The following is a 72,089-nucleotide window of genomic DNA, read 5'->3' on the forward strand; positions in this document are numbered from 1 at the left end:
GACAGTTGTCGTGATTTCCTAATTACGTGTCCTGCTGAGCTGAGCCTATAAGCTGACGAGGGTGATAAATGAGAACTCCATTGGAGTATTGAATCTGAAGCAATTAAAAAAAATACTGTGGTATCATTTATAATGAGATATTTATTATGGAACATAAGCCGAATATTTTGCTGTTTTACTTTGGGTAACATTCGTCCTGATCCTTTATTTGAAATAAACTGAATTATTATTTTATTATTAAAAGGTTGTTTGGCTTTAATACTTACAATATTATATCTACAATATACTTCAGTACTCGTAACATATGGCTGAAAATGTATCTCAGGACGACAAAGATTATATTATTAAATACCTGTTTTTAAATTATTCTCTAACCAAGCCACTAACACTGTTGTTACGTTTACTTAGCATATCAAAGCCATTATCTGAAACAAATGAATCGCATATGATAACAATATACTATATAGATATCATGGTAGAAATTATATAATTCATATTTTTAGTTTTCTAGCAAAAGCGACAGCATTTTAGGTAAACTTACATCCTCTTTGGATATCAGATAGGATTTATATATGTATCTATGGCTCAAATTATTAGAGCAACTGTATGTATTTTCTCAGTAAAGTTTTATTAACAGCCATTATAGTAGAAATTATTACTCGCACATCTGTAGATTTAGAAGATCTAATAGATTTCGATTTTCCCTTCCTTTTCCTAACCAAAATATAAATAAAAGCAAACGGAAATTCATTCCAGTTTTCTATTAGAGACTTGTAGAAATAATGATTTGTAAAGATTTCCACGAAGAACTAATAAGACTCGACTTGACCGTTTACAAGAATATATAAGAAAACAAAAATATCGTAAAAAATCTTTAGAAATAAAAGTAGATCACTATGAACATAAAGAGATCCTATAAACGTGTGATAATATATCAGTTATAACAGTTCTTGTTATCATTTCATTACACATACACGAAAGAAATGCTACTCTCTGTTATTATTTTAAAAAACCTGTTAAGAGTATTCGATGGTATAAGTGCTTGGTTATCAATGCTATTCGCTCAAAATGTCTTATGGTTTTTACTGTATAACAATGTTTATATCATCAGTACGACACTAAACTATTTCATACGAATACATCATTCTTTTAATAGTGGTACACTAAATTATGCAAGTCACGTAATTTACTAAAGTGATGTGTGCGCATATTATTATCAATGCATCTGCGACTATATTTTCTTAATGGACGATAAATTGTACATTATTCAAACCAAGATAATTTGAGATGTCATTGTTCAAGTTTTACAGTTTTTTATTTAAATACCATCGTTTTAAGCGTTTACCAGACGCCACACCAGAATGCTTTTTATTCTAATCAGTATTCTCGTTGTTTTGAATGTGAAATTCTTTTAGAATGGAATAGAGACGCCACAATCGTAGTTTCTTATTGACACTTACCCAATCTATTTGACTGATATCATTGTACTTTGTTACTTTGGATATTATATCGTCTGTTTAATGATAAAAACGATTATATATTTGTTAGTAATTGAAGAAAAAAATATAACAAAGTTTTTAATAAGTTAAGAATATACTTGAACTTGTGATAGACATTTTTTCTAAGTACTCTGTATGTGTCATGAATCTTCTGTACTACTGTTATTGACAAATAAATATATTATTATTATTATTATTACATATTTACAACTACAAAACTTAGATGGAAATAATGCAAAATGATGCAATGACTGTCTATCTTTTATTATAATTTCATATGATAAAAAATATAATTAAATATAATACATAGTTATATATAGTTCTGGCTTCGGTCTAAAGTCTAAACCACTACAAAAAGTAAGTATGTAGGTAGATACTGTTGTAATTGTTTTACGAGTAAAGTTCTTGATTATTAGTTCTTGATTATTCAGCTAACGGTTAATATTTTAAATGAATACATTTATCTCTGTAGAAAATTTACGTCATAAAGCGAATTAAAATTTCGTGAATTTAAAAAAAATATATTAATGAATTGAGTAAATTTTGTATGTTAAACAATCGGAATTTTTTAATACCTATGTAAATCTTCACATGGCGATAGTCAATAGTTATGTTAAAGCTTAAAAACCACATAAAAATGTATTAAATAACTCAGAACAATGATTTATTTATTTTGAATTGACTTGCAGTATGTTGAACGATTGAAAGTATACAATAAAGTATAATAACTAAGAATAAGTTTAAAATTTATTAAATGTCAATGTCAATGATATAGGTATATATGTAATATGTTTATACCTGTGGTTTTGGTGATCGAATCACTCGGGAGTTGACCAAAAAACTCACTATGTGTAGCGAAGCACATAATGGCGGTAATTTTTTATTCCGTTTTATTAAACTTATTATAGCTATGTGATTTATTGCACATCGCGATAATTTATGTAGCTTTTGATGTATAAACGTCACATAGCAAAATTTTAAAACTTTTAAATTATTGAAGTTATCACAAAACTGTTTTACAGTACGTGCGTATTGAAATAACGATTAAAACGGAATAAAAATCTAAAAATAAGAAAAAACACAGCGACTTTTGCAGGCGCAACGACGATATATATATATATATATATCTTTTTTTTTTTTAATTCACACAAAAAAAAAACATCTATAAAACTATTACATGAATGCACTATGAGTAAAGACTTAATGTATATGGTCATCAAAAGAAAAACAGGTCAAGTACTGGCTATCCTACCTAGGCTAAATTAAATAGCCTGTGTTAAGGATAATCAGTCCTCTCCCCGAAAGTTGAAATAATTAAAATACATTAGAAATCTATCGCCTGGGTATTACAAAGTGTATCTTATGTCAAATGTTTATAGGTAAATAATGAATTAAATTAAAATAGGCAATAATTAAGAGGTATGATTTTTTTTTGGGTGCGGGAGTGTTCGTCGTGTTACTGTACATGCGTGTGCGTGCGTGTGTGTGCGTGCGTGTAAGTGTGTATGGGTCAGTTAAAATTAGGTTATAGGAGTAATATATTTTTCTGTTTCATCGTACGTCTTGTTAAGCAGGAACGCAAATACCATTTTTTTACACTGAGCTAGTGGCAATTTATATATAAACAGTTCTGCATTCAGCTTATTATACAAGTAAGGAACAAGATAATAACCGAATCGTTTAGTGAAAACAAATTTTGGAGTGTGTAAGCAACAAATGTTATTTTTGCGTCGTTTGTCAATAGCAGTGTACGGAATCCTCTTATGTTGGTATATAATTAAATTTAATACGAATAATTTTCTTACGCTAAGAACCCCACAATCTGAGTATAACAGATTGGTTGGATAGAGATGTGGCCGAAAAGTTGCCACCTTTAAGATGACACGTTGAGCAATTTCTAAGGGTTTCATAGTAGTTTTTGGTGCACCACCCCAACATGAGATGCAGTATACAATGAGAGATTGACATAATGCATAATATTTTTTTTTAATCACTGAAAAATATGCAACATGTCTTAGTGTTTTAAAAATACAAATTAATTTGCGCACTCTGTCTGTTAGTAACTCTATATGATCTTTAAATTTAAATGCTTGTCAAGAACAATACCAAGATATTTAATTTTTTCAGAAGAGGTTATAGACATTGACAGTTTGAGTTGTTTTTATTGGAACAAGAGTGAAGTTTGAGGAATACTGGAGTTTTCGGTTGAGAGTTTGAACGAATGGAGAAAGTTATGAAATTAGTTTTTGTAGCGTTGATTGTAAGGTGTAAAGAGTGGACGCAATGCAGGACGGAGTTCAGCCCATTCTGGGCTATAGTTTGGAGTTCAGGCGAAGATTTACCGATGAAGGTAATAGCGGTATTGTCAGCAAAGGAGACAATTTGTCCATTGGGTATATGCATTCCACAAAGGTCATTTATATAAATAAGAAATAGAATTGGCCCCAAAATACTACCCTGTGGAACGCCGTAAGAAATTGACAGCTCATCACTAACATGCTTGCTTATTTTGGTAATTTGAGAACGATTAGTAAGATAGCTGCGAAAAAAATTTTTTTGAGTACTCCTAACACCTAGTCTCTCAAGTTTCGATAGGAGTGTGGGAATAGAAACGGTGTCAAATGCTTTGGTAAGGTCTAGGAATACTGTCAAAGCTTTGTGTCCGTTATTGAGATGTTCGACTACATAATTGGTGAGCTCATGGACGGCATCTGTTGTACTTTTGTTTTTCCTAAAACCAAATTGTTGGGAAGAAATTAGATCATATTGTTCGATATAGCAAACAAGTCTTTTATAAACTAAACGTCCAAGAACCTTCGATAAGGCTGTTAAAATGGCAATAGGACGGTAATTATTTATGTATTTATGTAGGTATTATATATAATATAGGAATTACTATAGCCTTCTTGAATGAACTTGGAAAGACGCCCATGTGGAAGTATTGATTAAAAATATGACATAGGACAGGTGCCAGAGTTTGTGAGTACCTTTTAAGTATGACTGATGAAGTGCCATCCCAACCAGTAGTGGAATTTGATCGTAAGCCTTTTATAATAGTAACAATTTCATCAGAATCTGTTTGTTCCATAACAAAAGAGGATAGGTTATTTGCTGAGGGTGCGAGTGAAGATAAAAGTGTATCATCAATATTATGATTAATTTTGTCAGCTAGATTAGAACCGACATTGACAAAAAACTCATTTATATTGTTGCATGCTTGTAGCGGAGTCGAATCATTCAGTAATAATTGTGAACTATGCTGTTTAATTTTAGAAGTAAAGCATATTTTATTAAGAGTTTCCCACAGTTTCTTAGTGTTATTGTCTGCTTTATTAATTTCTTGAGTGTCATATAATCTTTTTGCCTTTTTTAGTATCTTTGAACAAAAATTTCTGTATCGTTTGTATGTTATGTTGAGAATTTCATTATTAGGAAATTTATGAGATTCTTTGTGCATGTGCATGATCACGATTTCGCATATACTTCAATAAACCCTGAGTGATCCATGGTTGTTCTCTTTCTTCTTGGGACCTTTAAGACTGTTGTACATTCAGCGATTGCTAAAGACTTAAGTTTATCAGTAGCAATATCCGGATTTGAAATAGAGGTTATAGAGTGAAGATTTAGACTTTTCAATACATTGTCTAATTTTTCGTAATTTGTTTTGGATATTTTGTTTGTAATATAACTCGAGTCATTAAGACAATTACGATCTGCAAGACCAATGAGAGTTGAAGAATGGTCAGTGATGGATGAATTACATATGAGTGTTTTGGCCGGAGACTCTGAGCGTAATATGACAAGATCTAAACAATTGTTGCCTCTTGTTGAGAAAGTGTGAGCGCGAAGGAGGCCATGGTAAGCAAGGGTGTTAAGATAATCCTGGGAACGTGAATCTAAAGAAGAAGGTTTTATATCTATGTTAATATCGCCTGTAATTATAACTGATTTGTATTTATCAAGACAGGGAAGAATAATATTGAGGCAAGAAATAAAAGAGTCAATATTGCCATGAGATGGTGATCGATATATACAAAGAATAGCAGTGTTGGAGTTAAGAATAATTACTAAGCCAGAGGCTGAATTTTGAAAATCAGGTTCATGGTATGTAAAGGAAAGATCGGATTTTACGTAGACAACAACGCCGTCACTTTGATTTAAATGTTTAACTGTCTGAAGTGAAGTGTAGTTTTGGATATTAGGAATATATGTATGTATTATTTTTACATGGTAGCCAGCATTCAGTCAAGACTAAGATGTCATTGTCAAATGGAATGCGCTCTGTGAAGGTAAGGAAATCGAGAAAGTTGCAATTGATGGACCTAATATTTTGAGTTAAAATTTTCGTATACTTTTCAGAGTTTATAAAAAAATAATTTGAATGCTCAGGTATGAATATCAGTTACAGAAAAATCGTCTACATTATGTATTAAAGTATTAATATGACTATCCATTTGAATTTATAGGAAGTATTTGTGTAGAAAAGTGGTGAAAACAGGTCGTCTATAAAAAACAAAAATAGTAATAAGTAAATAAAAATGTAAGTTTCCCATACAGTTGGGTAAGGCAAGATTTGTGGTAAATAATTTATCTTCAATAGTGGTTGATCGGTATACTACGCAGGTAATTAGTTTATATTTAGAAAAATATGAGATAAAGCTGCAATAAAGTTAATTGTTCAGATATGTAATTTACAGATTTTTCAATTTCGTTATTTGTAATCTCAATGTTTGAGTATTGGTTTTTAATCTCGAGAATATGATTTTCTAATTTATCCATGCGCGTATTATAAGAAGAGGTTACTTGTTTTAGTAAATCTTTGATTTCTTTTTTGAAAAGTGAAAGATCAATTCAACACTTGGGGAGCGACGACGTTTGGCTGTTTGGGTCGTAGATAAGTCCGGTAACAACTGTTCGTCATGATATAGCTTGCGTATATCTGACTCTGAGCGCGAAGGTGAATTATACGTTGTAGACGAATTAGGTGGTGTTTTGTACATGTTGTAATGAAATTGGATAAAAATAAAATAAGGCGAAAAGGATTCCACAAATTTAACAAATACTGCACTAACGAGTGGAGAGTCTTTGACACTAGCGAGTTATAAGGTCACTTCAATACGACACAGTAAACCACTATGTACCATATTTAATAAAATTATATTAAAAAATCAAAACAAAACCTACCTATTCATAAAATTAGTACCTATATGATACCAATTATAGTATCATGACACAAATAGGCAATAGCTTGGTGGTTTTGTCACGATGGTCCCGTTGTTAAACGCTGGTATTTATTTAGTTTAATTCATATCGTGCTTGGTGGTGAAGAAACCAGCGGAACCGGATTTAAAGGCTTGGAGGCCCTGAGACATAAACGTAGTACAGCCCGAATTTACTCTAACTTTTATTGAATTATTTTTGCATATCAAATATATGAATATGATGTTTATACGTTAAAAAAGATTTATCTTGAATTACTATAAGATTACACATTGCGTCAAATTTCACAATATCTCTCATTTTCGATGGCTGATTTTATTATTATGCCTGACAACCAATTGATGAAGTTTCTTTTTTTTTTTAATTTTGTTTAATTTTTTCTTATATTTAGTATAGCTTTAAATCAAACTTATCAATTAACTTAAGACTGGCCATGTGGTATTATAAAAGTAAATCTTATCTTATTGAAGTACGCATCAACACATTATCATTCGCTACATACGAGTACGCCTTATGACTCGCGATATACATATATAAGTCGTTTCCGACGAGGACTGTGATCAACTTAGTACAGTTGAGTCGGCGCTAGTGTTCGCGCGCTTCCCACTCCTATTTTCACACTTGACTAGTTTGTTGTTGTATTTATTCGCTTTTAGACTTCATTCTTATAAAATATACTTTATGCAAGTCTAGTTTAAGACGGTAAAATGCTTGCGGTCATTATAGTGGTAATTGTGGTTTTGGTTCTATACTTATACGGAACAAGAAACTTTAAGTACTGGGAACGAAATCAAGTTAAACATGACGAGCCAGTAATCTTTTTCGGTAACAACACAAGAAATTATTTAATGCAGAAAAGTGTATGCCAGTTGGCAGTGGAGATGTACTGGAAGTATCCAAATGAGAAAGTGGTAGGGTTTTATCGAGCATCTCGTCCTGAACTTATTATTAGGGACCCTGATATTGCCAAACGAATACTCACAACAGACTTTGCTAGCTTTTATCCGCGTGGACTGAACATGAACACCGATGAGATAGAACCTTTGCTTCGGAATTTATTTTTCGCAGACGGTGACCTTTGGCGGTTACTACGTCAACGGATGACACCCGCTTTTACCAGTGGCAAACTGAAAGCTATGTTTCCATTAATCGTGGAACGAGCTGAACGGCTGCAGGCCAGGGCACTCAACGCCGCTTCCGAAGGACAGGAGATCGATGCTCGCGACCTCATGGCACGATACACGACTGATTTCATTGGCGCCTGCGGCTTCGGACTTGACTCGGACTCACTCAAAGAGGAAAACTCCGCTTTTAGAAAACTTGGAGCTAATATATTTCAAGCGGGAGTTAAAGAAATTTTCATCGTTGTTTTAAAAGAAGTCTTTCCCAGCATATTCAACAAATTAAAACTTATGACTCGCGTAGAAAAAGGAATTTACCAACTAGTGAACGAAGTACTACGACAACGAAACTATGAACCATCGGGTAGAAATGACTTCATAGATCTTTTGCTTGAATGTAAGAAAAAAGGCACAATTGTTGGCGACTCAATAGAGAGAATGAAACCAGATGGAAAACCAGAAATCGCAACTTTAGAAATGAATGAGGATCTCATAGCGGCTCAAGTATTTGTCTTTTTCGCTGCTGGTTTCGAAACGTCCTCCTCGGCAACCAGTTTTACCCTACACGAACTAGCTCATCACCCTGATGTACAAAATAAGGTACAAGAGGAGATTGATAGCGTTTTGGAAAGGTATGATAACAAACTAAGCTACGATGCCATTAAGGAAATGCACTACCTAGAGTGGACATTTAAAGAAGCAATGAGAATATTTCCTTCGCTTGGTTTCTTAATAAGACAGTGCGCAAAAAAATACACTTTCGAAGATTTAAATCTAACTATTGATGAAGGAGTAAGAGTAATAATACCTATTCAAGCAATGCAAAATGATTCTAAGTATTTTGATAATCCGAATGAATTTCGCCCTGAAAGATTTGATCCGAATAATTTTAATGCTGACAACAAATATGTATACTTACCATTTGGTGTTGGACCTCGAGCTTGTATTGGTAAGTCTTGCGATACCACATTAAAAAATTAAATAAATATATGTATGTATAACTATGCAAAAAATGTATACCGGTTTCCCTACGATTAGTTCATCGCGGTTAATGTCAGGTGTTATAGTAGTAAAGTTTTTTATTATATATTTAGACGTATAAGCAAATGGGACACCTGATGGTAAGTGGTCACCACCGCCCATAAACTACTACACTACATAATAATGTAAAAAATATTTACCATTCCTTACATCACCAATGCGCGAATAACTATGGTAATTAAAATGTTATGTCCCTTGCGCCTGTAGTTACAATGGCTTACTCACCCTTCCAACCGGAACACAACAATACTGAGTACTGCTGTTTGGGGGTAGAATATTTGATAAGTGGGTGGTACCTAGACGGGCTTGCTAAAAGCCCTACCACCGAATAACTAGTATTATTAATTATTACTTTTTATTAATGCTTCATAGAGGTAGAAAAAAATGTGTTCCATAAAATTGGTAGGTAATAAAAGTTACAATACTACAATCAAAATCTTCCAATTTCAAAATTCGAATTGTAAAGTGATGACCCTCTGACCATGTGTATTGAAGTGTAAGTGCCAACGCTCGCCGCCGCAGCATCGGCTTGTTTTTCTGCCTTTATCTGCGAAACAACTGGCTCGACTCGAAAATTGTATTGATCAAAAATTTACTAATTTTTCAAGGTGTAGACCTTGCTTTTGTAGGAAACGATTTCCTCCGAGATCGTGACGTGAAAATATATATGACGGCATAATCCTTATATTCTAAATTTGCCCTTGAAAATTAAATATGCGGTTATTTTGCCTATCATATTCGATTTAAGCACGTCGTATGCGTACCAAAAATTCAGACAGACGGAGGTATCGGCTAAACGGAAAAACATCCGACTTTGGGTTGCAAATTAATAAGTATTGTCAAGAAAAGACCTATTTTCAAAATTCGAAATACGTTCTATAAAATTTATTTTATTTAAAGGTTCGATAACCTGATTCAATGGTTATAAGCAAAATAATCAATGTAAGGTGAAAATATTATTTTTGGTATATTATTACAATTTAAGATTACAAACAATAATAAATGGCATAAAAAGTTCAAGTGACAAAATGGCAACGCCGGAAACATCGGTCACCGCAAAAACATTTTTAGTAAAAAATAATAAAATCACTACTTGCAAATAAATAAAACAAACTTTAGCATACAATATAAATATATATGTAAAAAACTTTGACAGTTCCATAAGGTCGTCCGATACCTCCGATTGTCTGAATTTTTGGTACGCATGTTATAAACGTATTCTATTTATAATATTTATGTTCACACCGTTCGTATTCAGGTAAAAACGACCTGACATAGATATCATTTCACAGTACAATTTGGGTCCAAACAATTTTTGGGCATCTCTTTTAATGAGTTATTTTTAGTACACTGTTTGAGTAAAGTTTATTTTTATTGGATTAATATTAATCGATTGACGTGTGTAATCCAGGTGAGCGACTCGGCCTGATGCAGTCGCTGGCGGGGCTGGCCGCAGTGCTGTCGCGTTTCACCGTGCGACCCGCACCCTCTACGCTACGACACCCAATAATCAACCCTACCTCGGGCATCGTACAAACTGTAAAAGGTGGCTTGCCACTGTTGTTCCTAGAGAGGAAGCCTAGAGGCTGAAGGATTTTGACTTGACCGGTTCGGACAAAAATGTTATTACATATTATAAAATATTATACTATAATGCATTAATTACGAAAAATCTTTGTGATTTTAATTAACAGGAACGATACTTTGTGAAAATGTCGTCCATAAATGGAATAACTGTTGAAATAACACAACAATCGTTGTGTCAAATTACGATCATTGTACTGAACAATATTTTTGATACGAGTAGTAAAGCTGTTAGGTACGACTAAATACGGTTAGTTAACTTGTATAATACACGACATTTTTTTAAAATAAAACAGAATAATTACCTTAATAAGTTTTTGACCTGTAAAATATTATCCTTAACAATTTCTTATATTTTAATTTTTGTTGACAGAATTTCAACCTTCAATTATTGCAATTTAATAAATCTTGGTTTACACATATGTATTTAGACAGTGGAAAATTACATCCGGTCGAAAATTATTCCCTTCGAGGTAAATTAGTTGACGACCACTGTTTATTTTGTATATTTTGAGATAGAATAAGGTATTTTATAAGTATATAACAAAATAAACAAACATTAACACTAAATAGTTTAATGCAATTAAATAAAGCTAACATGTATATTTCTTATACATTTGTTTTAATTTCCTTGATATGATATGTACATATGTGTGTTGATATGTGTGAAAATAACATAATATTCGTGAACATATATAATAAGGAAAGAACAGAAGTGATTTAAATTAGATAGGTACAGTATTTTTAGTTTATTTTTTAACGGCGAGCAATTATTACTCTCTAGTCTACAAATCATTCATTGCGTAGGCGACGATTCGGGAAAACCCAAAACTAGGTCGATATCGATTTCGAGTTCTTATCGAATTGCTTTTTGCATTTTGCAAATGCGTGTACGAGTATGTACGAGTTAATAAAAAATATAAAACTTCTATCTATATACACGACACTTTTTTTATGAAATATACTAGGGATCGTATGTACTACACGCTTGAGGCGTATATTATAATATACACAAATGAATAAATTTTATTACAAATATACACTCATATAATACGCGAAAGATAAGTTGGCTAGCGTGGAGTTTGCTTCATGAGATAAGATGTGTGATTATGAAGTTTGCACTTCATAAACACTCATACTTGTAAAACAAGTGATTTATAAACAAACACAGCTAATTTAATTATATAGTCATAAATAAATTAAACAGATTTATTTGTATTTTCTACATAACACACTATTTTATTTAAAACTAGCTTAAGCTCACAATTAAACTACTGTTGTTTTGATGTTTGTTTATGATTTCATTGATTACAAAACTCGTTAAATATACTTATCTATTTGGGTCAACGACAACAAATGTGTTTATAAGTACATTTATTATTAATTATTCTTTTAAAAAATTCTAGTTGATGAAGTTTCGTATGTCATCCTAATTAGTCAAATTCTTAACCACTTAGGTCTCATAAATAATTTACCTCCAAACTATAAACGAATTAATCTAATGATACCTATATTTTTTTCTAAGATAAGTTTTGATACAGTCTAGATACATTAACTTAATCGATAGATTTTATACATAGAAAAATAGTCACAAGTCTAGTTTATTTTTATTACAAAGCATTAAATCTTAACAAAATAAAATTACGGATATAAATTGCGTTTTACACTTGGAACCGTATTTTAAAAAAATTGTAGGTATACCTAATGAGATATTTGAATAAGGAACATGTTTCATAAACCCAATCCACTCATACGCCACTATGGTATCCATTATCATAACATACACATTAGTCAGGAAGAAACTCGATCAAAATATTGCTTGAAATATCGAGCGTCAAGATGGCGCTAATTGTTTAATAAATTTCTAGTAATTAAGATTATTGTTAACACATGATGATGAAATTATCGCTAATATTATGTGTGCTGTTAAATTTCATTCTGATCCTTTTAACCTTTCGCACATGTTTGACTAAGAAACGTCCATCCCAACTTTCGCATTTATAATATTAGTAAGACATTTCACATGTTTAAATTGCAAAAAAATACTCCTTAAAATAATTTGCGTATCCTGTTTACAACGGACTTTTGTTGATATGTTTAACCGTTTCTGGAGGAAAGGACGTAAGGACTCATAAAAAACAAATGACGCATAGCTAATTAGGTAGATTATTATTTATTTTTATTTAAAAAAAAATTATGGGTCCCTACTATATTAAATTACTACAATGGAAATATAATCCAGATTTATCGCCTAATACATCAATACCTTTTGGAGTAATAAATAAATTTTAAAAAACACGCTATCGCCCGACATACCTTTTAGCGCGAATTTTGGTTGCTTCAGATATACAATTTCTGAGGCAGAAAATATGCCGCGTATATTATCAATTATTATTCATTTAAATTAATTAATGTTATTGTTGATTGTTATTTGTCCCTTATACAGTCGGATAGTTATATGCATTTCCTTTAAAAAGTCATTTTAACGTTTGCTCTGTGAGACTAGTTTAATAAATAATAGCTAATATTTATATAGAGCCTCAATATTACAAAAAAGTACAGATATGTATGTGTATTGTCTATCTTCGGCGTGAAAGGTGCCAGATCTCGCGCGTTCCTACGTAAACAGGTTGCTTAACCGATGCCGGTTTTCAGTCAATGGACTCGCCACTGAATGCTTGCTGTGCGTAAGGCAAGATTGTGTTACTAATGTCAGTAGGTATATTCTTTGTAAAGATTATTGATAATATTATTATAACAAGTATGTATGATATACTTTTATTTATACATAACATAACATACATAAACAGCCTGTAAATATCCCACTGCTGGGCTAAGGCCTCCTCTCCCTTTGAGGAGAAGGTATGAGCATATTCCACCACGCTGCTCCAATGCGGGTTGGTGGAATACACATGTGGCAGAATTTCGTCGAAATTAGACACATGCAGGTTTCCTCACGATGTTTTCCTTCACCGCCGAGCAAGAGATGAATTATAAACACAAATTAAGCACATGAAAATTCAGTGGTGCCTACCTGGGTTTGAACCCGAAATCATCGGTTAAGATGCACGCGTTCTAACCACTGGGCCATCTCGGCTCAACTTTTATTTATGCCTAAGTCGAATTATGCCACGAAAGGAAATACAATACAAGTGTGCGCGGTACATTGTAGTAAATCAACAAAAGCGTACGCAATTTACCGGTTATTCCTTAAGAGGACTACAAGAGCAAAGTGCCCTTGAGAATCGCACGCACACACTTACCGAATCGACAAAAACGGCAAGCCCGTGAACTAATGGTTAAGCGAGGTAACGAGGTTATGCCCAAATATTCTAATAGATGGAGCCAAATCGAGCGAAGTAAGATCAATCATAAATCTCATAAAAAATAGATAGGGCAACAGAATTGTTTTTATTTCTTTCGATGTTAGTTAACAAATGATTATAAAATAAAACTGACTCAATTAAACTTACAATATTTTTATTTATATTTTGTATACAATAAAATAGACAGTTAGTTTTAACCTTTTTTTTCTATTATTTATATTATTATACCACAATTAGTTCTTATACTAAATATTAAAACATACCAATTTTTAACATTTTATAAAAGTTTGATAATCTATTTATATAATAAAATCGTAAGTGTTCGAAATCTGTAGTGTAGTAACCGTGGGGTCACATATAGCGTAGTGTTTGTTCGTTTTTATTAATATCGGTTCACAGAGAAAAAATATACATTCAATTTAAAAAAAAATTACTAAATATTTACTAGAAAAAAATGTCGTCAAGTCGATTTGGTTGAATCATTGGTTAACTATGTTAATCATACTAGGTTTAATTATAAATCTCATAAAAATAGATAGGATATTAGAATTATTTGAATTGCTTTTGACTGTTATTCGAAAATGATTAAATTTTATTTAATTTAACTTGTATATACACACAAAAAATATGTTTATTAATAAAATACTCTTACCTTTTCATATCGTTCATATGTATGTTCGGCGCTTTATTTATATAAAAGTGTTTTAGTTTTTCTCACGCGTTTCACTTTATTTCCCATATTTACACAATTAAAATTTATAACAAATAATATAATAAAAAATAAATGCATGTCTGTCTCGCTTTCACGCTAAAACTACCGGACCAATTCAAATGAAATTTGGTACACAAATAGTCTTGAGCCTGAGAAAGGACATAGGCTACTTTTTATTTGGAAAAAAGGGCTGTAAAGGGTTGAAAAGGGGGATGAAAGGTTGTAAGTTGTTGATAGTATTATTATTTTTAAGACTAGAAGCATAAAACTTATATGTACACTTATAAACTAACATATCATGACACCCACTAAGGAGCGAATTTGGAAAATTCTACCCCTAATGGGGTGAAATAGGGGTTGAACGTTTGTATGGAAGTCCGTTATTTTTTAAGTTCGAAATATGAAACTTTATTTTTGGGATACTGGTTAAAAAGGAGTAGATACTTATTTAAGCATTTCTAGATAATCTACCACTAAGGTGAAAAAAGAGTTGAAAGTTTTTATGGGAATCAGTCCTTTTTTAAGTTAAAAACATGAAACTTTATTTTTGGGATATTGATTAAAAATGAGTAAATACGTATTTAAATGTTTCTAGATATTCTACCTGTAAGGGGTATAATAGGGGTTGACATTTCTTAAATAGATTAATCTGGAAGGCCGTCATTTTTTAAGTTAGAAGCATGAAATTTTATTTTTGTTTTACTGATTACAAATGAGTAAATACGTATTTAAGCGTTTCTTGATATTCTACCTCTAAGGGGTTGAACTAAGGATCGAAAGTTTTTATGAGAGTCAATCATTTTTTAAGCTAAAAACATGAAACTTTATTTTTGTGAAACTGATTAAAATGAGTAAATACATATTTAAGCGTTTTCTGATATACTACCTCTGAGGGGGGTGAAATAAGGGATGAAAGTTTTTATGAAAGTCCATCATTTTTTAAATTAAAAACGTAACTTTTTTTGGATATTGATTAAAAATGAGTAGATACGTATTTAAGCGCTTTTGGATATTTTACTCCTAAGGAGAGAAATTGGGTAGACATTTCGTATATAGGATAGTCTGGAAGTCCGTCATTTTTGAAGTTAGAAGCATGAAATTTTATTTTTGTGCCACTGATTAAAAATGAGTTGATACATATTTAAGCGTTTATGGATATTTTACGCCTAAGGAGGGAAATTGTTTTAATATTGCGTATACAAGTTAGTCTGGAAGTCCGTCATTTTTGAAGTTAGAAGCTCGAAACTCTATGTTTGGGCTACCGATTAAAAATGAGTTGATTCGCATTGAAGCGTTTCTGAATATTCTACCCTAAAGGCTGAAATACACACAAATGTGGTATACAAAGAGGTCTTACATTAACTTAATATTATAAGTTAATTTGTAAACATATTCATTTTCTACGCGAGCGAAGCCGCGGGTAACAGCTAGTTATCATTAATTTTTTTCATTTGGATTACTGCTTTGGATCATATACTTTTTTGCGTTGTAAAACTTGCATTTGCTCATATAGTCCCCTTAAGCTGTTTGTTTACCTTAATCACGAGTTCTATATTATAGTGATTATATCTATATACTAATATTATGAAATAAAATTTGTTTATTTTTATGTAGGATAATAATCTCCGAAACTAAAATCAAATTCTAAAACTGTTTTCATTGGTCGAGAACTACGTTATTTCTATGTGCTTTAAGGTATAAATATTCGTATACCACTTTTTTTTTAATAAACTCCATCCGTGCGAAGCCGTGGTGGTTCGGTAATCGTGTATAAATTATAGCTTAAGATTATAAATGGCAATTTAATTTTTTGCATTAGTATACGAATACTTATTATGCCATTGTAATTTGTTATTTTTTATGTACTTATGACGAGGAAATCAAAACCTCAACGGTAATCGGTTGTTACAAACGTATATTTAAAAAAAACTTTGGAAGTAGATTTAATTGAATCAGAACAATATGTAAAAAATTTGTTACCTAGCTTAATAATTACGTAAATTGAACAAATCCGGATAAAAAATTGTATTCAGCAGTTGTTGGGGATCCTTACTGTAAAATAAATAATAAACAAAATATGTATTTGGATACCACAACTTGCTCTGTAAATAGTTTGGCAATCTTTAACATACATATATCGACTTAGTGTTTGGGTGAAATAATACGATTGGTAATTTTTTAAAACCGTTAGGAATTGTAATGTTACTTACATCGTAGTTATTAATTTATTTACTGTCAATTGACTTTTCCAAAAAGCACTGGAATACAGAATTCTAATAAATATTATTTATTATTCAAAATTAAAGAAGTCATATTTCACATACAATAAACTCAGGAGAATAAAAAACGACAGAGGGGCGTATCGTTATATTAAAACTAAGAATGTGAGGCGAGACGTTGCGATGTGAAGTCTACCCCGAGAGGTCTCCGTGGTCAAAGAGGTCCTGGTCGTAGAGCGCGGCGCGCACCGTTCGGCCGCCGAAGTAGCGCCCGTCCAGCGCGCCCGCTGCCGCGCCCGCCTCTGTGACACGCAAGCGTGGTCATACATTTAATTATGGTACATTTTAATTTAGTATACATTTATTTACTGTAGTGTATTTCAAATCAATTTTATTCCAGTAAAGTTCACAATGAAGCGTTTCTGAATCGTCGATATTAAAATACTACCACCGTTTCGGAAAGCAGCCTCCAGCGAGAAGTAACGGCAACAAACTCACAGTTGCTCTTTTAGATATATATGTTATAAATTATTTTTTTAAAAATTGCTTAGTGATATATCTTTTATATTAATAGACTTTGAGACTCTTTTAACTTTAGCATGTATAAACAACAATTATTAAATATTGTTATACATATTTAGGACAGAGTCTGCAGAGTTATACTTATAAAGTTACTACTATTAGCGAAACACGACATTCGTTGTCCTGACAATGAGGACATACGGTATAGCGGTACACACCTTCAGGCTCGGCGAATTGTACAAAGATCTTGACGTTGGCGTGTGCGGGGTCATCGTCCTCGTTTTGCCGCTCGTTGTATATCACGAGTCGATCCACTCGACCCCATTTCGAGCACTCCTCCTGCGTGTTTAGTTGACAATTTATATATTTATATATTATATATAAGATATAGAAGTGTTTACAACACTTCTATATTGAATAATTTTTTTTGACTTTGACTATATATTTTATTATTTTTTTAAAAGATTACAATGTAACTAATAGTAATGAGTGTACTCACCTGAATCTCGTGATGCAACGCTTCATCCACCTCCTCGGCTGACACCATATTGCACAGAAGCACCGTGCGAGAAGCGCGACGCCGCATCAAGCGCTGGAAGGAAAGAGATTTGTTACATTTGGCGATACAACACATAACACGCGACAACAGCGACGAGCGAGTCATACCTGCATGACGAGGTGCCGCGCGGACTGACCGGATATTGATAGCGACTCTTGCTGCTGTAGCGTATCTGGCGAGCTATCCAGTAATTTACGTTGTAGCGCCGCTTGCTGAACGCCACCTTCAACCGCTGCAGCAGTTTCCGCCTGAACGAATAAAACGAAATTTGTGTCATTTTAAACATAATTATTGATACATAGAGGTAAGCATACTCGAATATATATATAAAATGGCCGTACCGCTGTCGGGCCCCGTGCTCGTGGTGGTGGCGGTATCACTACACCAGGCGGTGGGATGACTTGAGCCGGCAGCGCCGCACTCACGCCGCCTGCCAGCGTCGTGGGTAACGCACCCGGTAAGGCTGCCGGGATCGCCACAGGCAATGCTCCTGGCAGTGCTGCTGGTATGGCACCTGGCAGGACGGCAGGAAGCGCGGCTGGAAGTGCCGCCGGCAATGCGGCCGGGAGCGCGACAGGTAGCGCAGCTGCCAGTGAAGGCAGCGCGGCTGCCGGTGACAAGCCGAGAGCGTTGAGCTTGGTGAGGCCAAGCGCGACTGCGTTACTGGCCACCGCGTCCATGGCTTGGATCTTGGCGGTCGCAGCGGCGGCGGCCACGGCGGCAGCGGTGGGCATCGCGGACGCCTGGGGGGGGCCAGCCAGTGCGTTGGGAGGAGTAATGGCTCGCCCCACACGTAAGTATTGACCTGCGAGGAAGGAACTAAGTCAGAAACGAAGGATGAAATGCGGTTGGATAGAATAGAACGCGAACCGAGGGCTTACCTCCAAGGTCGAATAGGTTCATGGAAGCGATGGCCTCGAGAGCGGCGGGTAGCGTGGCATATTCTATGAATCCATATCCTTTGTGTTTGTGCGCCGACGCGCCATATGCTAATTTGCAGTACGTGATCGGTCCGAACGCCTCGAAAACACTGTAAAATGATGACAAAATTATACACTTAAAAAAATATATATTCATATACTTGCGACTTGGAATTGCAAACACCCATGACGCTTTCGAATTAAACATGACTTCTTACTTTTTTATATCGTCCTCGGTGAGTTCTGGATGTATGGAAGCCACATAGATACGGTTATATTGTTTAGCTTCTTCTTGAATTTCGTCAATTACCGCCTGCGCTTGTGGCATATTAGACGGACGTCCTACCACCTTTATATTCCTAAAAACACATTTTTTTTTTAAATATTTTGTACATATTTAATTTAAATAAGTTTAATTTTACAACTGGATAATAGTAGTCGTCGTACCTTCCCCCGAGCATAACCCCGTTCATCTGCTCGAGGCTGAGTTGTGCCGCTTCTGGTATTTCATACTCCACGAAAGCAAAACCTTTGTGTTTCTGCGTCACAGGATCCCATGACATGTTAATGGATTTAATGGGTCCGAATGGCAAAAACGCTTGCCTAATCGTATCTTCCTTCAGCTCGAATGAAATCGACCCCACATATACTCTGTAAATAAAGTATCTGATAAATTTATGTTATATCAATTAAAGCAACTATATGTTTTGAAAAATAAAATCTCAGATCTTTTCAGCAAAAAATCATGGACTCGACCAGCCATAGCGGGAATCTCAAAAAATCGCTCTCATCACGCTTTCTACATTGAACGGCAATAATCATAATATACCATGTATATTTTCAACGAGTTCATTCTGACCTGCACATGAGAGCTAGCGCCTGCTGCCGTTGCACCTGCGTGCGCTGCGTCGCCATCTGCTGCTGCTGGTGCGCCAGTGTCTGCTTCATAAGTACCATCTTGATACTCTGCTCCATAGCGTACTTCTTGGCCCGGGCCACCGCATCCGCCTGCTCTGTTGACAAGCGCGGTAGCGTGCCTCCGAGGATAGCCGGGAGCGTCGAGCACTTGGCGCCCGGACCTGCGCACGCTCTCGTTAGGTCGCCGCCACACGCGCGCGCACCAGACTGCTCGCACACGCACCTACCTGTGTACACGTCGCCCACCTGCCGGAGGTCGTACACGGGTGCACCGAGGAAACCTGTAACATAAGATCGAATGAGGGGGAGGCAATGCACACGGGCGGGGGGACGCGGCCACGCCTCACGCTGCCACTCCACGACACGCATTCGCCGCGGCTACGCATTCGTCCATACCAGTCCCTTTCGTTCACGTACGATTTTCGGTTCTTTGTTCATTATCAAATGATTGTATATTCCTGATCGCACACCGATATTTTTGGTCGAAAAACATTGGAAATGATGTCAAAAATTCGTCCGAGCTGATTTTGGCGCACGTTCCATTTTTGTTTTGCCGTTTTATATGAGCTGAAATCGTTTGACTTATAGTAAAGAAAATTATGGTACATCATCTCAATCAGTCGAAGCTCGACAAAATATTCCAAATTGATAAAAATCGCACATCATAAATATTCGTCCATCCTCATAATCCTAAATGTACTCAGTAAATGTCGCGAAAGAAACCGACGAAGCCGCGGCAGCGCACTCAAACCGTCATCAAGCACCCGGGGACAACGTGATATAATGAAGTAAGTACATTGTGAAACCGGCGGGGAGCAGCCAAGGCGCCGGGGCGCGCCGTCGCGGCCATCGCCTAAGCCTTTACCAATAACCTAACTTATATCTAGCCTGAAACAGAAAGCAGAACACTGATAACTGAGGGGCGAAAAAGGTACAGAAGTCAGAAAGAGGTGACACGAGTGGTGCGAGGCCTGGTCCGGCGGAGAACGCGCCGAGGCCGCTCCGCGCCGCCGCCGCGCCTGCAACAGCGAGCACACGCCGGGGCGTTAGACGTGCTGCACTAGCGACTGCCTGCCGGCTCGCACACGCGCTACTCACCGGTGGCCATGACCACGCCCGCGCCCGCGCCTGCACCCACGCCCGGCACCGTCGCCATGGTGACCATCCCAGACAATGCAGCGCTTTCGACGCCCTGCAACTGAAATATTTAACGCTATAAACTTATGTCGGCGAGGATAGACAGTATAATATGTCATGGGAAAATATAAAACACGCTTTGCTTTGTGAAAAATTATCTTTTTTATAATACAAATTTAATTTATATACAGCACACTAGGCACACATATACATTTTAATCTATGTTCTAATTTCTCTATGGTAATTAAGTATTCTAGAATGTTTCACAAGCTTGTGCCTCGATTTATGCTACTACCAAAGAATTATTAAAATTTCAGATCACACATTATTTAACATAATTAGGTATGAATCACTCAACCTCAGAGTAGTTGATTTTCATATATTTCTCTAAAATTAGTAGCTATCATTTGTTACTTTAAATATTTAAGGAATACAATCATCTAACTGTACAACTACTACATTGAAATGGAATGAATGGAAAATACAATAACTAAGCCATTTATCGTTTAAATTGGTAAATTGTATTTCAAAATAGATTTAAAAACTACAGCTATTATACAGAAGTGATAATATTAATTGAAATTCTAAATATTAATAAGCAAAAAACCTAAAAAAAATTTAAGTTCAGTAAAATTTGTTTTGTATTTAATGGATAATATCCAAAAGTAACGATTATATTCAAAAGATTTTTCATTGATAGAAAGCTAAACATTCCTGAGTGCTATAGATAAAATATATCCTATCATTTTCTTTATTAATAAACTTTACTTGTGAAAAGCCCGTGCGGTTGGTCATTGATACCTACAAATCAATATGAGATTATTATGAAAGTCAAGTTTTATCTCAATTAAACATTTAATAAAACCTGATTTAAAAATGTTTTACTTTTGTATATCAAGAGTTTACCAATTTTTAATAAAAATTAATATCAGTTAAATTATTATATGTAAATTTAATGCTTTAAGAGCCGAGAAGGCCCAGTGGTTAGAAAGCATACATCTTAACCGATGATTGCAGATTCAAACCCAGGGAAGCACCAAATTTTCATGTGCTTAATTTGTGTTTATAATTCATCTCATACTAGGGGGTGAAGGTATACATCGTGAGGAAACCTACATGTGTGGCTGTTACTGTAATGCTTTCACAAAACAAACTTGAAAGCATGAAAGTATCTATAAATTAGCTCCATTCACAAAACAATTAGCTCATTAATTACGAGGGTCAAATTTTATTCTACATCTAAATTTCACTAGCAAAATTACATACTATCATACTCATATCAATTGATAGATTTAGATACTTATCAAATTAATTAAAATAAAGGTAGGTATTTCAGACTGCATGAATATCCTGTAACAACTATAGCGTATTAAAACCATAGGAGCAAAGACAAGTAAGGAACTTAGGTAAAGTATGGATACTATATAAATAATTGAGATAAATAATGATGAATCTGGAATAATCTGTCATGTATTGTGAATAAACTATAGTATAAGGGAATGTCAACTAGGGGTGTAGTCGGAGCTTTGATCAAAGATTTAGAAAAATTGTATCAACAGAAAAAAAAGAAAATTATGCCATCTGATTCTTATAAGGATGAAAGTCTCTAGGGAACCAACTAAAGTTAGATTACTTGAAATACTAGAAAATCCAAAAAAAAACTTTAGCACATACATTTAGAATATTTCATGATTTAATTTTAATAAATATTGAACTGGTAAGAAAAGACATAAAGGTTTTACTTTGCATCAAAATCTTGCAAGTAGTTGCTAATTCATTTAATACTGTAATATATAAAATTGTGGCTGTCCTTTATAAGACACTAAGGTATATCCAATCTTCATTTATTTAATGTTTAGTTGTAAAATCTTATCTGTGCTATTGATAAATGAAACATTGATTGAATTTGAATGTGATTTTGAAGCAAGCAGAGTAGAAATATCAATAACTTTCATGAAATATGAACATAAATATATCGTAACATACTTCACTGCTTAAGCAATGGTAATTTTTGGTAGTACTAAACAGTACTACCAAAAATTATAAATTTAACATAATGTTGAACTGGTGTGAGAGAACTCTGTAGACCAAACATTATTGCTAAGCATTCATTTTCATATGTATGCTGATCTTTTTACAATGTGCATTGTTACGTAATGATAAAAACCAAATAAATCAACCTAATTTTTTTTTTTATTGTTATAAACCTTTTTAAAATATAAGCAATTTGCTGTAAAGCCTAATTGTTTCTTTAAATTTCTTTCAGGCCAACTAATTTTAATGTAAAGGTTATTTTGAATACATTAATCATATCAAAGATGCAGATGCAATAAATTTCAAACACTTACCAATTCCATATTTGTCTTTCGGTTCTAAACTAAACTTTTGCCCTCCATAAAATGATTAAGAAACTGAATTTTAACACATTTAAACTCACAATAACTATCTAAAGTAATGTTAGAGATTGATTCAGTAAATGAAATCAAATATTATGACTAATAAAATCTACAATATTCTATTATTATTGGTAAAACGATGGTAGATCAATTTTTTTCGATTAGCAATAGCATGGCAAATTGGCAGATGGCTGTTGGCAGTTGGCACTTGGCATAGAAAATGTTATTTTTAAGTTTACAAACAGATAATGTAACGCAAAATGATCAAACCATAGATTTGAATGGAAAATGAAAACAATCCTATAAAATTGATTTAAATCACAGTGTTGTTAAAAAGAATATTATTCTCATAAAAAATCTTAATATATTCAGGGATCACAAAATATTAATTTTACATCATTGTTCTGTATAGCGTATAAGCAACGTAGTTTTTTTATAGTCTATAAAGAACAACGTATAATAAATTAGGTTTATTTTTTAAGTTTTGACACAAAAACTACTTCTGCTTATTATAGTTTCAGGTCAGACATAGGTCAATGCAATTTAATGTAATAAATATATATTTGTATATAGGTTAATATGGCAATATATGAAATAGGTAGGAAATATATTTAAATCTATTAATTGTATTAATTAATTTATAAATATTCTAGTCTTCTACTTTTTTTAACCTTAATCTGAATATGATATTATTATGCCAGAGGTCACATTCGGTCTCTTGTTATCATACTTGAATTAATTAATTTGATTGAAAAACCTGCGTATTGAAAAACTACTCTATAGAATACATTACTACTCTATAGTCTGTGGTTAGGTAATCTGTCATCCCGCATCCGTATTCCCTATTCCGTGTTATGCTTATGGTTATGAGTTTTAGAGTGAGTTTTGACTCGTGTGTTACAAATTTCTAAATAGATAATAATAAATTATTTGAGAAGCTGCAAATGTTTCCGTTATGTTATTAACATGGATGTCTTTTTTCCTTTGATATAATAAACTAGGATTTGCACACTTTGTGAGAGTTGTTTAGCATATTCAATTTCAATATAAATAATAAATAACAAACGTAAAGATGAATGTGTTACCTGCTCAACCGATTGGAATTCAGAGCACAGCAGGAGCTGTTCCTGTTCGAAATGAAAAAGGTAATAAACATGTAATTTATAAAAGAGTAAACAATATAAAATATATCTATAAATATACAAATGTCTATTCAATGAAATTGAGATTTATCAACGTTTATTAAACGAATAATTAGTAAATGTTATGTTATTTCTTATTACAGGTGAAATATCTATGCAAAAAGTAAAAGTGCAAAGATATATATCAGGTAAAAGACCAGATTATGCCCAAGGTGTCTCATCTTCTGAAGAATCAGATGTAGAAGATTTTATAGAACAACAAAGACCCGAACGAAAACATCAGATTGCTCAAATTATCACCAGAAAAGAAGATTTGCACAGTGATTCAGATACTGAAGTAAACCATTTTGAATATTTATTTGTTACTATATAACATAGTCTGTTTTATATCTTCATATAAATTTATTTAAATTATTTAGTATTTCTTATAACATATACATATAATAGGTCATAAAAAAGTTCTCATGTAATTATTGGATAAGCATAACAAACATATCCTAGTTTAAACTGATTCAAACATGTTTAATTATTGAAACATGTATGCTGATACAAGATTGAAAAAAACTAAAACAAGTGTAGTGTAGTTCATACACTTGAATACTTTGTTTAAATAAAACCATGCCACATTGACCCATAAGTACGATTTAGCCACATTTTAGAAATGACTGATGAATATGGGTCTTAAATTACAATGTGCAGTTAAAAGGCACAAAGCCCATTGTAATTAGCAATTACAATATAATTTGTGCAGGCCCATATCTGCTGCAAAACTGGCAAACAGGAATCCATATTTTTAATGTGAGTGAGAGTCTTTTCACAGATCAAAGGGGCTTAGATCTTAGATTGCTTGGTAGTAATTTCTGCCACATTGGTCTAGTGGCTAGATATAAGGCTGCAGTTACTTAAGTACTATGTGGAAAATCCCCAGGGGGCTAGGCCGATATAAAGTTTTCAGTCCAATTCTTAATGTATGATTGTGTATAATCCCATGCCTCGGAAAGCATGTAAAGTAGTTGGTCCTGCACCCAAACTTTTTCCATTTGTGTCAGATTTGCCATTAAATAATGGGAGTACACCTGTGTTTGTGTACATGCATGCATTAAAATCTGGCCTTTGTAGTTGTCTAATCTCTCTTGTTATTTTTCTTAGTGATTGCATGCAGGTGCATTGATAGTATATGAAATAGTTTATCATTCCTACATACCTAGTATCTGTGTATGAAAGTGATCACTGACTAATTCTTTTTACTCTGTCCTATATTCACTTTTGTCTAGTTTTCTTAATGCTTCATAAAATATAATTTTTATTTTGCTGACAAAAGAGATTTTTTTTTTAATTAAATAATAGGTTCAATGACAAGAAAAATTTCTGCAATAAAATATTTATTTGCTGTATCACTTTTTTTAAGGTTTTTGAAAATTAAATTTTACAGAAAGATGATCCTCGCTTACGTCGTTTACGAGTCGCGGCACACTCACCCCCACGTCGTGCTGAACATAAACCTGAAATCATTGATGCGGAACCAGAACCAGAGTCAGAGTCTAGTGAAGAAGAAATAAGGCATAGTTCAGAAAGTGAGGATGAATTAGATGAAGAAGAAATTGAACGACGTCGACAAGCTGTAAAAGCTAAACTTGCTGCTAGGTAATTTGATTATACTGTTGCAAATGAACAACGAAACTCAGTACTGCAACTCACATGCTGAGTTTGTGTCATGGTTGGAGGATTTGGGAAAACATTGTGTGGAAACCAGCATTGTCAGCAGGGTTCCATAAAATTCTATTAAAATAAATCTTCCAAAGTAGAGAAAAGATCTTTGTCGAGATATAAATTTCCAAAAAAGCCACTACGTTTTTAGCTTTCAAATAGACTTATATAATAATAATTATTTATAAAACATAATTAACATTCATAATACATTATGAATGTTAATTATGTTTTATTATTATATTATTTGCTACCATGGCATTGCTATAAATTATGAATAATTGAATTTAATAGGGGAAAGGCCACTGATGCAAGTCATTACTTGCCCCTTTATTCCAACATAATTTACTAATACATTATTTTAATTCTATAATGAATCTTAACCAAATCATCATTAATATAGGTATTTGTTATTAAATTATCAGAGAAGCAGAAAAGGAGGTTCTTGGAAGAGATGATGATGAAGAAATGTTGGATGGTGACCGAGAAGAGAGTGGTTCGTCGGACACAGAGTACACAGATAGTGAAGAAGATACAGGTATTTAATCATGTTAATCTTTAAACTCTAGAACAAGGAGGCCGATTATCAACAGATAAATCAAGGAACATATTTATTAATAAAATTTGGTGTCGTTTATAGGTCCTAGAGTAAAACCTGTATTTGTGAGAGCCTCAGACCGGATGACAGTGGCCGAAAGGGAACGTAAACAGAAACAACAGAAAAAAGAAGAGTCAGACGCTAGAAAAGAAAAAGAGGAAAGGAGAAGAGAAGCACTGAAGTTAGTTGAAGAGACGATTCGCTCAGAACAAAGGAATACACAGGTTTGTTCATATCACCTGTTCTTTTTTGTTAAATACTTCTATGTGGTTTAACTGAGACAGTCAATAACAACACTTAATATATATATATATATATATATATATACATATAGGCATATAATTTATTATATGATACTCGTTTTCAATTACACATCTTATATTAAGTCAATCCATGTAAATTTTCTACATTAATAATATATATTTAAACTAAATGCAAAGTAATTTTGTAGTCAACAATTAGCCCGTTTCCTCTGAAGATTCAAAAATTATCTACTGCTTTTTAGGGTACATATCTTTTAAATTCTCTATTGAAAACAATTGATTAATTATAATTATGATATTGACATTGTACTTTTATTCTGCACAGCATTCATTTATTTATCATATTCAGTATAATTTATGTGTTTATATTTGTGTTATAGTCAGAAAATAAGGAAGGTAATATTAACGACATCTGTACGGACGACGAAAACGATGAGTTGGAATATGAAGCGTGGAAGTTGCGTGAAATGAAACGTATCAAGCGCGACAAGGAAGAGAGAGAAGCGTAAGCATTCGCTTTTTATTATATTCATAATTTTAGTATTTATCATAATAACAATGATATTTGCATTGCAAGCAGTTCTTTTTAATTAATTAATATTTTTGTTACGGTAATATAACGTTTCTATGTATTTAAGTATATATGCATTATTTTATGCCAGGAGGAGTAAATATATGTTTTTTATGATAAAGGTGGGTGACATAGACATTGACGCCCTGTAAAATATTAACCGTTCCAACAGCGTCAATGTGCCATCAACCTTGGCATCTAAGATACCCGTGCCTGTAGTTACACTGGCTCACTCACTCTTTAAACCGGAACTCAACAACACTAAGTAATTAAATATTGTTGTTTGACGGTAGAATATCTGCTACCTTCCTAGCCGAGCATAATTTACATATTTCATGCAATTTTATAATATATTTGTTACGATCTCGAATAAATGTATGCCATTTCAAGGTCAAATTTATTGATCTTCTAAGCATGCAATAAAATTATTAATAAAGAAAGACAAATTTAATTTTATGACAATTTTCCTTTATTGTATATATAGGATCGAGAAAGAGCTGTTGGCGGTCGAGCGCATGCGCAACATGACTGAGGAAGAAAGGCGCGTCGAGCAACGGCTCAATCCTAAGCTGGTCACTAACAAGTCCGTTAAGGGCAAATACAAGTTTTTACAAAAGTATTACCACAGGTAAGTCAAACTATATGTTCCTTGTAAAATGTTCTAGTTTCTGTATATGAGGTCATATTCAAACTGACGTTTAGAGACGTTAACTACAATTATGTTATTGTTATATGCAACGGATTGGTGGGATATATCTTAAGATCGTCAAGAGATATTTAGAAATCAAATTGTATACATATTTTTCAAACCGAGTTTCGGTGTATATTAGAAGTCAATATGGTCCTCGTATTGTGCAGTTCACTGTGGTCGACTTTTAACTTGTATGCCATATTAAATGGCTGTTTTATGTGCTATATTATATAAATAAATAATAATTTTAATAACTTATTTGCTTACAGAGGTGCTTTCTACTTGGATAAAGAGGAAGATGTGTTTAAGCAAGATTTTTCTGGACCAACATTGGACGATCACTTTGATAAGACAGTTTTACCAAAGGTAGGCTGTTTTTTTAAAATCATTGATAATTATTACGTCGATAGCTGTCTTAGAGATACGGCCGACTCTGGTACTTATTTCTTGCCTGTATCTATTTTTTTCATTGGTGTACAGTTTCAGAAATGCTGATCAAAGTCAGATTAAGTTATTACACTTTAAGGTCATTGGTCGATTGCAGCCGATGACGTACTAAGCCAATGAGCGTTCAGTATTTAGTTGAATTACTAAATCTAAAATGTTCCAGTTTCAGAAACTGTATTAATGTGTGCCAATGTGGCGTATTGGTGATAAGCGTGTTGCATTTTTTTTTAATGTCATTTGTAGGCGGACCGTTAATGGTAAGTGGTCAGCACCGCTCATAGACATTGACTCTGTAAGAAAAATTAAACATTTCTTACATCACACCAATGCTACACAAATCTTGGGAGCTAAGATGTTAGGTTTCTTATGCCTGTAGTTACACTTGCTTACTCGCCTTTCAAACCGGAACTCAACAATACAAAGTATTGCTATTTGGCAGTAGAATATTTGATGAGTGGGTGGTATCTATCCAGATTGACTTGCACACAGCTCTACCACTAAGTAAAGCAAATCAACGCGCCTAGATTTCAAAAAAAATATATACACCATTTTTAAACAAAATCCGCTATTGGAGTGGTTATTAGCGCTGTAGTTAAATTAGAAATTATGTAACTTTTTTTTTTTTTTATTTAGGTTATGCAAGTGAAGAAGTTCGGTAGATCAGGTCGAACCAAGTACACACATTTGGTCGATCAAGACACTACTGAGTTTGATTCAGCTTGGAGCAATGAAGGCTCAGCTGCGCGACTTGCCAACTTCCGTGGAGGTATGAAGCAAGTCTTCGACAGACCGTCGGCTAAAAGAAAACATATTGCGTAATTTAAATTATCATGTAAAATAAAGGTTTCTATGAATACGAATGTATTGTTTTATTTTGTCAATGGATATTTATTGCTCACAAATAAAAACACGAAATTATAAACATATTGTATTTTTTAACAAATATACATTAAGTAAATATAAGAAAGATATCTTGGTTAACGAATGAGTTCTAGGGCCTATTTTTTATTATTTTTAGAATAGCAACGATGACCGCTATGTTAAGTCATCATAAACATTTGCTTAATAGAGCTATTTTGTCAAGCGGAGCAGGCATCATAAGGCAACCCCTACCACCCTCACTGTGGACTTCTGCAATATAAGGGGACTCATCTCCAACTTGAACGCCGTTCACTTATACCTTGAGACTTCGAAGCCGGCCTTGCTCTTTCTTACCGAGACCCAGATATCCTCTCCTGCCGATACGACTTTTCTTTCTTACCCCAGGTACAAATTGGAAATATCCTTTGTACCACGAGCTGGGGTGTGCGTTTACGTCAGAGATGTTATCTGCTCTCGACGCCTCGGCAGCCTTGAAGGGCAGGACTTATCGATTATCTGGCTGCATGTAGACTGCGACGACCGTCCGCGAATCTACGCGTGTCTATAGGTCCCATAGCGGTAATGCCGAAACCGACCGACTGGTGGAGCACGTCAAAATGGCAATGAGTCGTCAGTAATGTCGCTCATATCCATTTGTTTTCCTCGCGTCAATACGTGGCTATTTTTTTTCATCATCAGCCATCCAATGTGAGAGAAGAACAAGCCGCGATTAGAATCGTGCGGGTCGGCCTCTGTATCGCTGTACTTATGGTGTACGCGGTGATCGCGTACCCATTGTTCCAGGGAATTCTAAAAAAATTAATTAATCTTTACTTTGAATTATTATTTTGAAAATTAATTATTACTTTGTATATTATTTTATACACGCTAGAAAAATAACCGAGATGGTTCAGTTATTAGTATACGTGTTATTAAGCTGATGACAGCGAATTTAAAGGCAGACAAGCATCTCGGATATCTTATACGTAAAATTTGTGTTTATAATTCATCTTATGTAGGTATGTTAATAAAAGAAAACATCAAAGAAAACCTGTATGTGTTGGAAACCTGTAAATATGTCACATGCGCATATACCAGCCCGCATTGGAACGGCATGGTAAATTGTGCTCCAATCTTCTCCTCAAAAAACAGGAGATGAGGCCATAGCCCAGCAGTGATATTTAGAGGCCTAACCTAACTAAACTTAGCTTTATTATAATTGTACACTCCAAGTTTGCTATTAAAAAACTATTCTTATTTGTAACCTTACAGTTTTAGGGAGTTGATGATTATAAATATTTGTCATTGAACATTGATTTGACATCCATAGAGCTAATGAGAACAAGCAGTGCGCTCGTTGAAAGTTACTTATAAGTTAAATGAACTATAATTATTGGTAGAATTGCTGTTGTGTCGCAATGTGCCGTTACACTGTACAAAGGCAATATCAAAAAAGAGAATATAAAATGAGACTGCATTTCATTGTATGTTAATTAAAGGTGGTCTCAAAATACCAAATAATAATAATCATTGCAATATTCAATTACTTTTTCACAGTAGTTGTCTTGATTGTACGTGCAGGTAAAGTTCGTACAAAACTAACCTCCTATTTCCACAAAGTATGCATAATGTTGAAATTTGCATAAATCCTTTCTTAGTAGCGTTGCGAAAGGGGTAACTGTTAAATTTGAAGCAATCAAACCTTTAGTTCAGCAGATTTAATAATGAGTACTAATACTCATTACTAAATCTGCTATATATATATATTACGCTTTTATAGATATATAGATTTGTATCATAATAACTATAAGGTTTAAAAACCACAATGTTATAAAATAAATATGGTACACGTATGAATTAGAAACGAATTTAGTAAGAATTTCGGTAACGAAATTAGTACGAATGAGAAAAATAAAGATAATTCTTATAGAATCACACAGCTATTCTATTGTATTGTTCTATTGATTTTTAACGTGCTTTAATTTTGCACAATAGCGTGGCTGGCAGCAACTTTATAATGGACTAATCTCCATACTTACTCCTTAATAGTAAGGAGGCCTTGTTATAAAATCGAATATTGAATTAAATGTTAAACTTTAAATTTAAATAATTAGCAAAAATAAAATCAAAATATTTATTCAAGTAGGCTTTTACAAGCATTTTTGAATCGTCATTTTATAAAACTGTAATAAGCAAAGCCATCTATAAATATAAATATCAATTACAAAAAGTTCAGCAAAAAAAAATGTAAACATTTTGATTCTTTGTTTGTTTGAACACGCTAATAACAGGATCTGGATCCGGTTGATTCTATTTGTTTCAAATTTAAATAGCACCAAACGGGAATTATACCGTCTCTAACAAAATAGTTACATTTGGCTAAGGAGGATATAGTTAACATTTGATTGAGTATATGCAATATATCAAAATTAACATAACACAAAACTGAATCTGGAAATCTCGCGTAGGAATCTTATCAGAATTAACCTGTGGGCGTATTACCATATGACCAATGGGCGTATTTGAATTACGCGTTAAAAGATTTTATCATATAAATATAAACCAGTCTTTGCGCATTTCTCAGTATATATATATTTTTTTTTTTCTGTTAATCTGATGTCATTTATTTCTTACTTATTGTGCAATAAAGTATAAAAATAACTTCACATTCAATAAGTGGAAATTTACCATAAACAATGGTTTGAAATTTAACCGGAAAAGCGTATAGGGCGCACCAATAAATTGCCGCTATGTGATATACAAATATCAAAAGAGCGTTTGTCCATTTAACATCATTTTTAAAACCAAGACGTTTTTCGAATGCCCAAAACAATTCACTTAAGGACAGACTTTGTGTATTTTTCGTTTTTTCCATCGTCACTATTCTAACAATATATTTTGACTGATCCTATTACGCTGTGGGACATTTAAGGTAACTTCGATATTTCATTTCATGCCATATGCATAAGCTAATAAGATGTGCAAATAGGGTTCCATATTATTTGATCTTAATTATATTGGTATTATCGATTGTTTCGTTTTCTTGGAATTCTAAAATATACTTCAATGCATTGAAGTTTTGAAATATTGAGTATTGGTAAGTGTTTACTTATTACATTATATATATATATATTACCCATTGACTATAATTGGTGGTAATTCTTTGCTCAAAAAGCCCTACAAAGGCCATTCAAAGCCCTATAACGTCAGCCTATAAGGGGTAAGTAACCTAGACGGAGTAGGTACCACCCCCTAATCACATATTCAACTAACAAACAGTAATACATAGTATTGTTGTGTTCCAGCTTGAGTAATTGAGTTAGTGTAACTACAGGCCCAAGGGACATAACATTATATGGCCATGTTAGGAATAGTTAATATTTCTGACAGCACTGACGTCGCGATGGTGTGATCACTTAATATTCCGGCTGATTTCGAAGTTCGCCCAAACATTTCTTAAAAAAAAAACCTAGTGGCGGCCTAGTGGTCAGAAGAGTGCAAGTTCATACTTGGACAAGCATACTGAGTTTTCTTGTGATTATAATTCATCTCATGCTCGGCGGTGAAGGAATTTCCAGAGGAAACTTGCCCCTGTAACCTTTTCCTCAAGAGATGAGGTTTGCTCTGACTGAAAAAAAAACCAAGAATTTTATGCTTTTGGTATTAAGTATACTAATTGTATTTTTAATACGTAGATCTATTTTATATTTGTTCATCAAATTGGGCAAGTTTGAAGTTTAAATAATTGAAATTTTTATCAACGTTCTTTATCTTTTCTAGTTCTGTTTAGTTAAACCAATATCTCTCTCATTCTGTCATCATTAATTTCAAATTAGAAAAAAGAAGACACTGGCTATTTAAATGAAAAATGGAACTGGTTTTGGTGGAGGAGAGTAACTACTGAATTTTTTGCCGGTTCTTCTCGGTAGAATCTACTTTCCGGTGTTAGCTTTACATTTAATATTACACTGTAAAATGACGATTCAAATTTACGAGCGTACTTGAATAAAGAAATATTCTTTAGGTATTCAATTATTGAACTTTATTATGATTTTGACTTCATACTAATCATTCCTTATTTCCCTATTTGACTATATGTATGTATATAAATTGTACAGATATTTTATAACTAATGCAATCTAGATACATAAAATGAAAATACATATTTTTTTTAAATTGAAACACGAGCCTCAATTGTATTCAATTAATTAATTTTTAAATAAATAGTAAATAATTTTCATACATATTACGTTCCCATTTCTAAAACATATAGATCAAATATGCAGAACCATTTCAATTTTATTTTAGAACGTTAATCATATAATTAAAATTAATATTGTAATTAATTAAAATTGTAACAAGGAATATTCCTTGTTACAATTTTATTGTATTCAGTATAACGTTCTCTTTTTCTAGCCTCGACACAAAAAATAAACTCTAAAAATTAACAAATAATATTTAAGCCTATTATAATTATTATCGTCACATGTATTATGTAAATTCAGTCGTAGTGTAAGTCGGAGGCCGCACACCGAACTCGCCGCGTGCGTCATTTCGTAGACCGTACTATGCATGAAACTTACGATCGCTCGTACCTAAATATAATTCGTAATAAACTTAGCGGTCCCCCGACGCGAAAATGACGCTTGGAATATAAATATATTTGAAATTACATAATACATGTGACGATAATAATTATAATCGGTTTAAAATATTATTTGTTTATTTTCAGAGTTTATCTTTTGTGTCAGGGCTTTTTATAATTTTTAATTTTATTTTTATTCTCAAATATCTTCCATGTACAGCTTTCGATCACCTACGATTTTATTAATTATGCATAGAATATTTACATAGATTGCTCAAAATATTAACCTTTTATTAATCTTTAAATCCCAAGTTAAATAATATTATCGAACGCGCCTCGACTTCGTGTAGGTGTCTTGATTTTCCTTTATTTCATATTGTAATTTTGTTGTTTTTGCTGAGTGCAGAGATTTATAAAAATCAGTACTCGTCTAGTTGTCGAAATTCTACAATATTCATTTTTGAACAAAGTGTGGAAAATTCCTTCAAATATATTTCTTTTTATTGATTAACATAACATTTAAACTCACTAAATATTTATATAATATGTAGATATTACAATACAAAGAATATTGAACCAAGCAATCTGTCTCGCCCTCGAGAGACATAATATTGTTACATTAAAAATTATTTTTATAATTTTAACTTTTTTTAAATTGTCTAAAACGTCATAAAAGAGTCAATTCGCTTGAACCCGTGCCGTTAACCCATTTCTTACTTCCCATATATTGGTGTTGCTAACCCAATACTTCATTTTGGCATTTTCTTATAATTTAAATAAGAAAATAAATTACATTTATTTTATCGGTTCGGTGAAATAACTATTATAATTATATTTTATTATTTAATTCGTTTGCTATATTTGTTTGGAAGTCATTTTGCATCGTTTCAGATTAATTTATTAGCCGTCACCCCATATAAAGGTTAGTATTTGTTTGAAAACAGTTGAATTATTTATTATGACAGGTTTATTTCACCTTACAATTGGCTTTTATTTATTTAAATAATTATTTCTTTGATTTAAATATGGATATAATTCCATTTTAATTTAGGGTATTGTTGGTGGTGATACTGGCCACACTCCCTAAACCTTTCAAAGTTTCTAGAACTTTCGATTCGTCCTTTTTGCATTTTTATATCATCGGTTTAACACCGAATTCAAACTTCAAATTCGATATACTGAATATATCGGTGAGTTTTCCTAATAGTTGAGTTTCTTAATTTGCGATTGATTAGCATTCAGTGCTTAAACAGCATATATGTTTTCAAATAAGTATATTAATAATGGAGTTTTGAAGTCGATAAAAACTTTTACAACATGAATCTACCGATCTTTAAAAATTGTAAGTCTTTAATTCTTGTTTTTGCTTAAACAACGCAACAAACTAACGCATAGTTTGCAATTCAGAAAGCCGTAGTCATATTTAATTTGTGATTTACAGTGATTTTTGACCCATTGGAATGATTCTCCGCAGGACTTTGAACCTCCAGAAGGTAAATTACTGCTTACATTTCTCGTTGAAAAGTATTTATCGTTTGGTTATTTACTTAATTATTCAACCTGTATATTTCGTATTGCAGGAGGTTTTTTTTTACCCACCACATGTATTGGAAATTTAAAGCTGAAATATTAAGTGTGGAAGGCTGCTATTTCCTGGTTGAGTATGTCCAGATAGCTGCTGGTGCAACTCCAAGGATGACATGCCTGTTCCCTTAGATATTAGCAATATTCACATGTAGCTGGAAATTTGGTGATGTACCCACTTTTATTTTTATACAAACTTAGTTTATACCGTCCTGGCGAACGACTAAAAACCAACGTATAAAAAATATCAACCCCTATTTCTCCCCTTAAGCGTAAAATATCCAGAAACGCTTAAATACGTATTTACTCATTTTTAATTAGTATCCCAAAAAAAAAAGTTTCATGTTTTTGATTTAAAAAATGACGGAGTTCCATAAAAACTTTCATTCCTTATTTCACCCCTTATTTCATCCCTTATTTCCTTCATTATTTCACCCTCTCAGAGGTAAATTATCAAGAAACGCTTAAATACGTATGTACTCGTTTTTAATCAGTAGCACATAAATAAAGTTTTATGCTTCTAACTTCAAAACTGACGGAGTTTCAGACTAACCTATATAAGAAATGTCAACCCCTATTAAAACCCCTTTAGAATATCTAGAAACACTTAAATACGTATTTAATCAGTTTTTAATCAGTATCTCAAAAATAAAGTTTCATATTTTTAATTTAAAAAATAACGGACTTCATTAAAAATTTAATCCCTTATTTCACCCCCTCAGAGGTAGAATATCAAAAAACGCTTAAATACGTATTTACTAATTTTTAATCAGTGTCACAAAAATAAGGTTTCATATTTTTTATTTAAAAAATGACGGACTTCCATAAAAACTTTCATCTCTTATTTCACCCCCTCAGAGGTAGAATATCAAAAAACGCTTAAATAGGTATTTACTCATTTTTAATAAGTAACACAAAAATAAAATATCATGCTCTAACTTAAAAAATGACAGACTTTCAGACTAATCTATATAAGAAATATCAACTCCTATTAAACCCCTTAGAGGTAGAATATCTAGAATCACTTACATACGTATTTAATCATTTTTAATCAGTATGCCAAAAATAAAGTTTCAACTTTTTAACTTAAACAACGACTGACTCCCATAAAAACTTTCAACCCCTATTTTACCCCCTTAGTAGTAGATTATCTAGAAATTCTTAAATATGTATCTACTCATTTTTTATCAGTTTCCCAAAAATAAAGTTTCATGTTCCTAACTTAAAAAATTACGGACTTCCATACAAATGTTCGACCCCTATTTCACTTCTTTAGGGGTAGAATTTCCAAAATTCGCTCCTTAGTGGGTGTCATTATATGGTAGTTTATAAGTGTACAGCCTAAAATATAAGGTTATGATTCTAGTTCTTAAAAATGACAATACTTTCAACAACTTACAACTTTTCACCCCCCTTTTCAACCCTTTAACCTATGTCCTTTCTCAGACTCTAGACTATGTGTGTACCAAATTTCATTTAAATCGGTCCAGTACATTTGACGTGAAAGCGAGACAGACAGACAGATAGACAGAGTTACTTTTGCATTTATAATATTAGTATGGATTAGTATGGATTAAAAAATTGATTCATACATTTAGCTCGAATAGGTGTGTTTAATTTATAAGCCTAAATTAGTTATAAAATACTACTGTGTTACAGCTATGGTGTATATTATCTCATATACGTGTGTTGTGCATTTTATAACTAATAACGCATACATACGTTAATATATATACGCTAATTTGGTTCCAAATAATTTAACTTGAGCGTGTCTGTACTTATAAAATATTTTTCTGTTAAAATGAGTAATGAGGCATAATATCAACGCAGTAAAATATCACATATTTTAACGAAGTAGTTTTTTGCCTCGGTCAATAAAAATGAAAAAAAAACATTAAAAAGTGACATTGCGATTAAACGCAAAGACTAGCATTCGCAGAAGGTGTTAATATAGTGTTCATTTTGGTGCGCAAAATCTATATCTATACTAATAGTGTAAATACGAAAGTAACTCTGACTGACGCTTTCACGATTAGAACAGAATTTGATGTAATTCGGTATGAAGCGATATTGAACCCCAAGGAAGGACATAAGACTACTCTTTCACTAACACCAACCAAACCTTAAAAAGAGATGTTAAACCGCGGGCGGCGACTAATAGAAAATAAAACACCCCAATCCATCTTTATTTTACCACTCCAAATTCCGATGGGATGGCAATTAGATCGTATCGATCAGAAAAGTTCAATGACTTTCGATGGATGTCATTTGGACCAATTGCCTTAAGATTTGCAATCATTATAAACTACTTAAGCATTACAATAATAAGGCAGCTTAAAAATTTATAGACATATCGAATTTCTACACGAACACCGAGACCCGGTATGAATTGAAGACCAATTTGAAATTCAGAATAAAACAAATTAACCTGTTCATAATATTTCTGCATCGCAGCATTCTTACATACAATGATTAAAATCATATTATTCTTCACGTTTAAAACTTTAAAGAATTAACTGAGTTGATAAAGGTTATTAGTCATGTTTTAACGCAGGAATTGCTTTTAATATTTTCGCTTTAAAGACTACAGTTTCACGAGCCTGGATATTTTACACTTCCAGCGTATAAAAGCGTAGCTAATCTTGCAGCTAATATTCTTAAGGATAAGTTAGCTACATTATGCAAACTACTGAGCGGGTTCGTATAAGTGGACTTATAGGAACTCTAGTTTGATCACGATCTAGATACGATAGAAACGGCTATTTTAACCGGTTTATGAAAGCACTTCTATCGTTAAAAACTTTGATATTCAAGGCCTTTACTTCAAGACGAGACCGGAAAAGTTTTCAGCTGATTTATATTTGATAGGTACTTTTTCATTTGCATAAGTCATCTTTTTAATTGTTTATCTTATTGCGTATATCAGTTAAGATAGACTAAAACTGTCAGTGTTGTGTAAGGTTATTGTTTATTACAAACTAATATAATACCTTTTTACAGCAGTTATTACATTATTATAATTTATAAGAGGATTCTGTCTGACAGATAGCACCGTGAAGCAGTTATTATTTAGCGATTATGATAATATGTTAAATTATATAGAGAATAAATAAGTTATCTTTGCTATTATCATTTAAAAGGCCTGCTCTGCGTTCATACGCCTCCACATTCCTCCAATGCGGGACGTTGAATACACATGAGACATATTTTTATATCGCATTCGCAAGTTTCTATAAGATAGATTGTTTTAAAGCGACGCAAAAAAAAATAATTATAATTAGAATTCAGAAGCGTTTGCCCTAAGTTTGTACCTGAAGTGTTTCGGTTATTTACTTGTTTCAACCACTAGACCATCACGGCTGTACCGTCATACATTTTTTAAAATAGAATGTATGTATATCAGATTATGTCAAAGCAAAAATTCAAAGTGAAAATTTAAATTGTGGTAATTGTCTCATAGATTGTTATGCCGCTGGCCTCGCAAACACTGCTTAGTAGAGAAATAAAGTTTTAAAAGCATAAACGCGAACAACGTGGGCAGATAATAAAAGTTTTTGTCCCCAGACAGCTGTTATGAAATGTTTGTAGGAGAGTGGAGACGCAAGGTTTTATAGCTATTTTAAAGACGGGCAATGTCAAGTTGAGTCTTTATCACATAACTTTATTAAAAATGTACGTTATTTAATTTAATCATTTGTATGTATGTATGTTTACATATAGATCTACAATATTTAGTAATAAATAAAACGACTATAAGAACTTGAGACATAAAACTGAAAAGTAATGTATTCGTTTGGAGTGTAAACAATATTTTCTATACGTTTTGTGGAAATTAAACGACTTGAAATTGTTTTAAATAAATATTTATTTTCACATAAATTAATATCATATTATAATAACGTATTATTTATAAAATACATAATGTTTTTATTAGAGTTTCTAACTTATGAACTATTTCTTTCAGATTAGAATATATTTTTAAAGCTAATTAATTTATAATGAAAAAAACCTATATTTGTATAATTTCCAGCTAAAAATTTATTCGGATGCATTAACCGGTATCGGAAAATGTATGGGAGATCCATCGCCTGATCGCTGTGCTATGGAGTTGATCATCGTTGGAGTAGCTTGTCGCAAGTCATAAGCCCAGCCGATTTTTTCGAAACAATCAATTATCAACGTTCCAAAATTAAAAGCATCAAAATGTTCAGCGGCTTTGTAGTCGAAGGGAAATGCGTGGTGGTAATTATGCCAACCTTCGCCGAGTGTGCAAGTGGCTACGAACCGGTTTTCTCTTGGTATGATATTTCTGAAAAATAATTTATTGGTGTCACAACATTTGCTTGGTAGTAGGGCTTTGTGCAAGCCCGTCTGGGTGGGTACCACCCACTCATCAGATATTCTACCGCCAAACACCAGTACTCAGAATTGTTGTGTTCCGGTTCAAAGGGTGAGTGAGCCAGTGTAACTACAGGCACAAGGGACGTAGCATCTTAGTTCCCACGTTTGGTGGCGCGTCGGTGATGTAAGGAATGGTTAATATTTCTCAGCGCCATTGTCTAAAGGCGGTGTTGACCACTTACCATCAGGTGGCCTATATGCTCGTCCACCAACCTATACCATAAAAAGGTAAATTTGACGAATCACGGCTCCACCTGTATTAGTGGCGTGGTATGTAGATGAGCATTTAAATAGATAATTGACATAGTTATATTAAATACTGCATTTATATTAATGAATGCGGTTTATTTCACCTATTGGTCGTTTCGGTGGAATCCTGTGTGGAAATTTTGCATTGGACCGATAAACAGTTTATGTTCGACGTGGTTTTAATACACAGAAATTTAATTTTCTAAGAAATATTTCGCAAGTATGAGTAGTAGCAGATCGGAATATGAGAGTGAGAAAACCTATGTTTGCACAGATACTTGTGCACTCCATTACCTTCAGTAAAATTGACCCGTCTTTCTTGAGATAGGCAGACGTATCCAAATTCGATAAGGATGAATAATATACAATGTTATTTTGATATTAAATAACCCTATTTATGTAACTGGTTCACACTCGAATTTGACCTGCACATTAACAAGAGAGTTAATTAGAAGCCTATTACACTAATGAGGTTCAAATTACTTACTTGTTATAAGGCCTGTTACCATACGCATGTGCGAGGCTGTTCACTGTGAGTTCACTGTGGAACATGCTTAAGAAACGGATGAACCATTGCCAGGCTACAGCACATCGCCATGTTTCACCTAATAAGTGAACGTTGACGTACAACGGTAGCAAGTAGCAAAACACCAGTTTGAAGTATGCAAAGTATCTGAAATAATGTAAAATGATTAAATAAGCTTGAAGTGTCTAATCAATCAAGACATTGGTGCTGTAAGAATATTAATCATTCCTTACATCACACCAATGCGTCGCCAACCATGTTCCTAGTGTCTCCAGTTACACTGGCTCACTAACCCTTCAAAACGGAACACATCTATAATAAGTATTACTGTTTGGCGGTAGAACATCTGATGAGTGGGTGGTGCCTACCGAGAAGAGCTTGCACAAGTCCCTTCCACCAAATTAAAAGCGGTTAATACCCTAATATTAATATATAAAATGATTTCTTACTTGTTATAAAATCGGAGCATCGAGTCGTCAGTAATGTCGCTCATATCCATTTGTTTTCCACGCGTCAATACGTGGCTATTTTTTTTCATCATCAGCCATCCAATGTGAGAGAAGAACAAGCCGCGATTAGAATCGTGCGGGTCGGCCTCTGTATCGCTGTACTTATGGTGTACACGGTGATCGCGTACCCATTGTTCCAGGGAATTCTAAGAAAATTAATTAGTCCCATATTACTTTGTATATTATTTTGTACACGCTAGGGAAAGAACCGAGATGGTTGAGTTGTTAGAATACGTGTAATTGAGCTGATGATAGCGATTTTAAAGCCCGATGGTCGACAAGCATCTCGGATATCTCATATGTACAATTTGTGTTTATAATTCATCTTATGTATGGTGATAAAAAGAAACATCAAAAGAAAACCTGTGTGTTAGAAACATGTAAATATATCACATGCGCATAAACCAACCCGCATTGGAACAGCATGGTAAATTGTGCTCCAATCTTCTCCTCAAAAAACAGGAGATGAGGCATTAACCCAGCAGTGATATTTAGAGGCCTAAACTAAATAAACTTAGCTTTAATATAATTGTACACTCCAAGTTTGCTATTAAAAAACTATTCTTATTTGTAACCTTACAGTTTTAGGGAGTTGATGATTATAAATATTTGTCATTGATATATGATTTGACATCCATAAAGCTAATGAGAACAAGCAGTGCGCTCGTTGAAAGTTCGTAAAATTACTTATAAGGTAAATGAACTATTATTATTGGTAGAATTGCTGATGCGGTGGTTTACAATTTCGCAATGTGCCGTTACACTGTACAAAGGCAATACCAAATAAGAGAATAAAAAATGAGACTGTATTTCACTGGATGTTAATTAAAGGCGGTCTCAAAATACGGAAATTGGACTAAATTCTGTTGGTCTGTTTAATATCTACTAAAACACAGAACGTTTTCATTTGATTACAATATTCAATTACTATTTCACAGTAGTTGTCTTGATTGTACGAACAGGTAAAGTTAGTACAAAACTAACCTCCTATATCCACTCATTGATGTTAAAATTTCCATAAATCCTTTCTTAGTAGCGTTCCGAAAGGAGTAACGATGTTAAATTTCAAGCAATCAGACCTTTAGTCATCTGTCCGTTCGTCACCGCTCATCTCGGAAACAGCTTTACCGCCTTTTTTTGTTTTATTAAAATCGTTTCACAAATAAAAAAACATATATCAATTTAAAAAAAAAAAATACATCAAAATATTTATTGCTTAAATGTCGTGAAGTTGATTTGGTTGAAATTTGGTTAACTATAGTCTGTAAAACGGTTATAATTCACAGTTAATGTGAACAATAAGTTAAAAAAAACTGCTAATGTCAAAGACCAATGTAAGTTGAGCTTATTACCATAATATTTCTAACAATAATGATTTTAGCTTTATAAAATATTATTTTGATTGAATAGTGAAATATATTATAGGTTAGGTTAGATTTTTAATTAAAAAATATGTATGAACATATAACTTTGCTTGAATATAAATATATTATAGAATAGGTTAAACTTTTGTTTATTAGTTAGATTGGTTGCCATGTGTTATACTGAAAATCTTTTATGGAAATATTATTATCGATAACTCCGATAGTTAAGTAGACTTAATTCATTATTACGTAGGTATATTATTTCATGGTTAATTGGCTTTCTAAATTTTTACTTTGTTTGCTAGCAAAATGTGTGAACATTTAGTTTAGTCTACTTTTATATCTACCTATATCAATACATATAATAAAATTGTAGGTTATCGAAAGCTGTACATGGAAGATATTTGAGAATAAAAATAAAATTAAAAATTTTAAAAAGCGACATTAAAAATAAACTCTAAAAATTTTTAGAGTTTATTTTATTTACCACAGATACAGATACGTTAAACTTATATACCCTCTCTTTTTGCATCGAGGGTAAAAACAAAATTACTGGGCGTATTTATTAACGCAATAGATCACATTCATATGACTTAGAATTTTTGTCTTTTTATTAGCGCTAATCTCGGTTTCTACTTAACGGATTTGGATGCGATTTCCACTGATTTATACTGTAGTATTATTTTATTAAAATCGAGATGTTATGGAACCAGGGCTGATGAGGTTAAAACCTTTTTAAAGAGTTCCAGTGGTGTTACATCATCCCTTTGCGTTTGAAAATAAATATACTATAAGTATAAACGGGTGCGGCGGAGATGATTTTATGTTTATGCCCCGAATCCTTCTCATTCCAACAAAAAAAATGTTTACTTTTAAACGAGTCCAGTGCACACGTGCTTTATGAGGCTCTGTCGCGTGTTCGCAACTGCAAAAATTCTATGCTTTAAACCCCGACGGCACTACTTGCAATATCGTGTAATATACATTACGCAGTTAGACATATGCTTATTGGGAACTACAATGCCACGACAGACTCGAAGATACACAGATATGTCAACCATATAATACTCCCACTTTTGAGGCTTAAAATCACGCGAACAGTGTCGCGGGCACCAGCTAGTCTATAAATATAAATATCAATTATAAAAAGTTAAGCTAAAATGTAAACATTTTGATTATTTGTTTGTTTGAACGCGCTAATAACAGGATCTGGATCCGGTTGATTTGAAGAAATATTATTGGCCCTTTATTAAGGACTATATTAAAGTATATAAGCTTACAAAACTATATACACTACGACTCAAGGAGGTCTAGTGGTTAACCACTAGACCTTGAGAATATAGAATATATTCTATAGAATAATTATATATATATATATATATATATTAATTAAATAAATTCTATAGAATAATATAGAAATAATAAGTTTTTAATTATTACTATTTGTTGACATTTTATAAAAGTTGTAATGAATAGCGGTACATACCTGACCTGCGCTTGCAAATGCAATAAGTAAAAATAGTTTGAGAGGAAGTTTTGCTTTATACGCTTTGTGTGTCCATAATCTGTGAGCTCCGCCCGTGATACCGAGTCCGGCATAAATATACATTACTAAAGCTGTAATGTATAATTTCAATTTGTAGTAAAAAATATTTTCTTGGCTACACTTATGACTATTTTTATTTGACAAAAGATTTGAAAGCAAAACGTATAACATTTTAACAACTATAAAAACGATTTCTATTTGTTTCAAATTTAATTCGGAACAAACGGGAATTATAACTTCTTTAACAAAATAGTTACATTTTGTATATGCATTATATCAAAATTAACGTAATACAAAAATAAATCTAGAAATCTCGCGTAAGAATCTTATTGGAATTAATCTGTGGGCGTATTACTATATGACCAATATGCGTAATTGAATTACGCGTCAAAAGATTTTGACATATAAATATAAACCAGACTTTCCGCATTTCTCAGATTATTTGTATTTTTTATGTTAATCTGATGTCATTTATTCCTTACTTATTGTGCAATAAAGTATAAAAATAATTTCATATTAAATATATGTAAACATACCATAAATAATGGTTTGAAATTTAACCGGAAAAGCGTATAAGGCGCACCAATAAATTGCACCTATGTGATATACAAATATCAAAAGAGCGTTTGTCCATTTAATATCATTTTTAAAACCTAAACGTTTTTCGAATGCCCTAAACATTTCACTTAAAGACAGACTTTGTGCATTCTTCGGTTTTTCCATCGTCACTATTCTAACAAAATATTTTGACTGGTCCTATTCCGCTGTGGACGTTTATAAGTAACTTGAATATTTCGTAACAGTAACCTAATACTTTCATGCCCTATACATGGGCTAATGAGTTTTACAAATAGGGTTCTATATAAATTGAAATTAATTATATTGGTATTATGGTATTTTATATTGTTTCGTGTTATATGTATTCATGTGCCATATGAAATAGGTATAAGATACTTGGTTGCTCAAAGTCCCACTAAGCCAATAAAGCTTTTTAAAGATCTATAAAACCCGTTTGGGTAGTTACCATCCACTAATCAAATATTCAGTCGACAAAAAGTATTACTGAGTATTGTTGTATTCCAAGTTGAAGAGTAATTGAGTTCTTGTAACTACAGACTCAAGGGACATAACATTATAGTTGTCAAAGTTTCGCATTGGCCATATAAGGAATGGTTATTATTTCTGATCGTAATTGTCACGATGTTGTGACCACTTAATATTCCGCCCGAAATCGAAGTCAGCCTACCTATTTCTTAAAAAACAGTAGCCTAATGGTCAAAAGATTGTCATAAGAAGTTCATACTCGGACAAGCATACTGAGTTTTCATGTGTTTAATTTGTCATTATAATTAATTTCATGCTCGGCGGTAAAGGAATTTCCAGATGGAACTTGCCACTGTAACCTTTCCTCAAAAGGTGAGGTTTGCTCTGACTGAAAAAAAAGAAGAATTTTATTTTTTGGTATTAAGTATACTCATTGTATTTTTAATACGTACACCTATTTTATATTTGTTCATCAAATTGGGCAAGCTTGAAGTTTAAATAATTGAAATTTTGATCAACGTTCTTTATCTTTAGTTCTGTTTAGTTAAACAATAATTTCTCTCAAACTGTCATCATTAATTTCAAAATAGAAAGAAGACACGGGTTGTTTAACTGGAAAATGGAACTGGTTTTGGTGGAATATTAATCATTCCGTATTTCCCTATTTGACTATATGTATATATATTGTCAATGTAAAAAAACGTCTGTATCGTAATAGCCTCGCCGAATGTTGGTCAAAGAAGTGAAAGAAGTTTGCCATTTGAAAAAATCGTCGAATTTACAATACGACAAAACAAATAATATTGAATAAAGAAAATATAAATTGTACAGATATTTTATAACTAATGCAATCTAAATACATAAAATGAAAATATATATATGTATATTTTTAATTGAAATGTGAGCTAACTTTTAATTAATTATTTAATTTTTGAAAAATAAATAAATTTTATAGATATTACTTTCCGTTTTCTAAAACATAGATCAAATATGCAGAACCATTACAATTTTATTTTATATTTTATTATATATTCCTTGTTAAAATTGTATTCAATATGACGTTCTATGTTTCCAAATCTGAATCAATTTTTTTGACAAAAACAGTAAATTTACACATTTATTTTTGTATTAGTATTTACTAGCTGACCCGACGAACTCTGTTCCGCCTTAGCGTCAATAAATAAGCAGACTTTTGATTTTATTCAATTCAAGTCTTTATTAGGAAACATAAATACAATAAAAATAAAGTATTTTAATGATTTTTTATTGTTCATGTATTTTCTCTTCAGTTAAGCACCTTGTGATACACGACATTTTTCATTTTATTATCAGGCGCAAGTACAAACAGCGCAGATGGTCTTCCGATGGTCTGCCACATATAGTTGACCATTTGAAAAACATTGATTTTCCAGATTCGGACCACAAACTTTCACCGATTAGCCTTGTGATAACCTACCTGCCGGGAACCGTATTCCCTTGCTATCGTCGTTGAAAATTCTTCGATGAAGCATTCCAAGTGTAATAACGCGGCATCTCCGAGTATAGGAAAGTTCTTGCAAACGGATCCCTTTGGCAGATCGCAACTACCTCTATGATAGACTATTATTTATCAAAGGTAGCACATGTACCTAATCATTAATAAAACATGAGCATACTTTGTTTTAAATTGTTATAAAACAATTATAGGCCCTTATATTAATATATGATAATAGTTTATTTTGTTAGTACAACTAACATAAAGTTGTATTAACCTTCTAAATAAAAAGGTTGCCTAAGAGTTTATATTCAGTAATAAAACGCACGTGATACACGGCCTCCTTCGCTATTAGACTGCAAACGAATCTTTATAATTTTATTATACACTACCACCGGTTCGGAAAAGGAAACATCTTCACCTGAGAAGAACCAGCGGAAGAAACTCAGCGGATCTTTTTTTATGTCAATCTAATTAAATACATATATTGAATATGAATAGAAATAGCCTCCTGGCTATTTCTATTCCTGTGTGTTCCCAAGGTGTGGTATCAATCATAAACACACTAAATGTAATATATAATAAAATCATTAATATTTTTCCGTACATACTGTTACATTAAAAAATATTTTTTATAATTTTAACTTTTTTTTAAATTGTCAAAAAGTCACAAAAGTGTCAATTTGCTAAAATCCTGGCCGTTACCGTTACCCCTTTTACTACAGTTCGTTCACAGTTATTTTACCTCCGACATCTATCAAAAAGGCTGCGCGTTAGATTGGCATTACTGACTGTCTAATTGTTCAGAGCTCCTCGAGTTAAATGATAAATTCAGCGATTAATTAAATTTAATTATGCCAAAAAGAATTCGGAGTAGTGGAAGAAAGATCGTGCTAGCTGTGCGTGAATTTTGTGAAAAGGAAGAAGCTAGTAAAGGTCCTGTAATTCGGTTTTAAACGGGTAGCTGCCATGACAGGTATGTAAAATAATGTTACCTGCTATTACACATTTCCTGTATGTTGAAAAATAATTCTCTACTTCAGTGAAATGTTATAATTTAAGATTAATGATAATTACATAAAATTACAATTTTTTCAAATAAATAGATTTGTACCAATACGGGTCATAGTATTATTCACCTTCCATCCACGGCACACACTATATGTAGTAAAAGTATTTTCTAAGTGCGTACAAGTGAAATCGTTAATTTAATAGTAAAAGTTACCTTTATGTGTGAGTATAAATTAAATGTTGTAAGTTTATTAATTAAGGTTTTTTAAATTTCAGGTTTGTCTGAGAAAATCATCAGCACCATTACTAAAGAAGGTGAAATTGTTGCTTCCACGTCTCGAAAAATCTCTATACCGAGGTAAAGACACATTTAATAAAAAGTAATACAGAGATAGACGATATTGATAGAAATAAAATACACGAAATGTACGCAGTCAGGAAAGAGGTTCCAACTTTAACAAAACTTTTAGCAGAGTTAAAGATCGAATTGACTTAAAACGTAGAAGATGAAATTAAAAAAAAATATTACCCAAGTAAACAATGGCTCGGATACTGAGTCTGATAGCACTTCTGATTATTCGTTCTCTTCTGATGATGCCCATTTAGATCATTCTTATTATAAATAAAAACTTGATCAATGCGTACTTGTTTTTATTTATTACCAAAAAACAATTATATAGTTAGAATATATGAGAATTGGTATATATATATATATATATATATATATATGTATAATATATATATATATATATATATATATATGTATAACACACCACGCCACGCCTACATCTGTATACGGGTTAAAAATATAATTCTCCATTTAGCTCAGGTAGAAGTAAATACGTATTTTATTTGAAGGACAGCTTCATGTCATTCTGCCACTACCACCAAATATTCCGTCATCACGATTTCCTAATTTTATACAAAGGATTTTTAGAGACTAGCTATAGCAACACATCGCACACGCTAGCCAACTTAATAGCCAGAGGTAAAATAACTGTGAACGGACTATATTTAATTTACAACATGGTGGCAGCGGTTTTATTAAATATTAATAAATAATGTTTAAAATGCACTAAATTTAATATTTTATCATTATTTGTTGGTTTGCAATATTCAAAATGGAACACGCGCGAAGTTCATCTTAGTTAAATATGGACGGAGTCGGCGGTCCCGTCTGCCGGGCTGAGGCGTGGAAAAAATGGAAGCAGCAATTTTTATTATTTTTGAAAGCTTCAGGAGTCCATGCTGAGTCAATGACTGTTCAAGCTAATTTATTGATAAATTTAATAGGCTCAGACGGATTTGATTTGTTCAAGAACAAGATCGCGATGATGTCAGTGTATTATTAAAAAAGCTTGATAGCTATTTTGGCATTAAATCAAATATCACATTGATGAGATACAAATTTTTCTCAAGAAAACAAAAAATTGGTGAGTCAATTCAAGAGTATGTTACAGCGCTGTGCCTTTTAAGTAAAAATTGTGAATTTTTGACATTAGAAGAAGATTTGATTAAAGATCGAATTGTATGCGGTATTCATCAAATTATTGTCAGGGATTGTTTACTGAGATGTGATGAGTTAAATTTAGATAAAGCGATAAAGATTTGTGAGGCAGAAGAAGCATCCAAAGAAAGTGAACGTCAAATGAGTAGCAAGAGTGGTGTCGGGGGTACCGCGTACGTCGATAGCGTCAAAATGAGAGATATCAGCCAAGGTGTAGTACCGGATTAGAGGGCTCAAGCGCGGATTAGTAAGACTACTAGCGTTTCAGTTCCAGGACGTCAAAATATTAATGCGGGTATAAGTCCAAGGTGTGGTTATACACAATGTGGTATAAACGGCGAGTGTCCGGCACGACATCTTTGGTGTTTTTCATGCGGTAATCAAGGACACGTTGTTCGTATGTGTATAAATAATACTTCAGAGGACTGCAGTCAGGCTCTTATTTCTGTAAGCGAAAAGGAAAATTTTAAGTTGGATACAGGACTTGATTATAACGTAATGCCTTATCGTAGATTTAAAGAGTTAGGTTTTAATGATAATGTTATAATTAAAAAATAAATACCTTTAGTGGCATATACACGTACCAAGATAACAATAAAAGGAATTTGTTTTCTGTCTTGGTCATATAAAAATGTGACATATAGATTAAAATTTGCGATAGCTGGCCTGGAGTGTAATAGTGTACTGGGTCAAAAATCATGTGAGATTTTAGGCTTAGTTAAACGTATACGAACAATTGAAATATCGAATTATAATGATGTTTTTGAAGGATTACGATGTTTACCGGGGAAATATCATATAGTTGTTGATCAATGTTTCATCTGTCATATAGGCAGCTAATATTCTTAAGGATAAGTAATGTAGCTAACATTATGCGAACTACTGAGTTTCTTCGTATAAGTGGACTTATAGGAACTCTAGATTGATCACGATCTAGAATACGATTGAAACGGCTATTTTAACCGGTTTATGAAAGCACTTCTATCGTTAAAAACTTTGATATTCAAGGCCTTTACGTCAAGACGAGACCGGAAAAGTTTTCAGCTGATTTCAATTTGATAGGTAGTTTAATGTTAATATACTCTTTCATTTGAATAAGTCATCTTTTTAATTGATTATCTTATTACGTGTATCAGTTAAGATAGACTAAAATTGATAGTGTTGTGTAAGGTTATTGTTTATTACATACTAATATAATACCTACTTACAGCAGTTACTACATTATTACAATTTATAAGTGGATTCTATCCGACAGACAGGACCGTGAAGCAGTTATTATCTAGCAATTATGTTAATGTGTCAAATTATATAGAAAATTGATAAGTTATTTTTGCTATTATCATTTAACAGGCCTGCTCTGCGTTCATACGCCTCCACATTCCTGCAATGCGGGACGTTGAATACACATCAGACATATTTTTATATCGCATTCGCAAGTTTCTATAAGATGGATTGTTTTAAAGCGACGCAAAAAAAAAAAATAATTAGAATTCAGAAGCGTTTGCCCTAAGTTTGTACCTGAAATGTTTCGGTTATTTACTTGTTTCAACCACTAGACCATCACGGCTCTACCGTCATACATTTTTTAAAACAGAATGTATGTATATCAGATTATGTCAAAGCAAAAATTCAACGTGAAAATTTAAATTGTGGTAATTGTCTCATAGATTGTTATGCCGCTGGCCTTGCAAACACTGCTTAGTAGAGAAATAAAGTTTTAAAAGCATAAACGCGAACAACGTGGGCAGCTAATAAAAGTTTTTGTCCCCAGACAGCTGTTATGAAATGTTTGTAGGAGAGTGGAGACGCAACGTTTTATAGCTATTTTAAAGACGGGCAAAGTCAAGTTGAGTTTTTATCACATAACTTTATTAAAAATGTACGTTATTTAATTTATTAATTTGTATGTATGTATGTTTACATATGGATCTACAATATTTAGTAAGGAATAAAACGACTATAAGAACTTCAAACATAAAACTGAAAAGTAATGTATTCGTTTGGAGTGTAAACAATATTTTGTGTTTCCATATGTTTTGTGAAAATTAAACGACTTGAAATTGTTTTAAATACATATTTATTTTCACATAAATTAATATCATATTATAATAACGTATTGTTTATAAAATACATAATGTATTTCACATCAGAGTTTCTAACTTATGAATTATTTCTTTCGAATTAGAATATATTTTTAAAGCTAATTTATTTATAATGACAAAAACCTATATTTATTTAATTTCCAGCTAAAAATTTATTCGGATGCATTAACCGGTATCGGAAAATGTATGGGAGATCCATCGCCTGATCGCTGTGCTATGGAGTTGATCATCGTTGGAGTAGCTTGTCGTAAGTCATAAGCCCAGCCGATTTTTTCGAAACAATCAATTATCAACGTTCCAAAATTAAAAGCATCAAAATGCTCAGCGGCTTTGTAGTCGAAGGGAAATGCGTGGTGGTAATTATGCCAACCTTCGCCGAGTGTGCAAGTGGCTACGAACCGGTTTTCTCTTGGTATGATATTTCTGAAAAATAATTTATTGGTGTCACAACATTTGCTTGGTAGTAGGGCTTTGTGCAAGCCCGTCTGGGTGGGTACCACCCACTCATCAGATATTCTACCGCCAAACACCAGTACTCAGAATTGTTGTGTTCCGGTTCAAAGGGTGAGTGAGCCAGTGTAACTACAGGCACAAGGGACATAGCATCTTAGTTCCCACGTTTGGTCGCGCGTCGGTGATGTAAGGAATGGTTAATATTTCTCAGCGCTATTGTCTAAAGGCGGTGTTGACCACTTACCATCAGGTGGCCTATATGCTCGTCCACCAACCTATACCATAAAAAGGTAAATTTGACGAATCACGGCTCCACCTGTATTAGTGGCGTGGTATGTAGATGAGCATTTAAATAGATAATTGACATAGTTATATTAAATACTGCATTTATATTAATGAATGCGGTTTATTTCACCTATTGGTCGTTTCGGTGGAATCCTGTGTGGAAATTTTGCATTGGACCGATAAACAGTTTATGTTCGACGTGGTTTTAATACACAGAAATTTAATTTTCTAAGAAATATTTCGCAAGTATGAGTAGTAGCAGATCGGAATATGAGAGTGAGAAAACCTATGTTTGCACAGATACTTGTGCACTGCATTACCTTCAGTAAAATTGACTCGTCTTTCTTGAGATAGGCAGACGTAGCCAAATTCGCTAAGGATGGATAATATACAATGTTATTTTGATATTAAATAACCCTATTTATGTAACTGGTTCACACTCGAATTTGACCTGCACATTAACAAGAGAGTTAATTAGAAGCCTATTATACTAATGAGGTTCAAATTACTTACTTGTTATAAGGCCTGTTACCATACGCATGTGCGAGGCTGTTCACTGTGAGTTCACTGTGGAACATGCTTAAGAAACGGATGAACCATTGCCAGGCTATAGCACATCGCCATGTTTCACCTAATAAGTGAACGTTGACGTACAACGGTAGCAAGTAGCAAAACGCCAGTTTGAAGTATGTAAAGTATCTGAAATAATGTAAAATGATTAAATAAGCTTGAAGTGTCTAATCAATCAAGACATTGGTGCTGTAAGAATATTAATCATTCCTTACATCACACTAATGCGTCGCCAACCATGTTCCTAGTGTCTCCAGGTACACTGGCTCCCTAACCCTTCAAAACGGAACACATCTATAATAAGTATTGCTGTTTGGCGGTAGAACATCTGATGAGTGGGTGGTGCCTACCGAGAAGAGCTTGCACAAGTCCCTTCCACCAAATTAAAAGCGGTTAATACCCTAATATTAATATATAAAATGATTTCTTACTTGTTATAAAATCGGAGCATCGAGTCGTCAGTAATGTCGCTCATATCCATTTGTTTTCCTCGCGTCAATACGTGGCTATTTTTTTTCATCATCAGCCATCCAATGTGAGAGAAGAACAAGCCGCGATTAGAATCGTGCGGGTCGGCCTCTGTATCGCTGTACTTATGGTGTACACGGTGATCGCGTACCCATTGTTCCAGGGAATTCTAAGAAAATTAATTAGTCCCATATTACTTTGTATATTATTTTGTACACGCTAGGGAAAGAACCGAGATGGTTGAGTTGTTAGAATACGTGTAATTGAGCTGATGATAGCGATTTTAAAGCCCGACGGTCGACAAGCATCTCGGATATCTCATATGTACAATTTGTGTTTATAATTCATCTTATGTATGTTGATAAAAGGAATCATCAAAATAAAACCTGTATGTGTTAGAAACCTGTAAATATGTCACATGCGCATATACCAGCCCGCATTGGAACAGTATGGTAAATTTTGCTACTATCTTCTCCTCAAAAAACAGGAGATGAGGCCTTAACCCAGCAGTGATATTTAGAGGTCTAACCTAAGTAAACTTAGGTAACTTTAATATAATTGTACACTCCAAGTTTGCTATTAAAAATCTATTCTTGTAACCTTACAGTTTTAGGGAGTTTATGATTATAAATATTTGTCATTGATATATGATTTGACATCCATAAAGCTAATGAGAACAATCAGTGCGCTCGTTGAAAGTTCGTAAAATTACTTATAAGTTAAATGAACTATAATTATTGGTAGAATTGCTGATGCGGTGGTTTACAATTTCGCAATGTGCCGTTACACTGTACAAAGGCAATATCAAATAAGAGAATATAAAATGAGACTGTATTTCACTGGATGTTAATTAAAGGCGGTCTCAAAATACGGAAATTGGACTAAATTCTGTTGGTCTGTTTAATATCTACTAAAACACAGAACGTTTTCATTTGATTGCAATATTCAATTACTATTTCACAGTAGTTGTGTTGATTGTACGAACAGGTAAATTTCGTACAAAACCAACCTCCAATTTCCACACATTGATGTAAAAATTTCCATAAATCCTTTTTTAGTAGCTTTGCGAAAGGAGCAACGAATTTGAAGCAATCAGACCTTTAGTTGAGCAGATTTAGTAATGAGTATATTTTGTTGAGTTATTTATATTTTGTTTTAGTTGTATATTACGCTTTTATAGATATATGGATTTGTATCATAATAACTATAAGGTTTAAAAACCACAATGTTATAAAATGAATATGGTACACGTATGAATTAGAAACGAATTTAGTAAGAATTTCGGTAACGAAATTAGTACGAATGAGAAAAACAAAGTGAATTCATATAGAATCACACAGCAGGGTCTATTGATTTGTAACGTACTTTATTTTTGCACAGTGGCGTGGCTGGCAGCAACATTATAGTGGACTAATCTCCATACTGACTCCTTAGTAGTGAGGAGGCCTTGTTATAAACTCGAATATTTCATTAAATGTTACACTTTAAATTTAATAAATAGCAAAAAGAAAATCAAAATATTTGTTCAAGTAGATAGAAGATATTTGAGAAAAAATTGTACTGGGGTTATTTATTATAGCAGTAGATCACACAAATGTGATTTTTAAAATTTTTATTTGTCTGTTTGTCTGTCTGTTTATCTGTTCGTTCGTTACCGCTCATCTCGGAAACAGCTATACCGCTTTTTTGTTTTATTAAAATCGGTTCACAAATAATTAAAAAAAAAATACATCAAAATATTTATTGCTAAAATGTCCTCAAGTTCATTTGGTTGAAACTTTGGTTAACTATAGTCTGTAAAACGGTTATAATTGACAGTTAATGTGAACACAAAGTTAAAAAAAACTGCTAATATCAAAGAATAATGTACGTTGAGCTTTTAGCAATGTAGTCGATCATATGAAATAGGGTTTAACTTATACTGGTCATTTTTGGTCACGGCCCAGTCAATACAAGCCGCGCCATACTCATACTCAGTTCGAAAAAAAGTCGGCGCTGTCTGTAGTTTTGAATGACTGCAAGCGTGTGGACGCATATTACAATAATATTTCAAACGCTCGCGGTTACAATACTATTTTTAAAAACCAATGTATTAAGTCTTCGTAAAATATTTAATAAGATAGGTTAATACGATTTTATCGTAAAAAATATATTTTAGCTACATATTTTAGGCATATATAATATATAAATTATTATTCTATAATTTAGGTTAAACTTTTGTGTCTTAGTTTGTTCGTTAATTTGGTTGTTGTGTGTTATATTTAAAAATATTTTATATATAAGTAAGTATTACTGCCGATTATTGGGATAGATAAGTAGCCTTAATTAATAAATATTTTGTGTGTTAAAAATCTTCGCTAACAATAATGAGTTTTGCCTTATAAAATATTATTTTATTTGAATAGTAAAATATATTATAGGTTAGGTTACATTTATAATAAAAAAACCTTATTACTTTGCTTGAATATATATTATAGAATATGTTAAGTTTTCGTTTAATAGTTAGTTTGGTTGCCATGTGTTATACTGAAAATCTTTTATGGAAGTAGATATTATTTTCGTTAACACATGTGACGATAATATTTACAATATCTGCGATACCACAGACAGATACACAGATACACAGACACGTTAAACTTATATACCCACTCTTTTTGCATCGAGGGTCAAAAAATATTACTGGGCGTATCTATTAACGCAATTGATCACATTCATATGATTTTTATAATTTTGGTCTGTTTATCTATTCGTTTATTACCGCTAATCCCGGAATTGGCATAACCGATTTGGACGCGTTTTCACAAATACTTGGTAATAATTGCAGTTAGACAAATACTTATAGGCAACTACAATGCCACGACAGACTCAACGATACACAGATATATCAACCATATAATACTCCTACATTTGAGGCTTAAAATAACGCGAATGGAGTCGCGGGCACCAGCTAGTCTATAAATATAAAGATCAATTAAAAAAGTTAAGCTAAAAAAATAATGTAAATATTTTGATTCTTTGTTTGAACGAGGTAATCCCGGGATCTGGATTCGGTTGATTTGAAGAAATATTATTGACCCTTTATTAAGACTATATAAAAGTATATAAGCATACAAAACTATATACGCTACAACTCAAGGAGGTCTAGCTATAACGTTTAATGCAACAATAAGGTTTTAGTTATTACTATTTGTTGACATTTTATAAAAGTGCCTCTTGTGCATCTTTCTTAAATGTGATTCAACTTTATGTTTACTGGTGTACAATATAGAATATTTTGATTTGATTTAAAATTTGTAATGAATAGCGGTACGTACCTGACCTGCGCTTGCAAATCCAATAAGTAAAAACAGTTTGAGAGGAAGTTTTGCTTTATATGCTTTGTGTGTCCATAATCTGTGAGCTCCGCCCGTGATACCAAATCCGGTATAAATATACATTACTAAAGCTGTAATGCATAATTTCAAGTTGTAGTAAAAAATATTTTCTTGGCTACACTTTATACTGACAATTTTTATTTGACAAAATATTTGAAAGCAAACAGTATAACATTTTAACAACTATAAAACCGAGGACCATTCGGGAATTATACCTTCTCTAACAAAATAGTTACATTTTGGCTAGGGAGGATATAGTTAACATTTGATTGCATATATGCATTATATCAAAATTAACATAACACAAAACTAAATCTGGAAATCTTGGAATCTGTGGGCGTATTACCATATGACCAATGGGCGTAATTGAATTACGCGTCAAAAGATTTTAACATATAAATATAAACCAGTCTTTCCGCATTTCTCAGTTTATTTGTGTTTTTTTTGTTAATCTGATGTCATTTATTACTTACTTATTGTGCAATAAAGTATAAAAATAACTTAACATTAAATATATGAACACTTACCATAAACAATGGTTTGAAATTTAACCGGAAAAGCGTAAAGGGCGCACCAATAAATTGCCCCTATGTGATATACAAATAACAGAATAGCCGTTGTCCATTTAACATCATTTTTAAAACCTAAATGTTTTTCGAATGCCCTAAACAATTCACTTAAGGACAGACTTTGTGCATTCTTCGGTTTTTCCATCGTCGCTATTATAACAAAATATTTTGACTGGTCCTATTCCGCTGTGGACGTTTATAAGTAACTTGAATATTTCGTAACAGTAACCTAATACTTTCATGCCCTATACATGGGCTAATGAGTTTTACAAATAGGGTTCTATATAAATTGATCTTAATTATATTGGTATTATGGTATTTTATATTGTTTCGTGTTATATATATTCGTGTACCATATTAAATAAGTATAAGATACTTGGTTGCTCAAAGTCCCACCAAACCAATAAAGCCTTACAAAGACCTATAAAATCCATCTAGGTTCCATCCATTAATCAAATATTCAATCGACAACGTTCTTTATCTTTAGTTCTGTTTAGTTAAACAATAATTTCTCTCATTCTGTCATCATTAATTTCAAATTAGAAAGAAGAAGACACGGGTTATTTAAATGGAAAATGGAACTGGTTTTGGTGGAGAAGAGTAACTACTGAATTTTTTGCCGGTTCTTCTCGGTAGAATCTACTTTCCGGTGTTAGCTTTACATTTAACACTACACTGTAAAATGACGATTCAAATTTACGAGCGTATTTAAATAAAGAAATATTCTTTAGGTATTCAATTATTGAACTTTATTATGATTTTGACTTCATACTAATCATTCCTTATTTACCTATTTGACTATATGTATGTATATAAATTGTACAGATATTTTATAACTAATGCAATCTAGATACGTAAAATAAAAATATATATATATTTTTTTAATTAAATTTGAGCCCCACTTCTAATCAATTATTTAATTTATGAAAAATAAATAAATTTCATATATATTACGTTCCCTTTTCTAAAACATATAGATCAAATATGCAGAACCATTTTAATTTTATTTAAAAACGTTAATTATATTCCTTGTTACAATTGTATTCAGTATAACGTTCTATTGTTCTTAATCTGAATCCATTTGTTTAACAAAAAACAATAAAATATGAAACAAAGTATATGTAAATAAATCTAAAATAAAAATAAAAATAGACTTTATTCTACCACAAAATATGCTCACAATATGCCAATTATATTATATCCAGTATATATTATTTCCATTGTTTTTAATATCATTAAATAATTTATTTAATTTAATTGTATGTATACTTTTTTATTTTATTTTATTATTCCCAAAACATGCAACTAATCTTTTGTGGAAGTCTCGGTCTACCTCTACCCAAAACACACACCTCTTGGGGTCAATTCTGTTAATTTTCTAGTCCATACATGACCTGCCCATGTCCATTTGAAAGTTCTTATTTTTTGCAGTATATCGGTTACTTGTGTTATTTCATTATTGTTTCATTTTTAGTTTTGTCTGATATTTTGATGCCCAACATACTTCTCTCCAGTTTCTTTTGATGTATGGCTAATTTGTTTTTATCTTTTTTACGCAGTGACCATGTTTGACAACCGCATGTAAGGCAGGGCAGTATAACTATGTCGTGAAATTTACTCTTAATTTTTATTTTAATGTCTTTGTTTTTTATTATTTCTTTTAACATACAATATTCTTTTTCCAAGCTATTGCAATTCGTCTATTTATATCTTTTTGATTGATGATCAATGAATGAGATAGATTGGCCTAGGTAAATATATTCTGACACGTACTCAATTATTTCTTGATAACTTCGGTTTCTCTTTTTTTCTCGGTAAACAAATCAAGTGATGTATAATATATATTAAAATATAGAATTAAATAAGTAACTCTTGCATTTAGTACATTTAAACATTTATTTTTGTATTATTATTATTTATTTCTTGTTCAAAATAGGAACCCTTTATTCTATTATTATATAATCTTGTCTGTCTGTCTGTCTGTCTGTATGTCCGGCTATAACTTAAGAACGGTTAAACTGATCTTTATAAAAATTGGTATAGAGTAAGAACATGTGATTGCGCAAATGATAGACTATATATAATGCGGGTAAACCTCATAGCAGCTATAACATAAAGAGTCTTCATTACTCGAATTAATCTTATTCCTAATAATTATCCTTTTGAATGTAAACGCATTCAATTTCCAGTAGGAATATGTTTAGTAATGACAATAAACAAATCACAAAGACAAACTTTGAATACTACTGGAGTTGTTCTGAGAACAAATTGTTTTTTACATGGGCAGTTATATGTACCACTATCTTGATCGTAGGCTCATCAGTTCTTAAAATATGTATTATCCCCCTACGGAACAACATGAAATGTCGTTTATTCCGAGGCATTTAATAGAAATTGAAAACAATTGTTTTTTAAATATTTGATATATTATTAATTTTGTTAATTCTAAAATAAAATAAAAAACCAAATTAATAAAGAGTTTATTTTCTAAACAATAAAAATTAAAGACTAGGTTGAAACAAAAGAAGTCAAATGAACGTCATATTCAAATTAAATTAAAACGACTAACTAATAAAAGTAAGTAAATAACTAAGAATCATTGAAACAAACAATCTGAATTGAGCGCCTGTTTAAAATTTTACTAAGAAAAACACAGATGGCAAAAAATTAACTTAACAAAATGTGTGTGTGTTCGCTGATCGTGCATTTGGATGCGAGAATAGGCTATTTGACTGGTTTTAAAATAAATTTTATATTATTTAGTAGAGGTTAAGGTACCCAGTAAAACTTGTTTATTATACTATCGTTGATATATTTATGAAATTATTATATTGATAGATATTGATAGATAGAGAATTTAGAATAACAGATTTTTCGGTCGAGTTGTCTATGTCACTGGTCATGTGGATTATTTATTTACCCCCTATTTTTGTTTCTCCATCCAAAATATGGATGGAGCCACACCCACTTCATCATAGTTTGTGATGAACTTAAAGTTCTTGGCATTGTCATCCAGCTCCACCAAGTATATATTTTTATTTTGTTCTGCGTGGGCGCATGAATTAAATTCTTCCAGTGGTCAAAACTTCCTTTTAAATTTTGTTTTCTGTTGTTCTTGTATTTAGATTTTTTACACGTGTCATGTATTTTTGTAGAAACAGTGAGGAGCTGGACCACGTCATTTTGCCTTCCGACTTCCGGGTTTGAGACAACGTAGAAAATTTTGAACGAGTGACAGTTGAGGTGGAGTCAGAGGCCGATTAAGTTTGTCGCGAAAATTCAATATCTTTTTTTAATTTAGTGATCCTGTTATAAAATTTATTATTATCACTAGTAATTATTATTTATATATTCAATAAAAACATTCAAAAAGTATGGCTTAATAACTAATTTTAAATACATTATTAATCGCCTAGCGAAGCGGGCGGGTAACAGCTAGTACTTATTTATATAAATAGGTTGATATTACAATACAAACTACATTGAGTCAAGCAATGTGAGGTCTCGCCCTTGACAGACATCAAATATTTTAATTTAAGGACAAAAAAATAAATCATATAAAGATTCTTTAATGTGTAACTTATTAAACCAACAATGAAATGTAGACTTAAGTTTTACGAATCAATAAAATGTTCGATAAATCAAGGAGTATCTTAATACGTAGACAACGTGACGTAGCCAACATCAAAACGATATTATATATAAAAATAGACAATATTTAAGCTACTCTTCACATTTACTCATAATCTCTTTTTTTATTTAAACTCTTATCGAAGATATTCAATTTCATTATTTTTGATAATTACATTGTATGATCTGATATGAATCACTAGATACAAAGTAGCCACTTTAGTCTATAGATACTGTAAGAACTGTCTACAACGTCATGCCGTCCACTGAACTATCTAAGATATAATTATAATGACCTTTGCGCTTATAGTTGCATTGGGTCATTCACCCTTCAAACCGAAACACAATGATTCAAAATCTACACCCAGTGACACAATTAATCGCCTTGTGCGCATAAACATACCATTGAAATTACCTCTATAATAAAACTATTATTTATTAAAGGTAGCACATGTACCTAATAAAACATGAGCATACTTTGTTTTAAATTGTTATAAAACAATTATAGGCCCTTATATTAATGTATGATAATAGTTTACTTTGTTAGTACAACTAACGGGTAAAACATAAAGTTCTATTAACCCTCTAAATAAAAAGGTTGCCTAAGGCTTTTTATATTCAGTAATAAAACGCACGTGATACACGGCCTCCTTCGCTATTAGACTGCAAAGGTTCTGGCTCAGGTAATAACCTCCGTAATACAATATTACACACGTGTACCGAGCGTATTACAAGTCGTTATGGAAACGAATCTTCATAATTTTAATTGTAAAATATTTTAGGATTGTTTGTTGGGATTATTAATAAGTTAAAATTTTTGCTTATGAACATACTAGCTGAACCTACGGCTATACCCGACGAAATAAGAAAACTTTAATTACATCACCCTCGTCTGAATTTCATACCCTCGAGGGTTGAATTAAAAAAAAGTACCCTATTCTCCGGGACCTCCTCCTTTACTTACCTCCGTAGCAAATTTCATTTAAATCGGTTCAGTGATTTAAGTGTGAAGAGGTAACAGACAGTTACTGTCGCATTTAAAATATTTGTATTTAAGTAAAGCGTAAATTAAGTAGGTATTTATAATTACCTTAAATATTATTCTGTTTTACTTGCTATCTTCCACTAAAACATAACATAAACATAATCAGCCTGTAAATTTCCCACTGCTGGGCTAAGGCCTCCTCTCCCGTTGAGGAGAAGGTATGGAGCATATTCCACCACGCTGCTCCAATGCGGGTTGGTGGAATACACATGTGGCAGAATTTCGTTGAAATTAGACACATGCTGGTTTCCTCACGATGTTTTCCTTCACCGCCGAGCACGAGATGAATTATAAACACAAATTAAGCACATGAATATTCAGTGGTGCCTGCCTGGGTTTGAACCCGAAATCATCGGTTAAGATGCACGCGTTCTAACCACTGGGCCATCTCGGCTCCACTATGCAAGAATGTTATTTAGCAACATATAAACTTGGTAGCGTGAAGGTGATGTGCTAATAGAGCAAGATATTTAGTGAAGCCGCACAAACACATTTTGATTAGCTTTGATAGGCTAATCAATTATAACTGTCTAAATAGTATTATTTCATTCCATATTCCCCTTGTTTCAAAACCAACTTCACGAATTTGAATAACAAAAAAAAAACAACTTAGAGATACTGTCTGTATCCTTTTAAATATATTTATGCAAACGTTTATTGTGACTGTTTTATAATATTCTGATTTGTTTAAGAATACGCAGTAAATATTTACTTTTTTATCAAAATAAAGTTATAAATCAAATGTTAATAAGAAGTCATTAAATAAGAAACACGACCAAAATATTCAGGCTTAAACTTTTGTACCCGAAAAGTTACTTGTCTGCTTGCCTAACGCTTACTCCTTATTTATATTCATGTGGTAAAAGGAAATAAATAGTTTGGAATTCCTGATGTTATAAAGTTAATAAGAGTTTTTTATAACTTTATAATTAAATAAATAAATATTGGACAACATCACATACATTACTCTGATCCCAATATTAATAGCTAAAGCACTTGTGTTATGGAAAATCAGAAGTAACGACGGTACCATATGCACCCAGACCCAAGACAACATAGAAAATTAATAAACTTTTTCTACATCGACTCGGCCGGGAATCGAACCCGGGACCTCGGAGTGGCGTACCCATGAAAACCGGTGTACACACTACTCGACCACGGAAATCGTCAAATTGTTCTACGAAAGATTAATAACAAATGGATTCAGTTCAATAGAGAGAAAGATTTTTACGAATATAAGTTTACGGGTGAGTCTAGGTAGACTAGTCTGATCTGACTGATTATATCTTTAATAGTCGCTTACAAGAATGATACTAAAATGCAAAGAATATTTTGTTAATAAGTTCATTGATGTCAAAGAACTAGTTAATATGCTTTTTATAATTTGATACTCTTCGTAACGAGCGTTCAGACTAATGAAGTTTGAAAACTTTCTTAACATAAAAATGTCACCTGAATTATGTTTTGATAAAATCTTGCTTTGCTTTTAATTTAAAAGTAAAATAAACTTTAGTTACTAATCTTCCTTATTGGGGGAAATTAACTAGTCTAAATCTGTAATCTATTTTGATATACTTAATCATGTTATCGACATAATATATCAAACATACGATTACTTTGTAATACGAGTTTGATTTTTTTTTTAATAAAATTTATTTCATTCTTCTTATTAGTATCTAAATGTTTAATATATGTATGTGATAAATTAATATTATATAACAATAGACAATAATTAAACAGCTGTTATGGTTCCTTAAGTATGTAAAGTAATGGATCCTTTTAAAGGTGCAGGTGCGGATAGCATATCCGCTATGATTGTTAGCAAATGCATCTCGCTTCTAGCATGCTTTTAAAAAGGCATCCAAGACAGGTTTACAGGAAATTATATTTTTTATGGTATAGAAGTATTGCTTATTATGTGTGTGCGTGTCAAACACATGGAAGCACGAGTCAAGTTTTTATTTCATCTAATGTACTGCATTCCTCTATATAAACTTTAACTGTTCCAAATGAACTGTTTACTAATTTTATTTTATTTTTTTCTTAAAGATCAAATATTTTGCTTCATGTATATATATATATAATTGAGATAATGAATAGAACACCTTAGGAAACTCTCAGAAAAATGCAACGATTTTAAGCAACGTCAATGAAATTCATTTTTGCTATCGATTACGACTTTGTATTTGTGAGAATATTTGAAATAAAAACATAAATTTATTGTCGGTTGCCTTACAAAACTTGAAATAACAAAGTTTTGGTGATTCCTTCCTTGATCACAAATTTGTATTTCGGAGTCACGTTAAAGTAAAATTTAAATAGAAATGCGGAAAGTCGCTTTCCCGGGAAAATTTTAACACCTCTGTAATCTTTGTCGTAATTTAGATGAAGATTTTCGTTTGCCTTTTAAAAAGTGTAGGTAAAATATTTACCGTCGTAATTAAATGTTAAATAAAAATAGCTAGATAACAAAACTAAATTTAAACGAAGTACTTTTTTGTTCATTTATTTATTTGAATAATTGTAATAAATAACATTTACAAATATATGCTTACAGATACGATTGACATTTTAATATAATGAAAATTATAATATCTTACGGGTACTTAAATTTAACACGTAAAATTTATATTATTGAATACATTCGAAATGTACGACATTAAATTAATTCTAAATTTTTTTTAACAAACCTTTTTTAATATTGTACATAAGGAAGTGTGCTCGTTTGTTTGCCTTTGTTTCACGCAGCAACAGAGGAACTATATAAAGAAATTTAAGACGTACATTACAATCCCGTTTGATGTATACTAATATTACGAAGAAGTAAATTTGTTTGTCTCTATTCCTTATAAGAACAAGAAAACAAAATTCAAATTTTCTTTGTTATAATTCAGTTTAGTTTTGATTTATACATTGGAACTTTATAATTATACTATGAAAGGTTAAAGGTCAAATGAATATAACTCTCATTATTTAAATATTTTAAAAATGCAATGTATAAGCCATTGTACCCTTTGCATTCAGTATGTAATTATAATTAGCCGTAAGTTCAAGCAAAACAATTATCAATTTTATTCAGTGGTACGTTGAATTAATATTTTATTAATTGTTTGGTAAATTTAATTTTAATTTTATACCGATCGAACATTCATAACGTGTCCTTTAACTGCGTAATATATTCGTCAATATGTAACTTTATGCAAATTTCGAGACTTGTTTAAACTATTCAATGTATTCTCAAGGGTATAGTTTCCTTCGCCGCAGCCCATATATCAAGTAATAGTTATCTCGGAGTCTGACAGTGATGGATGTGACCTAAACAATACGGCATCTTCATTTCTAAATATTATTATTATTCATAACAAAGCATACGTCTAAAATCGGTGAATTTTAAAAATTCTCTTTTCTAAATACAACGAACGAACGAACGGCATCGCTCGTTATTGAGACTGATTTCCAGCTTTGTTAGTTGTATGTTTACTTTCGTCTTTGGTTCAAAATCGTCTCTAGTGATTTTCACGAAAAAAGAAATAAATATCGAATAGAATATGAAACTTTTTAAAAATTTTAATGACATACATTGTTTTATGTATTAACGTTATATAATTATACCTTTTCATATAAAGGTTGAAACGGTCCATTTGAAGAGATGAAACGAGGGTATAATAAAAATGACGGATCCATTCGAGCAAAAATATATCGATAGTCAAGTGATTGAACATTCATGTTTCATTTGATGATATGTGATCTATTAGGAATTCGATTCTAACTCTATGGACGGTCAAATTCACATGAAATGAAAATATTATCAAACATGTTTTAATTTAATTTCCGCACTATATATATTTTTCTTCATGGAAAATAAATATGGTCTAGAAACTGCTTCGTTAATACGATTTAAAAAAACTTACATTTAAGTGTATTAGGATCAGTAAGAGCAAAACGTTATAACTCCATGCTCAATATTTTATCTATTGATACTTTTTGTAACGAAAGTTTCATAATGGAAGTACTGAAGTAATAAACTGAGCACTAATTTCATTATTTCCATGTAGCAGTTCAATAACCCAGGCATAATGTCTTGTGCTATAAACTCGAATAGCGATAATTAAAAAAAAAAATATTAAATATATTTATTTAGTATTGATATACGGACAAGCGAATGGGCCACCAGATGGTCACATACCATCTGGTGGCCCGCTTAAGAAATATTAAACATACATTACATTGTGAAAGCGCCACCAACCTTGGTTAAAATGTCATGTCCCTTGTGCCTATAGTTACACTGGCTCACTTACCCTGCAAACCGAAACACGACAATATAAAGAACTGCTCTTTTAAGGTAGAATATTTGAATATAATATACGAGCTTGCAGAAAGCCCGATCTCCAAGTAGACCAAAAATATGTTTGATTTTGGAGCAGTGGACGGTATGGGTCGGCCAGCATGCCTTCATGCTAATGGCCATCAATGTACTTGTTTCCATACAGGCTCCTCAATCACTCTGTGTTAATCTTCGTTGATTGTCCGTAATTTAATTGTATTTAATTAACATACAATTTAAAAATGTCGGAAATTAGTAACGACTGAGTTTCTTGAGTTTTATCGATAGAATCTAGTGATATTTTATGTGATATTTAATTCAAACTGTGTATTTCATATAATAAAATATTGCTCGAGTTTTATATATATGAAAATTAAAACGTCCTTTTAAAATCTAATTCGTATGTAATTGGATTCCAGGGCAATATCTTAAAGAATACGATCTCTTAAACGTGCGCTCTAGAATACTAAACTAAGAGCACAAGAAGCGAAATTAAAACCTGCGGTTACTGCTGCGGAGCCAAGAACTCCAATTTATATGTGTACATGGCTGCATTTTAGGTACGACTTCATGTCTCCAGTGAAATAAAGTGATTAGTATACAAATAGAAATGAGAACTCATTTCATATTGGGACAAAATTCGACGCTATTTCAAGGGCAAAATATTCTCGGATATAAATCAAACCGACAATGTGCTTATTCATTCGTACTTTTTTTTTACTATAACAGGCAGGAGGATTGGCTAACTGATGGATAGTCATCACTACCGCACGTAGACATTGGCGCTATTGGTTATATTAACCATCCCTTCTATAGCCAAAGCGCCACCATCCTTGGGACCTAAGATGTTGCTGACTCTCTACTACACTACTAGGTATAGCTAGCTATAAATGGCAGTAGAATATCTAATGAGTGTTTGGCTGTACCAACGCGGGCGGGCTTGCACACAAGCCTTATCACCAAGCGAATTTATTTTGTTGAAAGAAAGACATCATAAAATTGTATACCTTAAGAAATTTCTAAATACAACTACACTATATTATACATGTTTAATCTAATAAGAAGTGGAACACCGTATCTCCTTCACAAGATAATAAGCTTCTGCTCAGCGGTGGGATATTTATCGCCGTTCACGTATCGCCGTATTTATTCCGTTCGATAATTATCACACGTCTAATGAGAATCATGTTTAATTAATTACCTTTGTCTTGAGGCAAGGATTACCGTGATAATATTTACTATTTCATTATTGGAAAATATTAATATTACACATAATATATTAGTACTACTATTATTATATAAATAGTGTTACTCTGGCCAATACGGCCAGTGGACATCAGTTTTGTGTGATTTATCATGAAAAGATTAAGAATTAAAGTCTATTTCACTTGGTGGTAGGGCTTTGTGCAAGCCCGTCTGGGTAGGTACCACCCGCTCATCAGATATTCTACCGCCATATAACAGTACCCTGTGTTCCGGCTAGAAGGGTGAGTGAGCCAATGTAATCACAGGCACAAGGGACATAACATCTTAGTTCCCAAGGTTGGTGGCGTATAGGTGATGTAAGGAATGGTTAATATTTCTTACAGCGCCTTTGTCTATGGGCGGTGGTGACCACTTGCCATCAGGTGGCCCATACGCTCGTCCACCAACCAATGCCATTAAAAAAATGTATTAAAATCGTTTTTCATCATCAGTCACTCTTCCTTATACTATTTCTTTGGACCGCAAAGGTCCCGGGAAGACTTGCTAGGGGATTGAAGTCCGTCAAATAAATTTGTCGTTATGGCGCTTATATACATATAAACGAAAATTTTATTATATACTATTATGATGGCAAGTTTTGGATGCGACTTTCATATTAGGTAACTATAAAAATTTTAGTAATTATTATTAAATTTTAGTGGATACTGGATCTTAGCCACAGCGGTTGACTTCAAAAATATCCAATTTTTTGCTAATATAATTATGTATCTCCATAGACGTGGCGTGTCTCTTGTATAATTTAGATTGACATTATTTTAATGTCATTGTAAGCACAAGTATGAGATGATGTGTACGAGTGCATATACTTTCTATCTCTTCTTCTCCTTCTCTCTCTCTCTCTCTCTTTTCTCTTCACTTGAGGTCGTAGGTTTACTAGACGCCGATCAATCCTGCTCTGCCTCTCCTCTCCTCTCTCCTTCTGAATAAGACATTCTCAGCAATGAAACTAGATTAGGCTTTACATTATTTCCAAAGGAAACCTATGCCATAGATTCGTTCACACAGTTCAATAAGTTTGCAGGCATACATTCCGATGAGTACTTTGCGACGAGGAGGTGACTGACCGCACTCAATCATTTAGCCACTAGATTACTGAGAGAATCAGTGAAATATAGAAACATGATAAAACCCATATTGACCCAGTTTGCTAACTTATTGCAGTGCAGAAAATAACATACTGTAATTAGCGCATACTCGGCGTTTATATTAAGTGCGCTTAATACAAAACGCGAAGATACGATAATACTTCTTAATATAAAGAATTTACTTTTCGACTATCATAAAAGGCTGAGACTTCAAATTAACCTTTATAAGTCATATACTCAATTTTTGAAGGCAAAACTAAACATTTTTTTTTTAATAATACATAATACTTAAACAAACAATTATTTTAAATTCAATAAAACAAAATTGATTGACCAAAATTAAGGTATTAGGTTTAATTCACTTGTACCAAGTAACAAGGTAAAACATTGTTCATGAATAAATCATTAACTAAATTACAAATTGGCGCCGTTTTGTTTAAATAACGTAAGCTTGCGTAAATAGAGTTACTGATTCTGTTTGATAAGTTTCTTTGTCTTCATGTCGCAAGGTACAACTGAATACATGAAAATATTATATGGCGTATTCAGTCCATTTCATTTATTTTAAATTTACTTTTAAAAAAATATCGTCAAGTAATATATTACAGAGAAATTATCAGATGAATTTCAAATGTGCCTTCTACTTATAAAGAGTTCATTTTGACACAATTTATTATCCTGGAAATAATAATATATGTAGATACTTATATTTTACTAATTCCTATTATTTAATGAAATATGGTTATCAAGTTCACCTAGTTTTTAGTATGAACAAAAAATTTCCTTATGGATTTAAGTCTTATGTTAATGACTTAAAAATAGTTGTTAAAACTTAATAAAAAAAAAACATAACCTAAGAGATAAATAAATAAATGAGGACGAAACTGAGGATGAAATATTTGTATGGATGTTAGAAAGTTAGTAATAAAAGATATTCATAAACAAATGCATAAACACTGATTCTGTTCTTGGTGAAATTGGTGATGTTTGAAAATGATAACGTGCCGTAATCGAGGCAAAATGATAGTATGGACAATGGAGGTAACCCAAAAACTGAAATATTTAAGAAATGGTTGTGGGTGTCTGAATTATATCTCCGATAGGACCCATGGGTGGCACGGTTAGTTGTAAAATACTATTGTCCTTCTAAACCAATTCGATGGTAGGCAATCCTTGAGACTGGATTTCTATTTTGAAGATGCACCAGAGAGTACACAGACAGATATCTTCAATTCCTTACTTCAGCAAAATGATGGAACGCCAATTTGACACGACTTTATTTGAATTTATAGGGACTAGGATTGTAATTATGTCAACTTTTTAACTTCACGTTGCTTTTGTGAAATTCTTGCTATTCAGGTTCTTTGTGATCGAATCGATGTTGAATTGAAGTTGTTAGTGCAATTATCTCAAGAAAAGCAGAACCCATATGCAAGTTTCATTATGAATTGATTGTAATCTATTATAACCGAGTCTTTACAATTAGCTGAATATACTTGTAATACCGTCTTATTTTTTCGTACACACTCTAACGGTACGGAATTTTCTATCATGGAACTGAAGAGTCTTCGTTCAGAAGTAGTTTACAAGTTCATTTGGATCAGATTGTTTACTAGAACACATCGATGAGTTTTCAGTCGCCCTCAGATATGTTAATTATTTACTAACTTTTTCCAATACGACAACACTGGTAAAGTAATTAGGACTGCCTCCTAAAGTAATTATTCTTATATAAATCTATCAGATTTTAATCCAAAGGGCTGAAGGTTTTCGGCCGAGATCATTTAAACTTTTTTCATTAAAATTTTCAGATTCTTTTAGTTATGAAATCAAGCACGAAGTTTGATAATCATAAAAATATATATTTTATGTAAGCAAATGCAATTTGTGTATTATTTATCGTGAAAATTTAATGTCCAAATAGACATATCTATTGAAAAATTAATTAAACCAATCTATATATTTCGTTATGTAATTATGACGAAAAGTTTTCTAGGAGTTATTATTAATGGAAATTTACAAGACATTAAAATTTCTTCCAGGAAGAAAAGATCAGAAATTATACGAAAATATTATGTGGTCTAATACAGTGTTCGAATTATATTGATTTTATTTAAAGTTGGTACAGTTGAATATTAAAAAATCAATTACTAGAGATGCCAATATTTGGTTACGCACAAAACAATGAACGCAAGTTTGTTGTTGTGATAAACCAATTGCTGACGGCCATTGTTAGTTATTTTACTTATATAATACAAGCCCGTCTGAGCAGGTACCACCTAATCATGATATATTCTACCGCCTACCAGCAATACTGAAATTAGTTCCAATTGTGTTCCAATTTGAAGTATGATGGCCCACTAACCATAATTAAATATTTATTTAATAATAAATATATTCCCCCAAAAAAAAAAACATGGTTAATCTAGGACAATATACGTCATACATCACGGTACCATGCGAAAGCTATCCCGTGGTGGCCGCCGAAGAGACGGAGAGGGTATCGCTGGTTTTTTAGTGGGTATTCCGATGTACCGGAGCGCACTCGGAGTTCAGGACACTAGCGAGTCCCACATACCCCCACTTCCACGTCGGGAAAACGTGTAGCGCGTTTTTCCAGCGAGATAAAAAAAGGACAACATAGATCTCAGTGTATAATAATATGGTCATCAAACAAAATATAAATCAGGTACTGGCTATCCTAGCTAGGTTAATTAAATAGCCTGTGTTAAGAATAACATTGGCGATATAATAAATGATTAATATATAAATATTAATCATTTATTAATATTTGCTCACCACTGCTATAGACTGTAAGAAACAGTATATAGCAGTGGTGAGTTATATATAACATAAAAACTTATACTGAGAAGTGGATGCAGACTTGTATTTACTGTTAAAGTTATTTCAATATGAAGTTAACGTCACGACTGTAACTATTATTTTATCAAGCTTAAATTGAAGAATTGATTGGTCTAACTTATCGCCAATTAAATTCCACCACAACCACAGCCATAGTGTGGTAAATCTTGCATTGCGATGCACTGATAGTATACGTTTACTCGGTGAAATTAAATAAATACTTTTAATTTTAGAGAGGTGTTTGTATAATTTATAGTAAGATTAAAAATAGCATCACTGCTTTTTGACTGAATAAGCTACAAAGTTAGCTTTTCTATATACTATATAATCGTGTAATGCTGAAGTTGTGATTAAAATTTTAATTAAAACAATAGTTACATATTGAAACTGTTTAATTAGATTTGAGCTCACTGAGCGTTTAGAATTAAAGTAATTATTTTATAAGCTTAAATCGAATACCTTTATAAAGCATAAAAAATATAACATATGAAATATGTACATGAAGTTTTTTCAGATTTATTTAATTAATATATTTATTTTATTTTAGTTTAAATACTTAAAATGCCTCATTCAAGAAATTAAACTAAACAGGCCTATACTAAATTAGGTACATTTGTTTGCGGTAGGATAGGTTAGTAGCTGAAGTTAGTCTAAGACCAAATCGACTTCATTGTACCAAGTTAACATTCTACCGAAACTAATTAATTTAATGTAATTAAATCATTTGTTAGATTAAGCTGTTAGAGGTATGTGTTGTTTGGGTTGTAATGTTGGCTCTTAATAAGTATCTTTATATAAAACG

General features: G+C 32.4%; 5 protein-coding genes across 8 annotated transcripts; 2 read left to right on the forward strand and 3 right to left on the reverse strand.

The window, feature by feature from the left end:
- Positions 1 to 7,261: 7,261 nt before the first annotated feature.
- LOC113398811 (cytochrome P450 6B6-like) lies at positions 7,262 to 11,077 on the forward strand. The gene is made up of 2 exons (XM_026637744.2): positions 7,262 to 8,789; positions 10,293 to 11,077. Exons 1-2 carry the CDS (start codon positions 7,427 to 7,429, stop codon positions 10,469 to 10,471), a joined length of 1,542 nt encoding a protein of 513 aa, XP_026493529.2. The 5' UTR covers positions 7,262 to 7,426; the 3' UTR covers positions 10,472 to 11,077.
- Positions 11,078 to 16,855: 5,778 nt separating this feature from the next.
- On the reverse strand, positions 16,856 to 23,385 carry LOC113398810 (poly(U)-binding-splicing factor half pint). 4 transcript variants are annotated; one of them, XM_026637741.2, is made up of 12 exons: positions 23,127 to 23,385; positions 20,740 to 20,839; positions 19,869 to 19,922; positions 19,583 to 19,802; positions 19,171 to 19,374; positions 18,942 to 19,082; positions 18,685 to 18,833; positions 18,145 to 18,608; positions 17,911 to 18,051; positions 17,744 to 17,836; positions 17,463 to 17,583; positions 16,856 to 17,024 (listed from the first exon to the last, which is right to left on the reverse strand). In XM_026637741.2, the coding sequence occupies exons 1-12, from the start codon at positions 23,133 to 23,135 to the stop codon at positions 16,915 to 16,917; spliced, it is 1,806 nt and encodes a 601-aa protein (XP_026493526.1). In that variant the 5' UTR covers positions 23,136 to 23,385; the 3' UTR covers positions 16,856 to 16,914. The 4 variants fall into 4 exon arrangements, with proteins under 4 accessions (XP_026493526.1, XP_026493527.1, XP_064072949.1 ...); XM_026637742.2 differs by lacking the exon at positions 23,127 to 23,385 and adding an exon at positions 20,438 to 20,660; XM_064216879.1 differs by having other exon boundaries at positions 19,583 to 19,922.
- A 641-nt stretch (positions 23,386 to 24,026) lies between these two features.
- Positions 24,027 to 29,453, forward strand: LOC113398812 (microfibrillar-associated protein 1). Its single transcript, XM_026637745.2, has 9 exons — positions 24,027 to 24,319; positions 24,460 to 24,653; positions 25,749 to 25,960; positions 26,449 to 26,561; positions 26,664 to 26,845; positions 27,265 to 27,389; positions 27,940 to 28,083; positions 28,416 to 28,512; positions 29,227 to 29,453. Exons 1-9 carry the CDS (start codon positions 24,247 to 24,249, stop codon positions 29,410 to 29,412), a joined length of 1,326 nt encoding a protein of 441 aa, XP_026493530.1. The 5' UTR covers positions 24,027 to 24,246; the 3' UTR covers positions 29,413 to 29,453.
- A 10,208-nt stretch (positions 29,454 to 39,661) lies between these two features.
- LOC135193633 (acyl-CoA Delta(11) desaturase-like) lies at positions 39,662 to 44,565 on the reverse strand. Its single transcript, XM_064216998.1, has 5 exons — positions 44,476 to 44,565; positions 44,159 to 44,289; positions 41,249 to 41,454; positions 40,761 to 40,946; positions 39,662 to 39,932 (listed from the first exon to the last, which is right to left on the reverse strand). Exons 2-5 carry the CDS (start codon positions 44,279 to 44,281, stop codon positions 39,662 to 39,664), a joined length of 786 nt encoding a protein of 261 aa, XP_064073068.1. The 5' UTR covers positions 44,282 to 44,289; positions 44,476 to 44,565.
- Positions 44,566 to 51,508: 6,943 nt separating this feature from the next.
- On the reverse strand, positions 51,509 to 56,577 carry LOC113398735 (acyl-CoA Delta(11) desaturase-like). Its single transcript, XM_064216922.1, has 4 exons — positions 56,447 to 56,577; positions 53,096 to 53,301; positions 52,608 to 52,793; positions 51,509 to 51,779 (listed from the first exon to the last, which is right to left on the reverse strand). Exons 1-4 carry the CDS (start codon positions 56,567 to 56,569, stop codon positions 51,509 to 51,511), a joined length of 786 nt encoding a protein of 261 aa, XP_064072992.1. The 5' UTR covers positions 56,570 to 56,577.
- Between the last annotated feature and the right edge of the window lie 15,512 nt (positions 56,578 to 72,089).

This window comes from Vanessa tameamea, chromosome 14, assembly GCF_037043105.1.
Source record: "Vanessa tameamea isolate UH-Manoa-2023 chromosome 14, ilVanTame1 primary haplotype, whole genome shotgun sequence".
NCBI lineage: Eukaryota > Metazoa > Arthropoda > Insecta > Lepidoptera > Nymphalidae > Vanessa > Vanessa tameamea.

Coding starts and splice junctions, on each gene's coding strand:
- LOC135193633 (XM_064216998.1), bottom strand. CDS start 44,281: ATGTATATTTATGCCGGACTCGGTATCACGGGCGGAGCTCACAGATTA. Junction 41,455..44,158: donor CATTTGCAAGCGCAGGTCAG/GTATGTACCGCT, acceptor TAATTTTCTTAG/AATTCCCTGGAACAATGGGT. Junction 39,933..40,760: donor GGTAACAGGCCTTATAACAA/GTAAGTAATTTG, acceptor ATTATTTTTCAG/AAATATCATACCAAGAGAAA.
- LOC113398812 (XM_026637745.2), top strand. CDS start 24,247: ATGAATGTGTTACCTGCTCAACCGATTGGAATTCAGAGCACAGCAGGA. Junction 28,084..28,415: donor TTACAAAAGTATTACCACAG/GTAAGTCAAACT, acceptor ATTTGCTTACAG/AGGTGCTTTCTACTTGGATA. Junction 28,513..29,226: donor ATAAGACAGTTTTACCAAAG/GTAGGCTGTTTT, acceptor TTTTTTATTTAG/GTTATGCAAGTGAAGAAGTT.
- LOC113398811 (XM_026637744.2), top strand. CDS start 7,427: ATGCTTGCGGTCATTATAGTGGTAATTGTGGTTTTGGTTCTATACTTA. Junction 8,790..10,292: donor TGGACCTCGAGCTTGTATTG/GTAAGTCTTGCG, acceptor TGTGTAATCCAG/GTGAGCGACTCGGCCTGATG.
- LOC113398810 (XM_064216879.1), bottom strand. Junction 18,834..18,941: donor ACCGAGGACGATATAAAAAA/GTAAGAAGTCAT, acceptor ATCATTTTACAG/TGTTTTCGAGGCGTTCGGAC. Junction 17,837..17,910: donor CGCGGCACCTCGTCATGCAG/GTATGACTCGCT, acceptor CTTTCCTTCCAG/CGCTTGATGCGGCGTCGCGC.
- LOC113398735 (XM_064216922.1), bottom strand. CDS start 56,569: ATGTATATTTATACCGGATTTGGTATCACGGGCGGAGCTCACAGATTA. Junction 52,794..53,095: donor ATGCTCCGATTTTATAACAA/GTAAGAAATCAT, acceptor ACATTATTTCAG/ATACTTTACATACTTCAAAC. Junction 51,780..52,607: donor GGTAACAGGCCTTATAACAA/GTAAGTAATTTG, acceptor ATTATTTTTCAG/AAATATCATACCAAGAGAAA.